Below are 63,554 nucleotides of genomic sequence, written 5' to 3'. Positions count from 1 at the left end.
ACAAATGTTCTTTAACAGGTATCTGCAGGTCATACAGGCCTCAACTGAATTTAGAGGTGGTATGGAGACCACATTTCTCTAAAGGTTGGTTTTTCCACTTAAAACTGGCTTGCAGGATTTTCTCTCCAACAAAAACACTTGATAATGTGCATTCTCAATTCTGTACTCACTGATTAGATTGAGCTAGAATTTAAACATGGAGTTTTTTTAAAAAAATCCACAAACACTTGTGGTCAGTCCAGAATGATTTAATGCCAAACCGTTTAAATTAATCTTGCATAAAGGCTACATTTGAAGAAATTAAATTGCAATTGAATTAATTGCATCTTGTTTTAGTCTAAATAGGATTGGGTCAATAGTTTAAGTAACTCAGGCAGTCACAACCCTTCCTTTACAGGAAATTTGCATATTCAGGTTCTGTTGGTTGTAAACAGTCAGTAGGAAGAGAGACCAGGCATGTTAAGTTTCATGGGAAGAGGGCTTACAGCTCCTTAAGAGTTCCATGGCCAGATGTGAGCTTGAGCGTAAGTGTTTGAAAAACCCATCAGGACACTGGTGTCTTGAGATACCACTGCCAGGAGAGCCTTTAAAGCAGAAACATTGGGAGTGATCTCTCTCATATAGCCCTTCTTTCAGGCCCCACCCAAATCCTTGACCTCTCTGAAAAGATCTTCCCTGTTATCCCTCCATGATACCTGCACAGCCCTGCTCTCATACCTCATGGCTTTCAGAGATAAATTTATGCCAGCTGGAAGATTCCACTTTCAGATGCTGGAAGTGGATTTGTAGTTTATATTTACTCACACATAATGGTTAGATTCACCACTGCACAGCAGCTACTTTGCATTGCTCAGGCAAGGATCAGAAGCAACATACAGTATCCTTTAGGTTTTTCTATGACAAAACTATTAAGTATGTAAACCAACATAAAAGGGGCAGGAAATTCAGATGTAATAAATCCAAACATGTTATGGAAATAATTAGGCACCCAGACATCAAGTCTGCTCTATAGAGATATTAAAGTGTCTTAAAAAAAAAAAAAAAAAAAAGGTCTGAACACTAAAATATCTTTATCTTAACTCAGTTTCCTGAGTTTGTAATGCTCATTTCTGTATTCAGATGGAGAGGAAACCATGACAAAGTATAGTACAAGAACAGCAAGGGGCCCACCTTACAGCTGTCCTAGATTATAAACTCAATATACAAAGTTTTCTAGGACTCCCTTCCCCATATTAAATGAATGGAGAAGTACACACTTAACTTTCCCCAAGCAAGATTAGAGAGGCATTGTGCACTAGTTAACCTTCACCTATTTGAAGAATGAAATTACATCCTAAGTATAATGGTAGCATGGTCCAGGCTGTTAAGCTTGCAACTGGAAGTGCCACTGGAGTACTTCAGCCAAGCTTCCTTTCAGGTCATTCTACAATTTTAAATCCACACTACGAATCTTAAGTCCTCAGACAGTAGGTATCCCACTTAGCAAGGCAAGTACTGGCAAATGTATTTATGTGCAGGTTGTGTAAGTGATGTAACTACTGAACATCCATTTTAGCACATACACACTGTTTTAGACTGAATCTGGCTTGAAGCATAAAATCGTTGACAATATATTTATCTGCTGAAAGCACTTCATGAAAGCCATGTTGCATTTGAACTCTGCTTAGAAGATTAATATACTGCTTTTGTGAAATTAAAGGCTTGTGGGTCAACCGTTCCATTTCCAGTTTACTAGCTAATGAATTGTCATTAACTCAAAGGCCCTTTCTGCAACCTTAACACTAAGTAGTTTAAAGAATCTTCACCCAGGTTACATCAGATATAATACTGTGTGTTTTGGAAATGGATTACAAGTACATACATAGCAGCAAAATTCTGGTTGTTTGGCCATACAATGATGTTTTTGAAGGCAGAGGGACACTAGTACTCTTACCAGAGCTTTAAGAGTTGTGGGAGATACCAGTAATAACTGGAGGAGTGCACACATGGATAAGACAGATCTTGTTCTAACTAAGCAATAAGGAAAGTAGAAGCAGCAAGTACTGCTTTAAAAAGCGAACATATTATATAGAAATCTTTCCACCAACACAATTGCTTTTATAGGAACTAGTTCTAGGTCATGCTCCTAAAACAGTTTACAGAGCAAGCCACCAACATGACTAAATCCACTAGGTGTTCAAGACCTGCTTTCAAACTTTATAGTGCAGCTAGATAGTATGTGTAGTTAACATAAATCCCACTCAATGAACTAGAGTTAAGACTTTTTTTTTTTTAAACTGCTGTACAATCAGCACTTAAGTGTTACTGACCAGATTCATTTCACCGTCAAGCACATTGTCACTTCAATGACTTATTACACAGGTGAGTGCTCTCTACTCCAAGTATTTGGATCTACTTAGAGGTTGGAAAATTGTCTGCCTTCATGTTTAACTTAAAGGGAACAAACCACTTGCTTGATGAAGGCTTCAAGAGGTTCTTGCACTTCCAAGCAGTTGAAAATTAGCTAGTGCCCAGCCATCACCTGTGGCATACTCCACCACTGCACAACAGCTAAAAGCAGAGGGCCCTTCTTCGCTAGCAGTTACAGGTACTAAGAAATTCAAGTTTGGGTAATTCTGAACAAATAAAATTCTCTGAGATGAGATCCATGTGTGAAGTCAGTTTCTGTCTGGCTACTGAGATAAGAAGAGTGAGAAGCAAGAAATGGAGTGAAGCATCACTTGCGTAAACCAAGCCTGGTCAGAAGCAGCAAGGCGGCTAGGCAGAGTATTTTAATTTCAGATTCTAAAAGTCCATGGGATGACTGAACCAACTCATGAAAGTTTCAAATAAGGCAACCCACTATAATTTATCTAGATACAGGTACTTTATTTACAAATATTTAGATTAATAGCATAGTTACACCAAATGAAGAGTACAGCAGTCCAAACAAGTCCTTTCTGTCACAGAAACAATGAGACCTACTGTAACTTACTTTGGGAATAAGGGCATTGCACCTCAACAAGCTGTAGTCATTAGAATGCTGTTTACTTCACCCAAATTTTGTTTCATCAGCAGGTCATGGTCCCTGGGCAACCCCTAAGCGGCGCAACTTTGTTTTAGCAAAATGCATCAGCCATAAATTTTTAACATTATACCAATCTACTTTAATAATCTTAGGTTTAAAAAAAGACTAATCAGACAAAAACAAGGGACAGTGCACAAGTCACCCAAATCCTATTGTCTGCACATTTCAGTTTTGGCTTTTATTTAACATTGACTGTACAATACTCTGGTACCACTGTTTGCTTACAAGTCTGAACATTGGATAGTTTCTCTTAGTGTCTGTAGAGAGGGATTTTAAGACTACTTTGTATTTTAAACACTGCAGTTTGACTAAATATTGAATGAATGGTAGGTACAACAAAAGCATGTTCTATCTTTCTTAGCCACTTATTCTTTCCCCCTGCCACCTCTAAATCAAATCTGAAGTTTCAGAAATGAAAATTAGATTTCATGTGAAGCATGGTACTGTGTGTAGAGATTGAAATACACTGGTCTAACCAAATAGAAAATATCACATGTACTTTAACAGAGTCTGCATATGCCTGAATACTATTTGGACTCTCCGATTTTATAAAGAGTACTTTCAACGTGTAATTTCATGAAGGCAGTATTCTAAATGCTTTTAGTAAGAGGGGACCCTAATTGTTTAAAAAAGTTTCACTGTAGTGTAAATAAAAATGCAAAAGTAGTTAAAAATCCCTAGAGAGTTCTGACTGTCCAGTTCAGAATCAGACCACTCCAAAAAAGGTATAAAAGCATAAAATGTGTAATAGAACCAGCCATTCTATACAATGCAAGGCAGGAAATTAAGCCCAATGCAAAATGCTTACAAAAAGAGAAAAGCAGGTTAGCACACTGTTGATTGCACAAAAACAGGGTTAATAAAGAGGCATAGATATACCACAGTGCAAAGATGGAACAAAGACAGATATTCCACTAGTGTTAATATTGTTGCATTGGGAGTCAAGTTCCCCAGCACAATGCCCACTGTTGACACCAAGGAGTTAAGCCTATGTTAGTGAACTGCAGTTACATCTATTTTTGTACTAAACGGGGCAATGTGGTCACATATAGATCATACTGTACAAACTGATATTTTCTTATATACTGTTCTAATGCCAGTAATCAATTTATTTTCTTCATTAAAATCATATACACAGAATGTATTTAACTGTTAGCTCAGTTCCTTCAAATTTTATACATATTTACGTTCTGTTAACAAATGTAAAGGATAAAATGGCAAAAAATGATGTAAAGCTACTGAGCACAAGAAGAAAGAGTGGACTGTTTTCCCTGTGCTAGGCTAAGACAGAAGAAGTAAGTTGTATACTCCTGCAACAAGCTATCCCACCAACATACACACCCGCCACAGGGAATTCCTCCAACAAAAGCACATTGTTATAGAACCCCTTTTCTACCATCAAGTCATTTCACAGCAAATAAACATCAGTTACTATGGACAGATTTAGAACAGTTACAGATGGGGAAGGAAGGCTGAAGAACCATAAAATTAAACCGTACAAGAAAAGGCCCTGCAAAAGTGTAAAATCATGAATCCAGCATCAGTGCTCAGTTTAAATCATGTATTGGTGACACTATCACAAGGACAACTGGAAGGGGGGGGAGAAAGAAAAAAAAAAAAAAAAAAAAAAAACTTCTAGATTTACCATGCAGGAGAGGTTTTATTACTCTACTTGCCTTTGATAACCTGATTACATCTAAAGTTGTTTAGCAGTTTAGTATTGTGTTAAACTGTTGTCTCAGAGTTTAATTAAACCCAGTAAGATGTACAGAAGACAATGAAGCAGTCAAAAGTACTGCTTTCAACAGAGGTGAAAGGTCAAAAACGGAGCCATGGAATAGAGGTCACTAGCAGCCACAGCCTTCTCTCTGGGGCTGGGGTTCACTGGTTAGTCGACCCCCCTGTGGAGCTGAAGGTTTGTGTTGTACACCTGACTCTGCAGCATTCAGATCCAGGCTTCCATCTTGGATATTCTGGTAGATTTTCTTGGCAGCCTCCAGGAATGCATCTTCAACATTCTCTCCTCTTCAAAAGAAGCAGCAAAATTAATTCAAGTTGTGCACTACATTACATTCTAGACTGAATGAGAAGTCATGAACGTGCTTGGCCTACCATCCACCTCTTTCAGTCACTAGCTGAGATTTTCTAATAGTAGCAATTGTGCATTGATTATATGTTCTGTAAGAACATATAAAAAAAAAAAAGACACAAAGCTGGGTACAGTCCAATGTTCCCCACCTGAAGCAGCTATCCCCTCAGAAGATTTTGAAAAAGTAAACTACCTAATGAAGTCTTTTACAGATTACCAGGCAACGGGGACAGTTTTTAGATGCTATCTCCGGCTTTAGGGGGAAGAATCGAATCTGTCAGTTCACCCTTGAAGTAGATTAGCCATTAGTACTGTTGGACTTCAAAATACATCAGTTTTAAAATAGGCTACACAACAACACAACAGAGATGGGCTTCCCCCCCCCCCCAAGCATTTTCATATAATCGTCAAAACGATTATAATAAAAGGCACAATAATGAAGATCTGTGGTGGTAACTTGCATCAACTGTTCTATTAGTTTCTGTAAATCTTTCAAAGTTAAGGTTTACTTGCTTTTTGGGTTTGCATTATCTACCATAGCACCTTTACAGCTATCCTGTTGCATAGCACTCATCTTTGTGAGAGGATATCACAGTTGGTCTCAGTACTAGCAGCTACAGATGGGCAAAGAACTGTAGTTCTGGTTTGGAGGATTTTGAGATTTCAGAATTCGGTTTCATTCTAATTCAAAAGAAAGAAGTTTCAAAATTCTCAGCAAAACATAATTATTTGTTCTCTGCCCAGTTCTACTAGCAGACCTGGCACTGGAGCAGCGTGCCTGATCACCTACACTGCAGTGGGGGACCCTGGTAGCCCAGGTTGCCATGCTGTAAGCCTGAAGCTGTTCTCCCCAGCAGGCAGGATTTCCAGATGAATTCTGGAAAAACAGACAATATCCACAAAACGTTACAATTCTGACAAAACAGCAAGTTGCAATGAATGAGTAAGTTTTCCAACCAGCTCCATTAGCAACTGCTAGAGAAGTTTTACCAGTGTGTACGCAGTCTAGCATAAAGCCCTTATAATCTGTACAGTGACATGCTATTAGTGAAGCGTCTGAATTAAAAAAAACAGACTATACTTGTAGTGCTGAAAGGTGCTATGGTAGGCTACGGTAGGTCTAGAGTGTTGCTAGACTTGCCGCACTGAGAGAACACAAATATATAGGTCAAGTGGATCTCATAATTCCTATAAAAATAAATCATAGAAATCATATAAATGTAGAACTGGACCTTGCTATGTTATCTAGTTCAGTCCCCTGCACTGAGACAAGATTAAGTATTATCTAGACCAGGCGTGGGCAAACTTTTTGGCCCGAGGGCCACATCGGAGTTGCACAACTGTACGGAGGGCTGGGTAGGAAAGGCTGTGCCTCCCCAAAGAGCTTGGCCCCCACCCCCTCTCACTTCCCACCCCCTGACTGCCCCTCAGAACCTGCACCCCCATCCAACCCTCCTGCTCCCCGTCTCCTGACTGCCCCGACCCTTATCCACACCCCTGTCCCCTGACATCCCCCCCCCCAACACTCCCACCCCCTATCCAACCGCCCTCTGCTCCTCGTCCCCTGTCCACCCCCTCTCGGGACTCCCTGCCCCTAACTGCCCCCTGGGATACCACCCCAACCCCCCCACTCCCTGTCCTGACTGCCCTCCTGACCCCTATCCACATCACTGCCCCCGATAGGCCCCCCCGGGACTCCCACTCCCAACCCTCCCTGTTCCCCATCCCCTGACCCCCCCCCCAACCTCTGCCCCATCCAACCGCCCCCTCCTCCCTGACTGCCGCCCAGGACCCTCCGCTCCCTTCCCCGCACCCCGCCCCATTACCAGGAGCTCGCAGCTGCGACATCCAGCCAGAGGCAGCTACGCTCTCCACGCTGCCCAGCGGGAGCGGCAGGCCAGAGCGCTGCCCACGCGGCAGCATAGCTACGGGGCAGGGAGGATAGCGGGGGACTAGGCTCCCCAGGCGGGAGTTCAGGGGCCGGGCAGGATGGTCCCACGGGCTGTAGTTTGCCCACATCTGATCTAGACCATCGCTGACAGGTGACTAACCTGTTCTTAAAAGCCTTCAATAAGGGAGATTCCACAACCTCCCTAGGTAATTTGTTCCAGAGCTTAACTACCCTGACAGTTAGGAAGTTTTTCTTAACGTGTAACCTAAATCGCCCTCGTTACAATTTAAGCCCACTGCTTCTTGTCCTGTCCTCGGTGGTTAAGGGGAACAATTTGTCACCCTCCTCCTGTGGGGAGGTCAAAAGGAAACTCCCTACAGCAGCTTCTGGAATTGCAACACCCCAATCCAGCAATAGCACCTGTCATGCAGCTGCATAGCCTTGTACAGGTGCAAGTGCTCTGAACACTCCATACAGGAGAAGTTTCACACTTCAAGTCTGAACTCCGACCACCACAGAACTAGCAGTGTCATTAAAATGAGGAAGCTGCACAGTCTATTAGACCAGCATAATTTAATTTTAGTCAGCTTGCAGCTTAAAGCACACATAAGAAAGTGCTCCATGTTATCAGTGCAACTCTGATGGAGGAAGTGTTGCATGAGGTCTTAAGTGAAATTAGTTTAGTAGTTTCAGTTTCCAATTGGAAGTTTTTTGTTGTTGTTTCTTCTTTTTTTTTTTTTTAAATAAATGTCAGCCCATCACAATTCAGCAACTATTTGCTTGGAAGATGGCCCAAAAGTGGAGTAACAAGATGGTTTCTGCAAGTTAAGGTTAAGATGAAGTAAAAATGCTAGGCATGCTCCATTCCCCCCCAATCTCCTAATGATATTTTTACTGCAATCTAACCTGAGAAATCAAGTTCACTTTCACCCACAGACTAAGTCCCTCTATGAAAACGTATACTAAACTTAAGACTGTCTCTATGGGAAGTGTGGTCTTTTTGTTTAAAGAGATAGGCCTATTATCACTTACGTTTTTGCACTTGCTTCAAGGAACAACAACCCTATTTAGAAATAAGATTGAAATGGTTAGGATACATGAAATACTTCAAGAGAACCACATCGTAGTCACTGAAGTTTGACTCCTGAGATAAACAGGTGAGGGCCCACTGAAATTCCATGCTAAATAATACTTTTGAAAGTATTTAAGGTTTGTTTGTTTTAAGTAGGACATCAATATGCAAATTGCATTCCTAGTTCTAAGGAAGGCTGAGTTAGACTATTTGAGGCAAAGTTTTTATATACAACTAAGTTACTTTGAAAAAAGTGTGCTTTAAACAGCTTCCAGATACAATTCAGAAGGTTCACTTTAAAACCTCTAACCTCACTGAAACATAACAGCACAAAAGAAAAGCAAACACACACCATTTTCTTCTGCAAATTGTTTGGCTTCTTCATATGTAACATCTCTCTGTGCTTCCAGATCTGCTTTATTTCCTATGAGGATTATCACCTGGTTCAGAACAGAAAAATGTTAGCCTGGAAAATAGTTCAACTGCCTTTTTACCCCCACCCCAAATCAAGTTACTATTAAACAAAGGCATGAAATTAGAATAATGACAGCTCTCTCACACAAACCCCGCCCATGATAAATATCTCTGGGCACATCTTCACTGGCAGCGCTTTAACATGGCTTGTGTAGTCGCTTTAAAAACACCCCCCACCTCCAGGAGGGGACTAGCTCCCAGTGCTGGTGCACTGTCTACACTGGCACTTTGCAGTGCTGAAACTTGCATTGCTTGGGGGGGGACGGGGGGGGGTGTTTTTTCACACCCCTGAGCAAGAAAGTTGAAGTGCTGTAAAGTGCCAGTGTAGACAAGCCCTAAGATAGCCAGCTAAGCAGCAGGAAGTGCACCTCCTCCTCCCTCCCCCCCCCCTCCCAGGGAAGAGGAAGTTAATACAAACTCTCCCAGATCAGAGGGTCTGCAGAGGTCCAGGACCTCTGCAAGCTTTCACACAGCATTGCTACCGCTGTCCGTCCCTAAACTAGGAGCATTCCCTCCCCCTAAAAACAGGCAGACCCATTCATTTGAGAGACAAGATTCAGTAAAACTGAAGACGCTGCCCAGAAGTTTAAATGATAGGTCACCCATGCACAGTCCCGTACTCTAGCAAGTAGGGCAGACTAGGGATAGTATCTTGTTTCTCTAGCAACATCTCCACCATGAAGACAGGAATGATAGGAACTCCAGATGCCACATTCAACCCTTCTCCACTATAGGATTCCAATGGCCTGAGGGCTTGTGAAAAATACAGTTTTATTCTAAAACGTGACTATATCAAAGCAGTCCTATCTCATATCTACCTCATGTGTATTCAGAGTCATCAGCTGATTTGACTTGAATGCTCATTTAAAAAAAAAAAAAAAAACACACAAACATTGCAGAGGCAACACAAGAGTAGGAAAGGGATTGTTCTGCAATCAGAAATGCACTAACTGAAAGAACACGGCTTTACTCTCAGAGTCAGACAAATATGAAGTCTTAGGTCTTGTCTACACTACTAACCGGATCGACCCAGTGGGGGTTGATTTATCGTGTCTAGTATAGATCGCTCTAGCATCAACTTTGGTACTCCATCTCAATGAGAAGCACAAGGGGAATTGACAGGAGAGCGTCTCCCGTCGACACACCGCAGTGAAGACACCGTATTAAGTAGATCTAAGTATGTCGACTTCCGCTAAGTTATTCACGTAGCTGAAGTTGTGCAACTTAGATAGATCACCCCCCGTAGTGTAGACCAGCCCTTACAAAGCGTTTTAATTAGCAAGAGACGTAAGATTAGAACCACACTACAGGAGCTGGGAAAGTCTTTTGGCCTCCAAGAGGGGCAAAGACGACCCTGGGAGAAAGACATTGGGTAGTTTCTTTGGATAAGATTTAAACCCATGTTCAAATTTTGAGAACAACAAAATAAGTTTTTACTAAGTAAAGGACAAGTTAAACTTTCAGTTTAAAAGCAACAAGTTGGAGTGAGAAAAGGGTCAGAAGACAGTCAAATGTATGTTCAATATTAAGGTCTAAAGCTAGGAGTAGAAAAACCTGGAATAAACTCATAGCATGCCATATATCAAGGACAGCACATTGTAAGCTTATTTAAAAGAATATTACCATGTATCAAGGAAATACATTTCAGTTTCAACCTTGGATTTCTTGCTTTGGGACAAGAAGTTTTTTAAAAACATAAAAAGCAGTACAACTTACAGTATTTGGATTGGTGAGGTTCCTTGCATCTGTCAACCAGCTGCTTAAATGGTTATATGTGCTTCTTCTGTGAAGAGCCAAGTGAGGAGAGTTTAACTATAGTATGGAGTTACTCCCAATAGTACTTTTCAGAATGTTCATGTTTAAAATAGATTTGTCCCAGAGTTGAAGTGATCAGTTCTAGTCTGAATTCAGAACAGAACTGAAGCAACTCAGCCACCCCAGGAGATTAGGCTAACACTACTTCACAGATGCAGTATTACTGCTTTCCATGAGGGGAACATGGTAAGACACAGTGTGGTATAAAACTCAGTAAAGGATTTCCGATCTAATACTCAAAGAATACTGCACTGTAGAATACTGCTTCGGTAACACTGCATAAGATGTGTTCTTTAAGACTTATTTCCAGCAAATTAGGGTGCATACAGAAGTGTGCATGAGATGGAAAGAGAAAGTATAAGGTGGCAGAAAAACTGAACACTAAACCACACACTTAAGGACAAGGATGTGCCTTCAACTGTGCCCCAAATGTATGAGGATTTATATTGTGCTTAGAGAACGTTCTTAGCTTAGAAAACAGGCAATACCTTCGGGTTGCTTTTTTTCCCTAAGCCATCAAGTCTCATTGATCATTCTGTATTAACCATTCCTTTAAAAACCGATAATTAAAATATTTACTGTTATCTGACTGCATAGTCTTCAGCAGATCAATAGCTGAGCTTGCTCAAATGAAGGGAATTTGAATTGACAAGGTGGGTGAGGGAATATCTTTTATTGGACCAACTTCCATGAGAGAGACAAGCTTTAAAGCCACACAGAGCTCTTCTTCAAGTCTGGGAAAGGTACTCCCAGCAGCACCACTAAACCCAAGGTGCAACAGATTGTTTAGCATAAGTATCAGGGGGTAGCCGTTAGTCTGTGCCTGCATCTGTAACTTTCACTCTATGCATCCGAAGAAGTGAGGTTTTTACCCACGAAAGCTTATGCCCAAATAAATCTGTTAATCTTTAAGGTGCCACCAGACTCCTTGTTGTTTTTTTAGCATAAGTAATTAGCACATATTCCAAGGGGCCATTCAAGGTGAAGTAGCTCGTTAACACCTCCACACTCATTGTGGCAGTAGAGCTATATCTGCAAGTTTTGCATCTTTTCTAGCAGGGTCTGGTGCCTCTTTTGAGTTGGTATGTCCTGGTCTGTGGGGCACCTGGATTGCAAGTGGAATCAAAGCCATGAAATGACAATGACCTCCTTTGAGGGAACCTAATTGGTGTATGCCTGCATCCCTGCAGGGAATAAGCAGATTTTTGTATGCTTTGCTATGCTTTTGTATTTTGGAAAGAACTCAAAAGTTCTTCTTACCCTGTGAATAGCCTATAAACCAGTGGTCCCCAACCTTTTTTAATCTGGCGGGTGCCAGACGACGAGTCACGGAGGACCGTGGCGGCAGACGAGTATCCGCCCAAAATCGGCAGCAATGCCTCTGGATGTCACTGCTTCTCGGCGGATGCTCATCCGCCGGCCAGTACGCAGGCGCACTTAGATGCCCCGGTGGGCGCCATGGTGCCCACGGGCACCGCATTGGGGACCCCTGCTATAAACTATTTCATAAAGAATGACGACAGTAAGAAAACATCTTGCATTCCCATAGCTCCTTTCAGAGGCTATCAGACACGTGCTGAGTATCCTCTAATCATTTCTACAGGGCAATGCAACTTAGTTTCAAATACAGCTTCTCCATGCATTGTATAATTTTATTCATGGTTATAAAACCCACCATCCATTTCTTCATGGATAACGAGAAAAAAAACTTAACGTTTTAGATCTCTAAATACATACAAATAAGGGACGTGTAGCAAGGTATTAAATAGGTGCCTCAAAAACACCACCACCTAGTGAAGTGTAGAGTACAGGACTTTCATCTGCAACCTGACTGAATATTCAGTTGTGTTTCCATACACTGAATCTAATATGCTGATAAGATGCATGTAGGTATACCAACAACATACAAGTCAATTACAGATTATACACCAAAAAGAAAGGTAGTTGTAGTTGGGAATGTAATTTATGACTATTAGTTAAGACCCTGAAGATATTTAGTTTTACTCTGACAAACAATTTCAGTGACAGGGAAGTTACTACATCTTCAAAATACCAAGTCTTTGCTATAAAAAATGACCACATTGAGTTTGAGTGTGTACAAGCAGCTAGCTACTCACTATTTATTGTATTCCTCCCATTCCGGTAAAGATAGGCCACCTCTGTTTGGCCTGGTCCACACTAACCCCCTGCTTCGGACTAAGGTACGCAAATTCAGCTACGTTAATAACGTAGCTGAATTCGAAGTACCTTAGTCCGAACTTACCGTGGGTCCAGACGCTGCAGGCAGGCTCCCCCGTCGATGCCGCGTACTCCTCTCGCTGAGCTGGAGTACCGGCGTCGACGGCAAGCACTTCCGGGATCGATCCCAGAAGATCGATCGCTTACATCCGGACCAGGAAGTAAGTATAGACGTACCCTTTGAAAGACTACAGATAAATGGGAGAGTTCGAGAACAGGCCAGAAGCTTTTTAATAGATCTATGTAACAGAATGCCATATCCCAGAATTCCACTGTATACTATCCCCAGGGAAGACAACTTGAGTCTGGGAATATTCCCATATCCCCATCATGAAGATATGGGGGGAGGGAGGGGGCCTAAGTTCCATACCCTGAAATCTTAGCTATACAGAACTACCTTTTAGATAAGATAATTTAAATAAATTGGCAGAATGCAGTAACACCACAACGTCTGAAGGGGGAGAGTCAAGAATGGAAGTTTCCAAGGAGAAGCTTGTTTATGCAAGACTTTAATAAATGTGAAACTTCAGAATCTCAACCAAAGTCAATTTGAAAGTAAACTACCAGTGCTTTACTTTTTAAACAGGGGTTTGTAGAATGGAGGGAAATAAAGGGGAGGCTGCATAAGAAAGGGTGAAAAAAATCCACTATGCAGACACCTGACTAGATTAGAAAGCCAAAAGGACTGAGACCCAGAGAAAAGAGTCATGTACAATGTAGTGACATTGTAAAGCAGTGTCGCAAATAGGCTTGGAAATAAATTGGTAGTCATACCACATGTTCTATTTTAGCTATAACTACAGTTGACAAAAAAATAAAAAAATAAAAAAAAAAGACGACGACAGACAATCTCTTACCTAGTAATATCATAGACCATGAGAGCTCCAGCTGCTCCTCTGTAGTAGCTTCGTGTTACAGCCCTAAATCGCTCTTGTCCTGCTGTGTCCCAGATCTGCAGTTTAATTTTTTGGCCACTAACTTCAATTATTCTTGTACCAAATTCGACCCCAATTGTGTGGGGACAGTCAGCCATAACTGTCACAGAAAGATAAATCAGAGGTTCACATCTTTCTACTAGAAGTCTTCTCCCTCTTCCAGAGGAAGATTTTAGTAATGCCATCTTTCAATGGTCAATTGATAAATCAGAAAATTCCTAATGGAAGTTGCAAAAGTATGCATCATTGATGTGTTTGGCACTACAAATTGAGTAACTGAGTCAGTTTAGATTGCTGCAGAACCAACCCTTGGGGAAACAACTTTAACTTGAAGGTTTAGAGACGCTAGCCATGACTTGAAAGAATTCAATGAAGTTTTTTTATAAATTTCCAACAGATGGTTAAAAATGCTGCACATGACCATAGGAGTGATCATGCTGGATCACACCAGAGATCCATCCAGTTTAGTAACACATTTTGAAGACTTGCCTGTAACTGATGTTAGAGGAAGGTTTAGAAGACAGTTCTAGGATAATCTGTCAAGGGGGAAAAAATTCTTCTTTCTAATCCCCATTAGAGATCAGTTTATGCCCTGTCTTTGTGCTCAAATTTAAGTTCTATTGCTTCAAGTTTATAGAACTTTTGAGGAATTACAAATACTTAAAGCATTCTCTCAGATAACATCTGATGGTCTTCTCTTCAAAAGTCAGGCCACATGCAAGAGATTGCTTGGTATTTCCAGTGTGAATAGGTTAATCAAAGGTAAGTCACTTTCGGAACCCTAGTTCTCACCACACAAGCACACTTTAAAGCTGTGTAACTACTTTGCAAGCCCAAGGACATGGAAACTAAGCTACATTATCCATTATAAGTAAACTGCATGGAAAGAATAAGACAGTATTAACACCACTGACTAAACTAACAAAGCTTCAGAACTGGGAAGCAACACTTGAGTCAATGCTTATGTACCACATATCTCTAACACAGAAGAGAAAAAGGACATTGCAGTTATAAAACAAGTGATATAGATATAGATATATAGAGAGAGAGAGAGATACACACACACTCACACTCACTCCTTAAGGAGCATGTATCATGCAGATGCAGCAGCTGTGACTCATGACAATCAAGCTATAAAATTAACTCCAGTGTTACTTAAACCTGTAAGAGGCTGCCTTTGATTTGTAGGCATTATATCCCACTTTGAATGTCAAAAGTACTAACTCCCCTCAAAGTGAGCTTTTGCATTCCAACAGAGGCTCTACTCTCACTAAATACCAATGCAAAAAAGTGTAGGAATATTTTTAAAGTGGGGTTTGTGATTGAAGTTCAGTTGCACACTTTCAGAAGTCATCATGTAGCAGGATCTTTCCCAGCACCATGCCGGTTTCAGATGTATGCTTTGGGAATGCTATAGCCTTTATTTCACAGAAGTCACTCTCCAGACATGTGGACAGACAAATGACCTGACAGCAGCAGACTATGCTAAATAACTATTTGCTTCTATCTTCATCATTCTGACTATGATTAGTCTACATATTTGCAATGGGTGAAGCACCAGAAGGAACTCATGCATGCTGGAAAATAGCTTTCAGAACTAGGGAAGCAGGAAAGAGGGAGGAAGCATACCATCAGTGAAAACAGAGGCTCCGAATGAAGATACTCACATTTCTTTTCTGTGAATTGGTGAAGTAAGCAGGACTTTCCTACACCCATGTCCCCTGTTACAGAAAACACAGTTACTGTACTGGTAACAATGGCTTCAATTTAAAAACATCTGACAAGGTTTACATTGAACACACAAATGCCTTGCTGGACCATGCTTTGCTATGCCTGTATGCACAAGATGATGTTTCACAGTGCACCTGGTAACAGTATTTTTCCCTATAGCTTTGTTCACAGGCATAGGGTAGTAGAGGCGTCCAAGGAATAAACAAAAGGAAAGGAGTTCAGGTTACAGCTATATCACTATTTGAGGTTTGCAAGGTCATACAGAAATCTGACCCGTTAGGCACTGAGTAGGAGAGATACCAAGGTTATTTGCAATTTTCACAAGGGCAACAGAAATTTTAAATTCCATACTGACAGACATTAGAGCACAGACCTTTAATTATAAACATTTTACACCAGAAGGTAGGCATCTTCCAGTAGCTGAGCAAGTGTGAAGCAGCTGCTACACTGTCACGTTAGTCCTGTATTAGGCTTCAGCACAATCATGGCAGTGTGCTTCAGGTAATACAGAACTAAATGGTAAATTGTTTTAAAGAGAACAATCAAGGATCTCATAGCAACCTTGATCTGCACACCTTTAAGGCAAAACTGCCCCCAGATTCATCTACATAAACCCCTTTAGAGTTGTATAAGCAACACAGTGAGCCCAATCCTACTGTGATAATCATAAAAAGACAAACAGGGCAGGAAGAAGCATGAGGAGATCATCTAGTCCAGTGGTTCTCAAACTTTTGTACTGGTGACCCCTTTCATACAGCAAGACTGAGACAACCCCCCCCCCCTTATGAATTAAAAAAACCAAACAAAATACACAACACTTTTTTTTATATTTAACAGTATTATAAATGCTGGAGTGAAGCATGGTTTGGGTGGAGGCTGACAGCGCGCAACCCCCCTGCCCCCATGTAATAACCTCGTGACCCCCAGTTTGAGAACCCCTGGTCTAGTCCATTCTCCTGCACGGAGGTAGGATTAAGTAAACCTAGGCCATCTCCGATAGGCATTTGTCTCTAACCGGTTTTTAAACACCTCTACTGACGGATTCCACAGCCTCCCTTGTTAACCTGTTCTAGCATTTACCTATCCTCACAGAAAGTTCTCTCTAATATCCAACCTAAATCTCCCTTGCTGCAAATTGAGAGGATTACCTCTTGTTCCCCATGTCTACCAAGGGTAGAACAGATAACTGTCCTCTAGCAACTTAAAGTTATTTGAATACTTCAGTCCCTCCTCAGCCGTCTCTCTTCTAGACTAAACATGCCCAATTCTTTCTTTTCTTTGAAGGTCATATTTTCCAAGCCTCTTATTTTCATTGCTCTCTTCTAGACTGTCTCCAATTTGTTCACTTTTCATAAAAGTGTGATGCCCCAAAACTGGACACAAGTATGCAACCTGAGGCCTCACAGTGCAGAGTAAAGCAGAACAATTACATTCCATGTCTCACGACACTCTTATTAATATACTCCAGCATGAGATTTGCCTTTTTCACAACTACATCATGTTGCTGATTCATATTTATGTTCCACTGTAACTCCCAGATCCTCTTATACGGTACCGCTGCCTATAATGGGGAAAACTGGTTGTTTTTGTGTATTTGACTTTTTTCTTCCTAAGTGTAGTGCTTTGCAATTGTCATTACTGAATTTCATCTCCAGTTCAGACCAAATTCTCCAATTTATCAAGATCATTCTGAATTCTAATTCTGTCCTCCAAGGTGCTTGCAACCCCTCACAGTGTGGTGGTATCTACAACTTTTATAAGCCTACTCTCCATCATCCAAGTTGTTAATGAAATTGAATAGTACTGGATCACAGACACCCTTGCAGGACCCCATGGATACGTCCATCCAGTCTGACAGCAAACCATTGGTAACTATTCTGAATATAGTCTTTCAACCAGTTGTGCACCTGCCTCATGGTCATTTCATTTAGATATTTCCCTAGTTTGCTTATAATTTTAAATGCAATATAGATAACCCACAATACTCCACACATCTCTTGTGGTCAAGATAAGTTTACTACAAGCACCTTAATTTTGACACTATGCAATCAAAAGACACCCCAGGAGTGTACAGGCCTAGTGCCTGCAATCATGTGTCCTCAAGCAGCTGGACCCAGTGACTATGCAGCTTAATCTCTCAGTTAAATTTTTTATAAATGAAAAGAAACAAAATTTGTTTTTGGTGCTGTAGGTTCCAAGTTCAACTGACAAACATGAAGATTTCCCTTCCTCCCCCCACACCCTAATCATGGCTCTTTCTGCTGCTGCAGCTGCATAAAAGTATCAGAAGAGCCACTTAGCCAAGGGAGGATTTCCCCGGCATAGTAATTGCCATACCAGCCTTACACAGAATGTTGTAGGCTTTGGCATAAGGGGTATAATTAGGGTGAGCCGACCCTCCAGAGCTGCCCAAATTGCACCAAGTCACCAGAATTTGAGAGAATGAAGGAGGCTTAAAGCCACTGTAGCCTCTCTTCCCCCTAAGTTGCACTGCACGCATTCGTACCCATGGTAATTTGTATGTTCACATAGCATTTTTTTTTTTATTAAATACAAGGTTGCAGTTTTAAGACAGGGACATTTAAGAGCAGCAGCATATTTTAGAGAGGGTTATAGAAATCATTACTCTGATTTAACCATACACTTGCATGTTTGCCTGTGCAATCCTGGAACTAGGCCACTCAGTGAAATCTAGCAGTATGAAGTACCTCACATGTATTTGTTACAATACTACCTATAAAACTTTTTTGTAAGTGTGAACAGGAAGTCTCCCACTGCAGGTACATAAATTCACTTCAGTTATTTTAGTCAGACTGTGACTGCAAACTAGTTTTTAGTTTAGTTTTGTTTTGTTTTGTTTAATTGGAACTCTAAATACAAAGTGCACAAAAGCTTTCTCCGGCTGAGATGAACACTAATTGCCTAATAAAGACAAGCACATGCTACATTAGAATTAAAGACAATGGCCCAAATTCTGAAGTTTTCATCTAAAAGCGGAGATACACCTTTGTGCCTCCCAAATTCTGGGCTGTCTGTAGATTCATGGTCGGCAATACAAGTTAGAGCAGTTGTGGAGCTGATTTCAAGCATCTTTCCACATCCACGCAGGATGGCTTTCAAAAATAAATAATTTTTTTTAAAAAGGGATTTAAGAAGGCCCATTTTAATTTTATTTAAATTAAATACTCCCCCCCCCCCTTTATTTTTAAAGGTATTTAAAAATTTAAAATTATGACAACCTATATTAAGTCCTAAGCTTACTATGATCTATTAAAATCATATAAATAAAAACCAATCTTAAAGCAGTACACAATTGCTGCCAAAGCTTTAAAGAAAGTCAGTCTACTGAACTGGTAGAAGTCACTGGCCAAGAATCTGGAACCAGAGTTTGTTGAAGTGCTAAACCAACTTTTGACAGCATTAGCCTCTTCTGCAGGTGCAGAGAGGATGTTTTCTTCATTTCTATCTATTCAACTAGTTCAGTTTTAAGTTGAGAAACCAATTGGAGTTGAAAAAGCAGGAAAGCTTGTTTTCTCTCTTCCCATCTATGAATAAAAAATGAGGTGTGAGGATGAGATATACTAGTTATAAAATCTTGAAGGACATAGTTACCAGAAACATTCAATTCACTATTTTTGTTTAATAAAAATCAGCTTTAAAATGTAAAAATGTGTTTTAACAAGAAAAAAGTTCCGGTATCCAGCATATAAGGTAATTTAATAAAAACAGTTTTACAATGTCTTATTTAATTTAATTCCAATTTTCACCAAATGCAGCAACACTAGTAAATTAATCTACCAAATAAAAATGTATCATTCAAGTTTCTAAAACATGAAAAACTAAGCATCTGAGAAGTGTTTTATACTACATCTGCATACTTATTAAGCAATGATAGTTTATCCTCCTGGTCAGCAAGAGTACCACCAAATTATGCCAACCATTGAGAATCAACCTCTCTTTAGGGAAACTGATGGTAGAGATGCAAAACAAGATTAAAATCAATTTAAATCAGCAAGGAAGAAACACTGATTTAATTCATGATTAAAATTGGTGATTTAAGTCCATTCTACCCTTCAGCCACCTACACATGGTGGGAGGGGGAAAAAAGCAAAGAATCTGGCTATCTTCAAGCCCTTTACACTGTGGAAGTGTATACTGGAGACCAAGAATAGCCAAAAATGGGGGCTACAGTCACCCTTCGGGATTGACAAACATTTCAGTATTGTAAGATTACATCAGAATATAGCCCCACCCTGCTAAGGGAATGAATACTGAACTTGCACTCACTCCCTGCTCATAAACGTGTCTTCCCTTGGAAGAGTGTGTCTTGAGTGTAGTGCTTTCTGCTGAGACACACCTGGTAGGCAGTGCTCAGAAAGCAAAGGTAGGTGGATTTCAGTAAATAGTGCATATTTACTACTCTAACACACAATATTCCATAGATGAAGTTTTGTGGGGTTGGAGAAAAAGAAGAAACGATAGGAGATGCAAGGTGAAGTGTACATAATGAAGAACATTGCTCTAGATGCACACTTAACAGAAAGTTATCCTTTCAGTAGGAACTCACCCAGAGTTCAGATGCTTACAGACATTCTAAAGTGTAAGCATCCATGTATATACATACGTATTTATCCCAACATCTGCTTTTAAAGTAAAAACATTTTTCAAGTTCATACTTACCAATAATGATGTACTTAAAGATGTAAGAGTAGTTGTAAGGTGCAGTTGCCATTGTGGCACTATAAAAAGAAAAGAAATAAAATAGATCAGCAATACAGATTAACCATTTAAAACCACCGATTTAGATATATCCCTACTCCCTGAAGAGTATAAAATGAGTGCATGTTTTTTCTTGAGCTACCCTTTTATTCCAATCTCAGATTTCTACTGCATTTCCATGCAGCCAACGGATTGAGATATGCAAGTACTCGGAACACAAGACATTCAGTAACAGGCCCTTCCATGTCATGTATTATGAAGCATTGTCTGCATTAGGGACCTTCTATGAACAAATTCTCACCAGTGCAAGTACTAGTCTAGCTGCTCCATAGAGAAGGCTCAAGCAGCTTCCGGCACTAGTGGGAGTGTATAATATAATACACTATAAGAGGGGTAGGCAACCTATGGAACGTGTGCCGAAGGCGGCACGCGAGCTGATTTTCAGTGGCACTCATGCTGCCCGGGTCCTGGCCACCGGTCCGGGGGGCTCTGCATTTTAATTTAATTTTAAATGAAGCTTCTTAAACATTTTAAAAACCTTATTTACTTTACATACAACAATAGTTTAGTTATATATTATAAACTTATAGAAAAAGAGACCTTCTAAAAACATTAACATGTATTACTGGTATGCGAAACCTTAATTTAGAGTGAATAAAGAAGACTCGGCACATCACTTCTGAAAGCTTGCCGACCCCTACGCTATAATATAATCAGATTCTTTAGTGCAGATGGTTTGACAGAAAATAGGACATTCCAACTTCCACATTTGTAGAGAAGTCTCAATTTGACAATACAATGCTAGTTACAATTTAGAACACCTCTTTTGGAATCAAAGGAAGTCCCAAAAGCTTTGCTAAAAAAAGTGCACTTTAAGATTTGAACCAAAGCCATAAACATCATCATTTTGCCATCACAAATAACAGTATACCACAGAATGTTTTCCAAAGATAACACTACATATTTGCATATTTTAAGTCAGCTAACTTAGTTTATAGAGAAGGCTACTTCAGGCCCCATGCTCTGTTGAGTAAGAAGTCTAGACTTCCTACACCCAGACATTGAGAGACTTAAGCCACAAGTCAGATGTTCAGGAAACTGGTCAATAACTGTTGCTTTGTCAGCCAGACAGCAGTGAACAAGCCTCAATAATTTGACTACTTTTACATGATTAAGTTTCTTATATGAACTGATTTTATATCATATCAACCTGTTAATTAAAAATTTTCACTTAGTACACCATTTATAGTAAAGTTTAAGTAAGATAAGGTGAATTATTCTGGGAAGTCTAAATACATAGGAGTAAGGAATACTTAGTTCTGTCTAGCCTGACAAACCAAGTCATTTTCATTATTTACCTTTAATATATGCAATTTTGGGATCCAAACTTAATTTATTTCAGATACCTGCTTAAAAACTTGAACTATAGTTCTTGTGAGTTTATCATTTATGTAGGACTCTTCTGCCTCACTGAAGACTCCTTTTACTACTTCAAAGTGCAGCTAGGTCTGAGTTCTAGTCCTGCTCCGATGTTTCCTTGGCAGCCTTGTCTCTTCACTAATTCCCTTGGTGGCACTTCTCATGCATCTTATTTGCTATCCACCCCAGCCACCAGTTTACAATGAGGACAGTGCTGCTCACCCACATGTTAAGTGCTATTTAGTGTCAAGTATTCTCATTAGTTCAACATCTTCTGTACTCACGCTCCCTTTTCCAGATAACCACCAGTTACACAGAGGTGCTCCCCTTTACAAGGAATTTGGATCTCTAGCCCACTTAAGTCATATCACAATTTAGTGCAACTTCACCTCACGAGACAGGACAAGTGTGTTTATTTATTAAAAGAATCAGTCAAGTAAAATCAATGGGGAACACTATAGAAGTGCTGACAGTTCAATGGCATTTTGATAGATATACACACACTAAACATTTCTTCTTACTCACCTAAAAAAGAAACTAATCCAAACCAATGACCACTCAAGGTAAGGAAAAAAGCCTGAGTTGACTATCTGTAACAGGAACTGCATACAGTGTAAATCCAAAAAAAATGGTGTGGACAATAGAGCACAGCAGGAAGGACAGGAGGAAGAGACTCCAGCAGGAACTTTTTTTGGGGGGGGGGGGGGGGGGGGAGGAGAAAGAATAATTTAAAGGTCTTAATGTGTGCCAGGCAAGATATGGCAGTACTAGTGACTTCCCCCTTCCCCAGTTGTTTTATTCAGAGGAAGCTCCCCTTTCCCTTCTGTCCAACCAGACAACACTTCTCTACCTCTCTCAGGTCTCTTGAATTAGGCTATTTCCACTCCATGTACCCCAAGCAGCTAAGCAAATCATCTAAAACAGGGGTTCGGGACCCCTCAGGGGGTCGCGAGCTGTCAACCTCCACCCCAAATCCCACTTTGTCTCCAGCATTTATAATGGTGTTAAATATATAAAAAAGTGTTTTTAATTTATAAGGGGGGGGTCGCACTCAGAGGCTTGCTATGTGAAAGGGGTTACCAGTAAAAAAGTTTGAGAGTCACTGATCTAAAACATCATATGTTAAATTCTATTAGGCCTAAACTAAGCCTAGATAGCCCAAAGGAGTTTTTCCACAAAAAGTTATTCTGGTAATGTAATAGCAAGGTAAGTTTCCATCATGAGATGCTCCTCAGTAGCTCAGCGTGCCTTTGATACTATTGGGGGGCGAGGGATGGGAACTGGAGAGGAAATGATGGTCAGGACAATAATTTTCGTCCCCTTCCATCCCAGACTGTTGTTCTCAGAACAAGCCATGGGATCTTTAGTTCCCCCTCTAGAGACTGTATGAAAGCAGTGCAAGACAGTAGTTTTGCAAGGACAGTACTTCTTGCTGCTGTACTGGGTAGAAGAGCAATTGTGGGAGTCAAACAACCCACTGATGTAGGGCTGTAACTTCAGCATCGAGCTTTTTCCTTCCACATAAAAGGCTCACGTTCTTTCAAGCTTACACCACCAGTTACTGGATGTGCAGTGATACTTCTTGCTATATTCCTTAAGATCATATTTAGAAATAAAGATGACTTCAATTTCAGATGAATGTTAATACTCCAAGTACATAAAGAGTTCAATGTCAGTGCAGCTTTTACAGTGTGGACACACCCTGATGCTGCAGATTTTCTGACTGCATCTTCCAGGTTTTATATGCTGGAAAGGAAGCAGAATGAGTCCCAAGAGCAAGACTATTCAGTATCAGAAAAATCTTAACAGGTTTGTTGAACTAACAAGATCAGAATAAACTTAAGTTTGGCTCCTGCTTTTTCTCCCATTATAATATATAGGGACAATATAAAGAATTCTCTATCGACCTAGATGCATCTATATTGGGGGTTAGGTCGACCTAACTACGGCACTCAGGACATGAAATTTCACAGCTCTGAACAACTTCGCTAGGTTGATCTAATTTAAGTATAGATCAGGCCTCAGGCTTTTGCCAACATAGTGATGTCAATTTGGGGTGCAACTCCCCCCCCAACACTTCTAACAGATATAACCATGCCACCAAAACGATTAAATTTAGACTAGACTAAAGAAAGATTTAAAAACTAGGAGTTACAACTTTAATTGTGTGGAGCATTCATCAAGAATAGATATTTCAGAAACAAAGCCTAAGTCAAATATTTCTTGATCAAAATATTCCTTAAGATTTTTAAAATTCAGTTTTAATAAGTTAACACACACAAAAGCATTTCCTCAATCTACATTTGTGCTATACCACCACTTCAAAAAAAGTCTATGAAGCCACAAAACTTTCAGATGCACACTGTGAATCACTGTTACACATCAGTAACACTACAAGTGTCTAATAGTACACGACAGAGTAGCTAAAGAATTGCATTCCAATTAATACTTCTGAATGTACAATTGAGATCTTAAGTTTAAGATCTTAATGACCACTCGAGCCTAGCAGATCAAATTTAAGATCAAGCCAAGTCCAGTTAACCATTTCCAGATGCCTGAAAGTGTTTTGGTCCAATACAGGTAACTCCAATTTGAAATTAGCATCTAATTTGTTGAGGGGTTATATAGTCAGTTTTATACAACTAAAAGTTAGATCGCTACTTAGAACATAAGAGTGCCCTCCTAGGCCACTATCTTATCTCCAACAGTGGACTATCAGATACTTCAAAAGCTGTAAAAATCCCTATGAATGTATGCTGATAAAACATGCTAGGGGAAATCTTAACCCCAAGCAATTAAGCTATTTTAAGTATATCAAAAGATTTGTCAGGCCATAAGTTTTATCCTAATAAGATTAACGACCAGTATCAATCATGATGTCTAATCCTTTATTCCTACTACACTCGTTGCCAACCAACATAAAGACAGCATTCCATAGATTAGTTTTCTTTTATCGTGTGTTATGCCTCATGTCCCCTGTTTAGTTAGTACTAGTCTTTTTAATGCCATTCAAAAGACTTTCCGCACCTCTAGTCATTTTCATTGCCATTCCCAGGACCTCTTCTATTTCTACTATATTCTTTGGGATGGCGTAAACTAGACTTCAGACTACCAAAGGACTAAGTGTACCAGCAATTTTATAAAACGGCAGCATGTTTTCAAGATTCTCTTCCATCTTAGAAAAGAGGCTAAAGGGGAGGAGGGCAGATATTTGTGATTTTATAAACCTCCATCATGGTATGGAGAAAGTGAATAGGGAATTGTTATTCACCCCTTCACCTAACACAAGAACTAGGGGGTCACCCAATGAAATTAATAGGTTTAAAACTAACATAAGTACTTCTTAACAACACACAGTTAACTTGTGGAACTCATTGCCATGGGATGATGCGAGAGCAAAAGTACAACTGTGTTCAAAAAGAATTAGATAAGCTCAGAGAGGATATATCCAATCAATGGCTATTAGACAAGATGCTCAGGAATGTGGCCCTAAAGCTCTGACTGCCAGAAGCTGGGAGGGAAATGGGGGAAATGAATCTTTCCAACTGCCCTGTTCTGTATGATCCCCCTGAAGTGCTAGTAATGACCACTGTACAAGACAGGATACTGGGATAGATAGACCAATGGTCTGACCCAGTATGGCAGTTCTTATGACACTTCCAAACAAAATTGCTTCAGTGTTAACAATGAAAAAAAGTTGTTCAACACAAAACTGATGTAACAGGATATCAGTGAGGCCCTAAACTTTCTTCAGCATAGATGAGAATTTTATGTGAAACTTGTTATAGTAGAGAACCTATGAAATCTGAAACTTTACTAACAATTAAGGAATTAAACGAGTACAAAACATCCATTTTACTTCCTTCCCATTTTATTGTCTTAAATCGCTAAAGAATGACCAACATGCAAGTCAGACTCTATATTTAATTGGATATCTCTTTAAAGTTTGTATTGTCTAAGGCAGTGGTTTTCAACCTGGGGGGTTCACAGACTATGTCTAAAGAGTCTGCGAAAGGTGACTATGAGAATAAAGTTTCAGATCCCAAATGAGGCACTCTTTTTCTGATCAAAAGATATGTGAATACCCCCACTTACAGGTCAAAACACAGAATTGTCGTCATCACCATAGTAGCCCACAGTTCAGCACCCTTTTCCACGCTACATCAAATGCCATGCCAAGCACATGCAACATTTATAGTTGAATTCTGTTCAGTCAGTTTTCTAAGACTCCTATGTTAGGGGTCCGTCCGCACACCACAGGTTGAATTTCCAAAGAGGTTTGCACCTCCATTTGAAATTTTAGGGGTCTGCAAACGAAAAAAGGTTGAAAACCACTAGTTTAAGGCAGACAATTTTTTTTTTTTTTTAAAGGAACAAATTTATATAATTAGGTTGCCTCACCAAAACTAGCTGATTGTCATACTTGACTACACTGTAAGTTGTATGAAGATATCACAATGTACACTGGAAAGAACAGTGTGAACTAATCATACACAGAGATAGACCTAGATGTCATTGTGCATAATAATGGCAAAAGAGCAAGATATTAAGGGGAACATAAAAACAGTTATATTGGGTTAGACCAATGGTCTATCCAGCCCAGCATCCTGTCTTTTGACTTTGGCCAGTGCCAGATGCTTCAGTTGTAATGAACAGAACCGGGCAATTTTGAGTGATCCATCTGCTGTCATCCAGTCCCACCCTCTTGCAGCTGGAGGTTTAGGGATACTCTGAGCATAGTGTTGTGTCCTTGACAATAGCCACTAATGGACCTATCCTCCATGAACTTATCTAATTCTTTTTTGAAACCAGTTATACTTCTTGCCATCACAACTTCCAACAGCAATATATTCCACATGTTAATTTTGCATTGTGTGACAGTAGTTCCCCTTGTTGTCTTCTTGTATTAAAGCTGATGCATATTAGGGTCATCAGGTGACCCCTGGTTTTTGTACTGTGGGAAAGGGATATAACTAGGGATTTAAATATCGTTTAAAAAGATATAATTTTAATAATTTAAACAGTTATCGGTTAACCGATTCAGGCCTCACATGCAGGCGCCTCTCTCTCCATATCAGGCAGAACCCTTGTTCCTAGGATGCACATCTCCTCTCCCCCATTGCTCCAGATAGATGGGGAAGGGCAGCCGAACTCATACCGGGGGTGACACAACAGGCCTAGCCAAGAGAGCCTGGGGCAGTTGAGGGGGCCTAGTACCCCGTTCACATCCTCAGTACCCAGGAAAAGGGAGAGGGGCCCCAGGTACCTAGTTTGTTCCGATGCGGCCCCTGCAGATGCTCCATGCCACCCCAGCAGCATCTTCCCTTCCCTGACCAGTGCGCTGTCCGCCTCCACAGCCGAACCCCTTTCAGTGGCACAGGGGAGGCTGGAGATTACTTTACCCCCTGATGGGCCCGCAGCCCTTGTCCACCCCCCAGGTTTAAATGCGTTCCCCGGCCTGGTTGGCTGCCCACCACAGCTGGGCTAGAGCATTATCATTGACCTGGCCCCTTTAAGAGGGGGCTGGGCTCCCAGTGACCTCTCGTGATGCCCACTCCTCCCTGGTTGCCATAGCCACCTCTTGCCAGCATCCCAAAATGGCCTCTCTGCTGCAGGAGAACCTGTTCGAGACCCACAACTAGGGGGTTAACGGTTAGGGTGGGTTAATGGTAAGAGTAATACTTCCTGGTTAACCGTTTAATATTTTACATTCTTAGATATAACTTCTCTATTCACTTTTTCCACATCATGATTTTATAGACCTCTATCACATACCCAGAGTTGTCTTTTCTAAGCTGAGCAACCCTAATCTTTTTGGTCTCTCCTCAGATCAAAGCCATTCCATATCCTTGATCATCTTTGTTGCCCTCCTCTGAACCTTTCCCAGTTCTACTATATCCTTTTGAGATGGGGTGATCAGAACTTGACAGTATTCAAGGTGTGAGTGCACCATGGATTTATATAGAGGCATTATAATATTGTGTCTTATTTTCTATCCCTTTCCAAATTGTTCCTAACATTGTTAGCCTTTCTGACCACTGCTGCACACTGAGCTGAAGTTTTCAGAGAACTATCCATGGTTATTCCGAGATCTTTCCTGAGGGGTTAATTTAGAACCCACCATTATACAAGTGTAGTTTGGATTTTTTTTCCAGTGTTCATTACTCTGCACTTACCAACAGCGAATTTCATCTGCCATTTTGTTGCCCACTCACCCAGTTTTGTGAGATCCCCCTGTAACTCTCTGCAGTCAGCTTTGGACTTTATCTTGAATAATTTTGTATCATCTACAAATTTTGCCACTTCATTAATGATCTGGAAAAGGGAGTGAACAGTGAATATGCTGAACAGCACTGCTCCCAGTACAGATCCTTGGGGACCCCCTGTTCACCTCTCTCCATTATGAAAGAGGACCATTTATTCCTACCTTTTAGCCCAGAGGTGGGCAAACCATGGCCCACGGGACCATCCTGCCCAGCCCCCGAGCTCCTGACCTGGGAGGCTCACCCCCGGCCCCTCCCCTGCTGTCCCAGCTCGCTCGCTCTGCCGCCGGCACAATGCTCTGGGTGGCGGGGCTGTGAGCTCCTGGGGCAGCACAGCTGCAGAGCCTGGCCTGACCCGGTCTCTGTGCTGCGTGGTGGCAGTGGCGGCACGGCTGTAGCGCCACCAGCACTCCAGGCAGCGCAGTAAGGGGGCAGGGAGCAGGGAGGGTTGGATAGAGGGCATGGGAAATCGGGGTGGTGGTCAGGGGGCGGGGGGCAGTCAGGGGCAGGAGTTCCAGAGGCAGTCAGGGGACAGGGAGAAGGGGTGGTTGGATGGGGCAGGGGTCCCGGGGGGCCATCAGGAATGAGAGGAGGGGTTGGATGGGGTGGCAGGGGCCCAGGGGAAGTCAGGGGACAGGGAGCGGGGTGTGTGTGGATGGGGCAAGGGTCCCAGAGGGGCTGTCAGGGAACGGGGGGGTTGGATGGGGTACAGGTCTGGGGGGGCAAATAGGAGGTGGGGGCCAGGTCATGATCCCCTCCCCTAACCAGCCCTCCATACAATTTACGAAACCTGATGCAGCCCTCAGGCTGAAAAGTTTGCCTGCCCCTGTTTTAGCCACTTACTGATCCAAGAGAGGACCTTTCCTGTTATCCCATGACTGCTTACTTTGCTTAAGAGCCTTTGATGAGGAACCTTATCAAAATGTTTTCTGAAAAACCAAATACACTGTACCAACTGGATCACCCTTATCCTCATGCTTGTTGACACCCTCAAAGAATTCTAATAGATGGCTTTTGTAAAGCGAAGTCATGCTTCATCCATCTTGATTCTTCCCACACAAAAAGTGTTTATTGACATCACTGATAATTCTGTTCTTTACTATAGTTTTTCAATTTGCCCTGTACTGAAGTTAGGCTCACTGGCTTGTAGTTGCCAGAATCAATTCTTCTGATACATCACTGTGGGACAGTACTTCAGATTTCAGAGTAGCAGCCGTGTTAGTCTGTATCCGCAAAAAGAACAGGAGTACTTGTGGCACCTTAGAGACTAACAAATTAGTCTCTAAGGTGCCACAAGTACTCCTGTTCTTACTTCAGATTGGTTACCCATATTAGAGCTATCTTTTTGGGGCAACTCCCCTACATCCCCTGCAGTGAACACCAATGCAAAGTACTCATTTAGCATCTCTGCTAAAACCTTGTCCTCTTTAAGTACTTCAATGCCTTGGTCACCTACCGGCCCCACTGCCTGTTTAGCAGGCTTCTTAGGATATAGGTCTACACTGCAATTAAACACCTACAGCTGGCCTGCATCAGCTGACTCAGTTTCACAGGGCTCAGGCTGTAAAATTCTGGTGTAGATGTTAGTTCGGGATACAGCCCAAGCCCAGACATCTATACTGGAATTTTACAGTTCCACAGCCTGAGCCCTGCAAGCCCAATTCAGCTGACATGGGCCAGCTGCAGGTGTTTATTAACAGCAGTGTAGACATACCCCATATGTGCTTATGCAAACAACAAAAAAACAGTAAGGATTTTTCTCCTTTTACTTTCCATGTAACAAACATCCTCATTTTTATGTAGTTCCCCCTTTTTAAAAAGCTAAAGGTTACGATGGTGGATTCTTTTGGTATTATTTTGGATGCTAAGATTAATTACATTATAGTCACTGTTACCAAGAGGTTCAGTTATAGTTATGCCCCAAAACAAAACAAAAAAAAAACCCGAACAATTTTAGCCTTGATCCTGCAATCACTTATGTATGTGCTGATCTATAAACACAAGATTAGTCCCACTGAAGTCAAGTTATGTACCTGCTTAAATGTTTACTGGATCAGAGCCTTAATTTTCAGTATTTTGGTTTTTGCCTATAGCAATATTGTACGATTCAAATAAGATACCCCACTAAGTAAGGGCATTTTAAAATGTTTATAATTAATAATTATCTATAATTGAAAAAGCATAAAAATTAGTTTAAGACTCAACCCAATTAAAAATCAATATTTTAAAAAACTGACTTGATTTAGATATTTGGTTTAAGTTGCTTCAGCTCTTATCTAAAAAACATTTACAGTAGTTTATTTAACCTACATTTTATTAGTAGCAGTGTTTCATCACCATTTACTTGGCATTAGCAACTACAGACCATAAGCAGGTCAGGACTCCACTGTACAGACATAGTGACAGTCAGTGCCTCAAACACATAAAAGGTTGGTTAATGTGTGTCTCAGCATGATGGAGAGAAAAGCTGGTAACACTATTTCTTGTTACAGGTGCGTACAGAGCCTAAAACAGCTTGCAAGCTTAACACATTACTACAGACATCAGGAGGGGGAAGATAAGGCACAGAGAACTATCATGCTTGACATAATAAAACAGCCAGAGCACACAAACTGACTAGCCACCTTCAGACCAATCATTTGTATTCAAATCTGATGAGATTATGTGGATTTATCCCATATTCATGGCTTTCAGTCCCAGCAACAGAATCACCTCTATCCAATCTCATTCCTTTGACAGAACTCTAGGCTCAAGGAAATCCCACATTAAAAGTTAACTCAACCTAATACTGGCCACTCTTAAAACAGAATTAGAGGGCTACTTAATGACTAACTTTTTATTTTCTATGGAGAGCATAGGAACGTGAAGTGGAGTGAAATATGGAGGATTAAGATCTTGTCTACATAGGAGAGTTGCACCAGTTTAACTGGAATTAGTTTGATCTAGGTTAGTTAACCAGCGCAACCTTTTTTTTGGGGGGGGGGGGCCATCTTAACACACTTAGGTTGAAGTGGAAAAACCAGTTCCCAACTGACTTCACCGAAAGAGCCTCTCAGGGGTTTGTGCGGGTTTCAAAGTCATGAATTTGATTAAACCCATTCAACTTTCCCATGTAAACAACATCTTAGATGACATGCTGATTATAGCATTCCATTTTTAAAGGGTCCAACCATTTAGTCCACAGTGAATATATACCCTACAGTATAGTAAACTCTTATATACGGCTTTTCATCAGATGATCCCAGAACTTTGCAAGGGAAGCCAGTATTATCCCAATTTTACAGAGGTGAAATGACCTGCCCAAAGTCACCTAGCAAGCCAGAAATAGAAATAGCAGGCCAGGTCTCCCAAGTCCCTACCCAGCACCCTGTCCACTGGGCCACGCTGCTTCTCAGTAGTACTCATTATCAAGTCTCTTCAACATTAAACGATAAGGTAGATACTGCTAATCCAGCAGATGACAGAGGGACTATGGAAAGTTTCAGAGAAACACTAACGTGGAAGAAGTCAGATGTATAAATACTACATTTTACTATCTTAACCCCCATGTGCATGGTCTCCTCTGCCACTCTTCTAGGACCATATGCTTTCTTCCTCATCTTTCCAAGCTTAAGGGGGGAAAAAATGCAGAGCATCCTCATCTTCTTGGTTCTAGCTCCTCATGTTAGTTGCTTTATTTCCCCATCATAGACAAGTGTTGCTACATAGAATGACTTCTAGTTTAGAAGAGAGGCATTTCCCTCCAAGAGTAGCTATTTTAAAACTACTGTAGTAGTTTCAAGACCCGAAAGACCAGGGATTTTTTGTCCTGCAGTTATCAATTCACATGGTAAAAAAAATTAAAAATCCAAGACTAAGTACCCAAAAAGGCTTTTTCTTACTATCCTGTTGAGAAGTTTAATTTGAGAGTTGTAAAGTGTTTGCTAAGTCCTAGGATAGAAGTGAACAGTAATGTATTTAATGACTTTTCTGAGTACTGTCTTCTGTACTAAATCCTGAAGGAAAAAAGTGGTCTACAGGTGATTTACACTCTCCACCACCTCAATTTATCAACCATAGTTTTACATGGACAGTTCAATGTAAAGTCTGTTTCTCCTGCTCCCACTCCCAAAAAAACTACTCTAAAGCAACCTTAAATATGCCTTCTTGTCTTTGTGCAACTTAGTGCTATTTAACCCCCCTTTACCTACATAAGTGTTGCAACATTTGTAGTTACTACTTACATCTCCTACACTTTGAAAGTGGCCTAGTCATAGAATATCAGGGTTGGAAGGGACCTCATGAGGTCATCTAGTTCAACCCGCCGGTCAAAGCGGGACCAATCCCCAGACAGATTTTAACCCAGATCCCTAAACGGCCCCCTCAAGGATTGAACTCACAACCCTGGGTTTAGCAGGCCAATGCTCAAACCACTGATCTATCCCTCCCCTCCATACATGGAGATATACCTGTCTCATAGAGCTGAAAGGGACCCCAAAAGGTCATCAAGTCCAGCCCCCTGCCTTCACTAGCAGGACCAAGTATGGATTTTTGCCCCAGATCCCTAAGTGGCCCCCTCAAGGATTGAACTCACAACCCTGGGTTTAGCAGGCCAATGCTCAAACCACTCTCTACTGCAACTTTCTCACTCAGGGGTGTGGAGGGGAAAAAAAAAAGCAGCAAGTTTCAGCGCTGTAAAGCACCAGTGTAGACACTGCACCAGCGCAGGGAGCGTGCTACGCCCCTTGTGGAGGTGGGTTTTTTAGGTGCGCTAGGAGAGCTCTCTGCCACGACTACACAAGCCACATTAAAGCGCTGCCGCCAGTGTAGACTAGCCCTTTGATACAATCAGGTTATGGCAAGCTATAAATTGAAGCAGTATATTTGAATACTAGTTATAATCAATGTGCTTTAGATATAATGTTGTCTCAGTAATTATGTTCCTACTAGTGGTACAGGTTCCCATCAGAGTCACACCTACTTCACACACCCATATAAGCTCCAGAAAGTAACTATACCCTACAACTATGACTATAGCATTACAATGCACTTCTACTCTGAAAAGTGACATAAAAATGGCATCATGGGTTTTCACGTGTGTTTCTTGATCTCCAAGCAGAGTTTGCTCTGTTTAAAACAAAACAAGAAATTAAACTGGCAGTCATGGAAACTCATCCTGAGCTCAAAGTGTCAAGATTATTTGTCCCATCTTGTGTACTACCATTAGTAATAGTTTTTGCAGGCCAAACTAGGCCCCTTATTTATATCTGCACAACTCCACTGCCCTGAATGGATCTGCATGGGAGTAACTGGTACATTGTGAACAATTCTGTTTATCTGTATGATTGAACAAAAGAACACTTGCTTTTAGTATTGAAAGCCATAACAGCCAACAAGAGTAAAATGCAAGCAGTAACTTTGTCACTGGAGTCAGCAGATGTGAGACTACAAGAGGAACAGATCTGATGAACAAAGTACCAATTTTTAACCTAGTGTCTGGGTAGAGTCAGTGAGAGTAGTTCACAAGGTTTTTTTAAACCACATTTTATTCTTGTCCCCCTCATCCTTACAGGAGGTGGTACTGGAACAGCCAGGTGCAAAAAGGTAACAGGCTGCAGCAGACACTCTAAACAGATTGCCTCTGCAATCTTACTAGTACTACTCAGAGCAAAGAGGAAGTATCAAGGTCACACCACATTATTACACAGTGGCTCTATGTACTATTCATATGCCATCAGAATCAACTCCAAGTTATTAGTCTTATCAAAACATCTCATTGCCTTCAATTTTCTGGCAACATTATTGTTGGTTTTTCTATTGATGGGAACTTCTCACTACTACTAAGGATTTTATATTTCTGCTGTCAGACATTCCTCCATAAGAGAAAGTGAGTCTTATACTTAAACAGTAGAAAGTATGTCAGATCACCTGATCTGCATTCATCAAATCCCCATTAAATAGTCGGCAGGATGCACCAAAGCAGGAGGGACTGTGTTTAAAGGGGGGGGGGGGGGGGGGAAAACAGAGTAACAGCTTAGTCTAGATTACTAATGATCATATGCCATTTCTGGCCACTGACTAAGTTTTGTTTCATGCTAGTTTTCTTTAAATTCCTAACTAGAAGAGGAAAAGAAATGTAGTTATAATGTTCTTTAAGGTGGGGTTTTTTTTTTTTTTCCCTCCAGCCAACTAGTTATATATGTGCCTCTACCCACCATCCCCCTCCTACTCCATCTAATGATAGTGGGACTCAAACTGCAAGCATTTATGAACTATTTGATATAGCAGTAGTTTAAGGTTTGTTCTCTCTCCCCACTGACAAACTGGTTTCATTTGGTAGAGTTGTACATGAGTGCTGGACTGATGGCACTTATGTGTTCCTTAATAAAGAAAGTTTGAGGCTTTTTGGGAAAGCAGCATATAAAGAAAAGTCTGGTAGGCACGTAACCATAACAAGCCGCTTTTTGGTAAGATTTAAGCAGTGTCGAAGTTTCACAGTTAACCTTGTTGATTTAGAGTGCAGTTCTTCTGTGACAATACGACAGCACTCTTGAAACAGCAGTTTCTCTTTTCTGATTTTAATCTGTTTATTTTATTGACAAATAATTCAATGATTTTTTTCCCTTTAGCACTGTAGAGCCATAGCAACTAATGTTCTTCCTTCCTGGTATCAGTTATACCTTTGCAACCAACCTAAAGGCTATGAATTGCATGCAAGACAACGTTGGCTTACAGGACCTTAATGTGCATGGATGACACATTATCCAGCAAGAACCCAGGATGAGACTGTAGAGTTAGGAAAAAATGTTTCTAACACTTAAATAGAACAATTTTGATACAGATTCACTGACAATTAATAAGCCCTACAATCCCTTTAACTAAAAATCGTGTTGGACACTACAACCAAGCCTTTACTGCCCATTGTGCCAAAATAATGGAACAGAATATTACTCTACAAATTTGGGAGGGGGTGGAGAGGTAAGGGGAAGAAGGTGCACTGGATGTCTTCTCTCTGTGTACAGAAGTCTCAATAGTAATGAGACTTCATCTTGTCCTTATGGGTATGACCACTCAATCAAAACCAGAGATAATTTAGAAACCAACACAGAGGTTATCTTCAGTTCCTTGAGCTAAAAACATAAAAAGTTTAATTGCATTATTTTCTTCAGAAAACACTCCCTACCATCTTCAGAAAGCTACATTTTAGCAACTACCTTGAACCAAAAGAAATTTTATATTCAATCAACTGGATATGAGGCATTTCCTTTCACTGCTTGTTTAGCAGCAGAGCCACATTCTCCCATAGATATCTACTGCAAGGTAAGCCTGAACAGGCAAATCACATACTACACCAAAAGTTTTGGTAACAACTAGACAGATGATGAAAAGTTAGCTATGATTCTCTAGCAATTAGTTACTGGGCTGCTTTCATACATTCCTGATCAATAGGGAAAGTGCATATTTCATTGGTTCAGGAAGAAGTGGGGAGAGTCTTGAGAGCCCACTGGATACACTGAAGTACAGAAATAAACTTATAGATAACTAGGTTTCTAAACATATTTAAAAACCTCTAGTTTTAATATATTAAACAATTACATATTTTTCCCCCTTTAATGATGGCTTCATTCAGGACAAATGTATCCCATACACTTGTAAATACCACGTTTCCCCAATTTCAAGACCCCCCCAACAAGTCATAAAAACATGAGATTGGAGTTTCTTACCACAGCTCTGATTTAAGTGGTTTCCCAATCCTTCACAGGAGTTAGTAACTTACCTTTTTAATCCATATGCAGTTAGTTACATTTTTAGATGTTAATTCCCCCAGGGCAGAAATTCTCTTTCTTATGTTTGTAAATTGCTCAGCATAACATAGACCCAATCCCAACCCAGAACTTTAAGTAATACTATAATTTAAATGTTTATTTTTTTTGTGGCTAGAAAGTCTCTAGCAGTTTTTATGCAAGATGTTTCAGTTAACATTTATAATAATAATAATAATAATAATACACAAAGACGACATCCACTACAGAATCAGTTTCTAGTTCAAAACCCAATACAAAGAATTTTTTGGATTACCTGTCAATTTTTAGTGTAGACAAATGCCATTTTCATATGGTCAGGATAGTCAATTAAAAATTCTTCTATAAGACCTTGTATCTATATTTGTGTGTCCCCCATCCCTCATGTAGCCACTCCATTTAAGACTATTAGAAAGAAACTGAGTAGCAAGAAAGGCCACAACAGTATGGACTTGAAAGCAATACAATTGTAGACAGAGCCTAACACCTTTCCTTGCTTCACAGAATTGATAAAGCCAGTGTTTTTGTTGTCACAAACTTGTTTCCAAAATAAGCCATTCACCCACTCCAGAATATCTTTAAAAGACAATTCAGAAATGTGATGGAGACAGACAAACAGACACTAAACAACGATCTGAGTCTTTTAATCCATTTTCCTGTGCAGCATCTAGAATAATTTTGTCTAAAAGAGTGAACTACAGAATGTTTTGGTGGACTCGCAGACAAAGATTTGGAGGATTCGTTATTATTCCTATATGAAAGATTCTTTATCATAGTTTCATGCAACATAAATTTTAAATATTGACGTTGGGGACAGCAGACACAGCCTACATCGCAAGCACGTACCCTATTGTATACAAACCCTGAGTGCACATACGATGCACACACGCATGTGTGCAGTCACACGTACTATGCAGGGGCACATACATGAGGGGAATGCGAGTGTGCAGCGGCGGAGAGGAAGCGGAGGCTAGGCAGAGAACCAGCGCAGCAAAGGCCCAGCTTCTGCCCAGGCAGCCTCACCCTACCTGGCAAGCCCAGCCCCCAGGGCTCTGGCTCTTTCCCCTTCCATTGTGCCTCATCGCTACAGATGGGAACGCGGGGGGGACAGGGGGCTGCGGGCCCACTGATGCGGGGTGCAGGCTGCATCCGCCTCGGGCCTCCCAGCAAAGGGAGCGGCACAAGGGAAGGCCGAGGAGCGGGAGCAGAGGTCCCAGCGAGGCCTGGGTACTGAGCGATCACCGGGCTAGGCCGCGGGGGGCCGTGGGGCGGGGAAGGAGAGCACCGTTGTGGGGTCTGAATGGCTCCCGGGACAAGGGGGCCAGGAGACGGGTTCCGAGTGCAGCCCTAGGATGACTCGCCAGGCAAGGAGGGGTTCCGGCCAGGTTCAGGGGGAGACCTCCCTAGCCGGGCCTCGGTAGGATCCGCGGCCGGGCGCCGGGTGGGGGGGGGTGGCTCTCTGGGCCAGGCGTTGTGGAGGAGGTGCCGCCGCTTCCTTATTACCTGGGCTCGGGGAGCTGGTGGTTGTGCAGCTTGGCTCTCTCGGTGGCGCCGACGGCGGCAGCCCGGTCCCCTCTGGGCGCTGTACGGCTCTGCTTCGGGCTGGGCAACGGCGGCCGGGCTGGGTCTCTGCCTCGCTCCGGGGCTCCCACAGGCTCAGTTCTGACGGCTCTACTGCGCCCCCATCCCCCCCCTTATCCAAGATGGCGGTGCCCCGTGCGCGGGGTTTCCCCTCCCACTCTGAACGGGCCCCGGCCGCACAAAGCGGTGCGCAGGATTCAGAGCTCGGGCCAATCACAGAGCAAGCGTGCCCCAGCGGGCACTCCTAACTGCACGCGGTGGGCGGTGCCCAAAGCAGGCGACCGCGCGCGCGTGCTGGGCAGGGGTGCGCGCGTCGGGTCACGCGCTCCCTCTGGCCCCCTGGCGCGTCCTGAGTCTCGCGCGCTGGCTGGGACGCGCTCCGAGTGGGCGGGCGGGAAAAATCTTAGCCTGGATCAGTGAGCCGCCAATCAACCCCGCCCGCGCCTCCTTCGTGCCACTCCCCCATCCCGCTGCCCCTCCTCAGCCAGTGCCCACCGCCCCCTGGGGGGACCCATCTAAACACCAGTGGAGAGTGTCCCCGACCCAACTGCTCGTCACCCTAGCAGACGTGGTGGTGCAGCCTCAAGCAGCGCAGTGCCGCACAGTGCGGCATCTGTCCCCTGTCTACTGCGGTGCTGAGGAGGCTGGGGACCCTTAGCTGCCCAAGCAAAGAAATGGCTGAGGGCACATACTTGGCACACACTGAGACACAATGTCCTGGCACCACAGTGAGGGGATCTGGCATAAACCACCTCAGCCTGCCCCGACCCAGCCTCACAATGTCATGGCAATTTGTTGACTGCCTCAGGGGTGAGTGTCACAAAGTGACCCCGATAAATTAACAAGGGGTCAGGAGGCAAACACTAACACAGACACAAGGGGCAACATAGCAATAAGGATAGGTGCTGTGTTTTATGACCATTTGTTGGTCGCTGGGGTAGCAGGGAGCAAATGTCCCACCTACACAATAATGAAAGGACACAAGGAAACCCACACAAACAGTACATGTAAAGACACCAGCCTCTCACAATAGGAGGTAGCAACAACACAGGCTGCCAGATGGCAGGGGGCCATAATGCTACACTGTAGAATGATAGTTTGCTGATGGCTACGAGGGTTTCAATGTGTGACCTCCTCACCCTTCCACCTGCCACACCCTTACACACACAAATTAATCAGAGGACGCAAGAAAAACACACAAAGAGACACTAGTCATAGAGACACTAGTACATCAAGAAGTTTCACAAAGGGACTATGATTTGCTGTTGTGGCCTACTGAGAGACTAAAAGTGACCCATGAGTAACAATAATGTAAAGCATAAACAAACAAAAGTGTAAAGAAAATTACCTATGGCATTCAAAATAGCCATGACCTAGAAGGCCATTAATGACATAGAAACACATCATGTTTCCCACCTTCCTTCAGAATTCGAGTAGTGCTATGAATACAACACATTATCGGTACTTCAGGAAAAAGTATAATTTGAACCAGAGTAAGGTTTACCCTCATCAGGCATTCATCCGTCCTAAGTAGAGTTAGTATCTGAGCTCTGAAAGATGAGGGAGATGTTTCCAGGTGCACTGGGTTGTCTTCTGATTGCTTTGTTACCCACCACACTCTTTGTCTGTTGTTGGGTGGGGGAAATGGAATTTTTTCTAATTTATTAATATTTTTGCTGCTATTCCCAAGCTTTTTTGTCTTTTAAAAGGAAATTGTACATATATTTAGCCCTTAGTGGGGTTTTTGGATATTTAAAGCTATTTTAAAATGGCTGAATAATACATTTTTAAAACTTATTACAAACACGTGCACACTGAAAAGTACTTAAGAATTTGAGAACGTAAGAATGGCCATACTGGGTCAGACCAATGGTCCATCTAGCCCAGTATCCTGTCTTTCAACAGTGGCCAGTGCCAGATGCTTCAGGGGGAATACACAGAACAGGGCAATTTATTGTGTGATTCATCCCCTATTGTCCAGTCCCAGCTTCTGGCAGTTAGAGGTTTAGGGACATCGGGAGTGTGGGGTTGTATCCCTAACCATCTTGGTTATTAGCCATTGATGGACCCATCCTCCATGAATTCTTTTTTGAATACTGTTATACTTTTGGCCTTCACAACATCTCCTGGCAATGAGTTCCACAGGTTGACTGTGCATTGTGTGAAGAAGTACTTTCTCTTGTTTGTTTTAAACCTGTTGCCTATTAATTTAATTGGGTGACCCCTGGTCCTTGTGTTATGGGAAGGGGTAAAATATGTGTATTCACACCTCAAGAGTTAATAATATGATTTCAGATTGCACTAAATGCTATGGATACACAAGTTAGACCAGTGTGTTGGGTCTATATGTTGGGTCAATAATACCCCCTATATTTTAAGGGTCTGAGTGCAGATTATACAATATAAAAGATTCTACATGCAGATTTACACAATGTAACATTTTCATCTACGTTAATATAATGAGCTTTCATTTTCCTAACCAATAGCACAGTTCAGAGCTCAAGAGTCTCATAGCACAACGTTATAAGGGGAAATGGATGTTATATGGATTTCAATTGGAAATTGGAACAAAAATATAATGTCCTTATACTAGAGACAATCTCTTATCAGTGAGACCAGTAAGAAGGATGCTCTCTATTGCAGCTATGGAATTTTGTCCATTGTGAGTTGTGACCCAACCAGGGTATAAGTATTCATCCAAGTGGATGCCTTCCAGGATCAGGGTCCTTAGAGTACAGTACATGCCCTCCTATCAACAAATCACCATACAATACTAATAAAAAAAGAGAAAGAATGAACAAAGTCATAGCAATTATAACCTATAATCAATTGATGGTCATACCAGGTCTTCTTGCAGAAGACTTACTTCTAGAAAGATCTATCCCATGAATGAAAAACACTCTTAACAAAGTACCTTTGCATATCTCCAAAGACAGATAAGAAAGGGATATGTTCCTATGGTTAAAACAGTTGAAAACTGATAATATAGCCAAATGAGAATACAATTTAAATGAACAATAGTAGCTGGAACAAGGAAAGTAGTCTTAATATATATAACATTTGTATTCATATATTTATGTATATACTTTAATAAATCCAAACTTTTTCCCAAAGCATTTTGACAGAATCCCTTTATGGGTATATATAGATTAAGAAAAAAGGCTTTTGTTTTGTTTTGTTTATTGTTAGCTATTATGTTTTAATAAATATGCTTTAAAACCCTAACATAAACAAGCAAAGTTGTATATCAACACATTAGCTGGCTAAGGTGAACCCTATGCTCACCCAAGGTCTAGACGAGGCTGTGTTGCCAACTCTTAAAATTTTATCACAAGCTTTTAATAATTGGCATTTTTCTTAAAGCCCCAGCTCCTGGAGCCATGTGATTACCTGAGGCTCTCAGCTTTCATTGAAAAAAAAGGAAAAGTTTCTAGCCATCATGATTGTGGAGAGAAGCTTGAAAACATGAACTCTAAAGGCTTGAAAACTAGAACACAAATAAAAAGGACCCAAAATTTATTATTTGTAAAGCCTCATGATTTTTAAATCAATGTAATGATTTTTTTGGTGTGTGTCTCAGGATTTTTTAACTTGGGGCTGGCAATATTGAAGGCCTAAAAGTATAGAAAGCTACAACATGTGGAATAAAGAGAACTGAAATTGAGTGACTCAGAAGATGGAGGAATGTGTCGAAAGTAACCTTATGGAAGGATTCTATGTATTTGTAGTTTAATAAAATTATTATCCGATATATGAATTTTCATTATATGAACACATAAATTATAGAAACATTTATTGCCTTCAGACATTAGAAATCAAGATTAATAGCATTCAAGGCTAACCTTCATAGTAGCACTTTAACTGTAGGTTGTATTTCAGCTGAAATGTCTTCAGGATTGCTTTGTTTAGAAAACTTTAGAGCCTAGAAAACCTGTTAAGAATATTTACATCTCTATTGAGAGAGAGATTCTTACAATAGCTACTAGAGGGCAGCCATGTGGCATGGTTTCAGTGCACGATTTATGATTCCAAGAATGAACAGACTGCTTTGTCAGCTTCATTGCGCCAAAAGCAAAAGCCTCAATTAAGGCAGGTAAAGAGATTCCATTTACTAGTTTTAGGATTAAAAGTTCACTAGGTTTTAAGTGAGTTTGGAAAGAGCTAATGGTTCTGCATGTTAGAACATATATTTGATACTAAATCTAGATTCTGTTATTTTTCTTCCTACCAAATTATTGAAGCATAAGGGTTTAATTCTGATCTCAGACATACAGAACTACACCAACATGGATTCTTACAAATTAACAGACTGTGATGATGATTCCTGTACAGTAGCATATTTTCCAAGGTATGATGGTTCACACCATAAATAAGATACAAATCCAGCTTTCCCATAAAACATTAATTTGAGATCCTGGCTGCCCATCAAGATTAATGGTAAAGATCCCATGGCAATATCCTATCCTTCCAGGAGATATATTGAGTATTTTCCATTTCTAACTACTACTTTGACCCAATGAATTCCTTTTCCTCAGTGTACAGCTGTGTAGAAAATCCTCCCCCAAATGAACTGACCTCTATCAGCTGTGAAACAGTGGGTCCCTGCTCACAATTCAGCCTCTCATTGTGCAGGGACTGGAATTCCACTGCCAAGAATATGTGGGCAGAGGTTATGGCATGAGTCTGAAAATAACTACATGAGAAATAATAAGTTTATTTGTTTTTTACATCTATAGCAAAAATAAATCTAAAATATGTACGAACAATAAAAAGCAGATACCACAGTGATAGGCACATTAGAAAATAATAGATAGATAGATAGATAGATAGATAGATAGATAGATAGATAGATAGATAGATAGTCTATTAAATTTGTATTACTGATGTCCATCAACTTGTTTTCTTCACAACTGTTATGGTCAAGGCCCTAACTATGGTACTTCAAATACTCTGGTGATGAGTACAGTATAAAACATACATAAAGAATAATTTTAAACAGATAACACAGGTGCAACAGAAATAAATTCCAGTATTGCAGTACCATATATGGAATCAGTTTTACTAGAAATATAACTGAAAACAAAACACTAGGAAGAATTTCCACAAGAGGGAGTTTCTCAGAGAAAATGACTCAAAGCTCTTAAAGAGATACGGTGGATGAAGTCATATATTTTATTACAACAACTTCTGTTGGGGAGAGAGACAAGCTTTCAAATTTAGGGCTTGTCTTCACCTACAGTGCTGCAGCTCTGCAGCTGCACCAGTGCAACTGTGCCATTGTAGGTCGTTCTAGAACTACATCGCTCAGGGGTGTGGATTTTTCACAGGTTGGCCTAAAAGTGGTAGCACTGGAAAGCCCAGGCTTATTTGGGGCACCCTGGGAACATCAAAATGAGGGACTGCACATTCTTCTCAACATCATTAAAATAATGATTTAAAAATCAGTATTAATGATCAAACAAATCATTAATGAAAAACTACAACTAGCCCACAGAACCAGCTGCAGCCCATTGCTACTCTGGGGTTGAAAAAGCAATTGTTATTGAAAACACTGTAAGTAATGTCTCGGTAAGAAATGCATTTTCAAGTAACTGGGTACACAGAAAAGCTACCGGACTTCAAAAATGATTTTATTTTCTTGTGTACATATTAACATCTCAGCCTATGAGTCAGGGTTGCCAAGAATATATTTTCTTTTAAAACTGAAAGAAATAGTTTCCATTTTATGAATTAGTTGAGATGAAAGGCAAGTTTCAGTTGTATGTCATCCTGATAAAAGAATAAGACCTGCTTTGTCTAAGAGACCAAAGTGTGGGTAATGAGTCTTGTTCCTGTTTGCATCAGGAATTTGCTCCTATCTAGCCTTTGTCCTTCTGTTTCATTTTTACAATGCACAAAAATACATATGTTTTTTCTTTTTAAAACGAGCAACCAGTGGTATAAGTAAAGACAGTGCTTGAGCAGACAAGGGTAATTTAAAAGCAACATTGGGTCACTAAGAATAAAAAAAATGACAAAGTCTTATGCTCCAACTGTTCATTCATGCACAGAACAATAATACTTTGCACTTATATAGGATATTTGGATGTGTGTGTGTATGAGAGAGAGACCATACTGCTTGCTAGTGATTGGACCTTCAGATATGTTAAAGGGCCTTCTACAAGTTTAATTGACCTCCTTTAGTTCAAGCGGTAGCAGACTGTGCTTTTAGATCTGAAGTTTCAAGGGTCTAATCCTAACTTCTGAAGCATATGTGTGTGATTTATTTAACAGTTTTGTGTGTTGTCTTCAGCACAAGGATTGATTACAGCTTCAACCATTACATCGCAACTGAGGGGGAAAAACAAAACAAAAACAAAAAAACAGGACTGCCTGAATATTTTTATTTTATACTGTTTGGTTATCCTTCCCAGAACAGCTGATTCCTCCTGATCTTTGTTAGTCTTGGTCAGGAATATCAGCTATTGAAGAATAAAGGAAAAAAACTTCCTAACTGACCCTACTCTGCCACATTGCTTGGTGGGGAAAGCAGGTATGCAGCATTATTAATGATTCATTCTTTATTAAATGTTCATTATTAAGTTTACACATAACATAAAAATGAAGGTTCAGGTGCATGACACTGGCTGAAAAGAATAAAGGAAAAAGCCCTCCCAGAAGAACCTGAGACTTCTTAGGGCAGAGGGAACTGCCTTTAACTGATTCCTCCTAAATAGAGGCCAAATTCTTGAAGATGAAGGGGATATTTTTTGAATAAAGAGTAGAAGATTTGGTCTTAAGAAATTCAGAGAAGAAAGAAGCTCTGATGAAGACTAAAATCTCTAAGTTGTGGGGTCTGGCTACTCAGTGGGCCTGATCCGGTAGTTCTTTAACAGGCAAACTCTCAGTGACTCAAGCAAATACTATCAGGTCAGGCTCCACTGTAAATATTTGAGCATAAAATTCTAGCTCTGAAGCAACATTCTTGTCTGCCTTCTGTGGAAAAGAGTTCATTATATAATTTAAAACTACATATGAGTTTTGCAGGGTGCATCAGTACTTTGTATTGTCGTGCTCAGCAAGTTAGAAATAATAACCAAAGGATACTAATACAATGTTGCCTATATTTACAGATAAAGTGAATGAAAAGTTCAGCCTCTGACACAGAACTAAAAGACAAAAATCACAGTTAATAGTTCACAGCTGCTTGCTTTGTAAATTGTATTATGTTTTGTTGACTCTGTACTGTAAATGATTAATCATCATTTAAGTAATACTACAGCACTTGAGATGCAAGATATAGGGCATCCAGATTTTGCCCTTCTGAAGGCTGCAATGGCAATACCATATACCTAAGGGTTGCAAGTGTTGTGTATAAAAGGGGCCTCACTGGTAGCTGTCCTCATTTTAGGCATAGTCCGTGAAGAGTACAGATTACATGGATGTACTGAATCTAAATAGACTAGATGATTTGCCTTATCTTGTGCCCTAGTGCAGGGGCCAAACACAACCCCAGTCCTTAATTCTGGCAGAACAAGGCCTGCTTGAGAATAGTGCACAGAGTGGCTGACACTGGCTTTCCAAAAGGAAGAAAACAAGGCCTTTGCACAGAGCAGAAGAGCTGGTGCACCACTGAGACAGCATATGTTTTCATCCATGCAGTGGCTGTAGCAGTGACCCTGTTTCCCCTGCTCAGGCACCTTGACTTCAGGAGCACTCGCTAGGCCAATGTGTCTCCAACACCCGCTAACCCATGGGTTTGTGTCTGAAAGGCATATTCTAATCCTGAGTATGGAAACTATTTCTAAGATAAAATTATTAGTTACTCTTTTTCAGCAAAGGGGAAAATCAGAACCATTTATTTCAGTGGGAGCAAGATCAGATATTTTATCTGTAACTCAAACCTTTGTGTGATTACTTCCCATCCAATCCCCACATGCACTGCATGGTCTGCACTGCAGTTACGTTAACTGTTGATGTACATCGCCTTGCATCAATCTATTTAGGCATGTGTCTACAACCAAATTTGTCTCCGGCTGATGTAAGCACCCCATTATAGAGACACAGTAAAACAACTTCCCTGAACAGCATAGAACTACAGTCAACTACTTGGGTACACAGTGTGAATATAAACACTGCATGGCTTGTGTCGACTCAGTCCTCCTGCCACTGTCCCAGTCCCTACAACAGTAACTGCTTTGCTCATAATTTTAAACTCCTGCCAAGGGGCTGCAGAGACAGGAAGCTCTCCCCACCTTTAAAAAACCCTGTGTGTTTTTTAAATGCCCTTTCCTGGTTGCCCACCTTGACGAGCACACCTAGCAGCTCACCTTTGTTGCTTGCTTCCAGCCAACCGTGGCTCCATGCACACAGAGAGGTACTAGACATGCTCCTGCCCAGCGCAGGCAAGAAGTATTGGATCTCCTGGGCCTGTGGGGAGAAGAGGCTGTACAAGCATAGCTATGGAACAGCCATAGGAATGTGGACATCTATGAGCAGATGGAGACATGGAGGACATGGGCAAAGGGCATGACAGAGATCAGCTGCAGTGTGGCATGAAAGTGAAGGAACTTCTCCAAGGATACTACCCGGTGAGGGAGGGCAACGAAACATCTGGTGTTGCCCTGCACACCAGCCTCTTTTACAATTAACTGCATGTTATACTTGCTGAGACTGAAAGTGCCGCACAGGTTTGTGGGATATTTAAAAAAACTAAAATTATGGATTGTGGAAGGTAGTATGGGATGGAAAAAATTGCATTCTGGGAACTTGACTCCTAGCTCCCAGAAATCTCTGGCTGAATCATTACTGTCCTATAAAACAAAGGACATTGTACTGGACCATGACATGCAGCACACTAGGATAGCTACCCATGGTGCACCACACTTTACATCGACTCAAGCACTCCTGGTGAGTACTGTCACAGTTTCAAAGCAACTGCACCTGTATTCCCTCTCTGTATTCCCAGTTAAACTTCCAGCTCCATGCCATCCTGTCTTTTGGGCAGAGACCTGCATCTTACTCCCTTCTGATTGAGGATTTTAAGGCTATATAGCTTTCTGCCTTACACTGTGATATCCCCAGCAAACCAGACTGCCTAATAAGCCAGTGCCTGCACTTTGCTTTCTCTCTGAGGGCTACAACCCCTGTATTGCTCACTATTATAAGTTACCAGCCAGCTCTTTGTAAGCAAGCACATTTATTTTTAAGGTAAAAGCATTACAGAGAAAACATTAGAACAATAAAAGAACCTACACACATACTAAAAAGGTCACCAGAGGCCACCCCCAGCTCCAACCTAGGACTCTGGTAGATTTGAGTCCTTCAGAACCTACAAGTGTGGGTTTTCCCCTTGGTTACAAATTCATCCGTCCTAGATCCCAAACCATTACCCAGACTCTGCATATCAGCTGTTTCTTTATACAGCTCAAGCCTTTGATCTTGGCTTTCTGTAGTGGGTAATAAGCGGACAATGACCCTTTCTCCTTTCCAGAGTTAGGAAATTTGCATTAACCTCTCCAAAGGGATTCCCCAGGAAATCCACTTAACACTTATTCTCCTAAAAGTCCATACTTTTCTGGCACATTTTTGATATAGTCTTTTGAACTCCCAGGTCTTACATCTGTCACAAGTACACACGGGGCCAATGCAAGCAACCAAGTCTGCATGCATCCGAGTGATATACAGTACAAGCTTCAGCAGCTGTATGCTGACGTAATTTGCGTCAACTGAAGTTTATAGTGTAGACATGACCTTATTTACAACATATTGTCAAATGAGATAAGAAACAGTACAGATTAGCTTTACATTTCACTTTCCTTGTGTTTGTGGATTTGAATTAGACATTGTTTTTGTGAACTTTTATCCAATATTTAAAGCACACAAAACACATTTAAAACACCGCAAAGATTGAAAAATGGCATGTATTATTTTTCTTTTGACCTGTTTATTCTAGTTTATTCTTGAAAGCCTGTAGAAGTCTTGTTAACTGAAGTTTTCAGAAAAGGCTGACTTCAGCCTACTCATTCTGGACATCTGGGATGAACATAACAACAATAATTAAAACCCACCATGGAGTATGTTGCTCTACCCTTCTCTGTGGGTTGCATATTGCAACAGGAAACTTGTAATTTGACTATCCAGAAGGAAATGCTATATACTACAACAGAACAGCTAATAGTGGAAATGTAACAAAGTCTTGTCTTAAGTGTTTCATCACTTTCACGTTACAAAGAGGGCAAGAGGCAGAATTTAGTGGCTTGTATGGTTCAAACTATTTTAATAGGCAGTGCAGGAATTCAACATATCAGAAACAGAGTTCACAGTAGCAAGCAGAGACTGTTAAATTATGTGTCCTGCTTTATGTAACTACTGCATTGTTTAAAAAATATATTGTCCAGTAAAGATAACAGAAATCTGAAAGTACAGACTATGCCAAATACTAGTTCTTTACCCATCATATGTATGTAGGACAAGGGAAATGATGTCATTCTTTTGGACACTTTGTTTAGTTTATGTAAGTTTCTAGTTCATACCTTCAGAATACTTTGATAATAACTATGGAAAAGTTACTTTTAAATAATAGGTTTAATTTTACTTACAGAACTGATTACATTTTTTTCTTGTGGTGGGAGGGAGGGAGAGACATATTTTGTAGTTCTACCACTGCATTTGCATGTTAATACAACAGCAGAGACTCTTATATGACTCATATTTAATGTTTCATGTTTTTCTTTTTAAGCATTATACACATTTTAATTTCCACAGCAATAATAATATAATAAACATAATTAACTCAAATAATAAAGTCAATTTAACCAATTATCCAAGTACGGTCATTAATATCATTACTTGTAATATATTAAGCAAAACATTTTCAGGAATTAGTAACATGTTTCTGAGAAAAATACTTTAAATGCAAATGTCTAGTAACTTATAACCTATTGTCAAAAAATGCTACCATCAGCACCATATTTATGATATATTGTTGCAGAAGATGATGCCAGAATATGTCTAAACTAGGATACAAGATGGAGTTTTGTTTGTTTGTTTGTTTTTAGAATATTTTAGCTACCACATTCTAACTAAAGGTTCTAAATCTTTAGTATAAACAAGACAAGTTGTACTTTGGCATGTGTTAACTGGCTGAGTATTAACTGCTTGGGGCTATAGAGCCAATAGAGTCAAATCTGTGGCTCCAGCAAAGGGCTTCTTTTGCCAGAACCATTCTTGGGTGGGGGAGGAGGGGAGATGGGGGAACCTGACTCACAGGGAATTCTCCTGTATGGGTGGGATTTTCAGTTAGGTCAACACTGTGCTTTTGAAAATCTTGTCCTGTGTGTCTATGTTTCTGATGTTGCTATAAAGAGAGAACCACACCTAAACTGTACATATACCAAAGCTCTATTTTAAACTCAGGGCTTCAGTTACATACACATTGCTCTCTTTATTTTCTCACCACAAACCCCAGGAAAAATACAGCCTTATATTTGTACAGTTAGTAGAGGGCTTTATTTCAAAAATATGTATATTATTTGTTTCCCTGTTGTAAAATTAATGTTGACACTATATTTTTTGAATGAATGACTCTCACAGATCTTGGGAGACAGGCCAGTCCTCACTTATAGACAGCCCCGCAACCTGAAGCAAATACTCATCAGCAACCACACACCACACAACAAAAACACTAACCCAGGAACCTATCCTTGCAACAAAGCCTGTTGCCAACTCTGTCCACATATCTATTCAAGGGACACCATCATAGGACCTAATCACATCAGCCACACCATCAGGGGCTCGTTCACCTGCACATCTACCAATGTGATATATGCCATCATGTGCCAGCAATACCCCTCTGCCATGTACATTGGCCAAACCGGACAGTCTCTATGCAAAAGAATAAATGGACACAAATTAGACGTCAAGAATTATAACATTCAAAAACCAGCCGGAGAACACTTCAACCTCCCTGGTCACTCAATTACAGACCTAAAAGTCGCAATTCTCCAACAAAAAAACTTCAAAAACAGACTCCAACGAGAAACTGCAGAACTGGAATTAATTTGCAAACCGGACACCATTAAATTAGGCTTGAATAAAGACTTGGAGTGGATGGGTCATTAAACAAAGTAAAAACTATTTCCCCATGCTAATTTTTCCCCTACTGTTACTCACACCTTCCTGTCAACTGTTGGAAATGGGCCATCCTGATTATCACTAAAAAATTTTTTTTTCTCCTGCTGATAATAGCCCACCTTAATTGATTAGTCTCGTTATAGTTGGTATGGCAACACCCTTTTTTCATGTTCGCTGTGTATATATATATCTTCCTACTGTATTTTCCACTGCATGCATCCGATGAAGTGGGTTTTAGCACACGAAAGCTTATGCCCAGATAAATTTGTTAGTCTCTAAGGTGCCACAAGTACTCCTCGTTCTTTTGACTATTTAAAGTATGTGCCAGTATTTGTGAAAGATGTGGCAGTGAAACGTGTGGAGACTGAAGATCCCTACTTATCCAAAGAACATTTACAACAAGGGAAGAGGCACGGGAAACCTTCCTCACACCATGTTAGTGTGCCTGAACCCCAAACAGAAGGACTACCCCACTGGAGAGAGAGTAGTTTACTTTCTGTAGTTTATTGAATCCTTGCCAAATTCTGCTGTCAGTGATACCAATGCAACACAGTGAAAGGCAAAAGGATTGGCTGGATCCTACTGAGAGCAAAGTTCAGTCCTTTGATTTCATGCAGTCGACCCTAGTAGGTGCAGAAGTTCACCTTCTGTAGCTAGAGGAGATGCAATGCAGTGCATATGTCACACACTTATTCCTGATGAGATGTGAAGAGAAGGGCCATGCCTTTTTTCAGGATTCCAGTGCTTCTCTTGAAGGCTGGCTCAGAGAATTCTTCCTGCTAAAGAGTAAGGGAGCGTGCAAATGGAAAATGCAGGAGGTGGCCAGCATTCCACATTGGATTTAAATATAAATAGAATTTAAAACAATTCAACTCCCAAATAAACTGCTTTATCAACCATATCCCTTAGTTCTTCAGGAAATAGATGCTGCAGGCTTCCAAGAGAGAAGAGAACCACAATGTCTGTTTTATACCAACCCCCAAGAGCAATATTTAATGACCCCTTGGAACAAAAGGCTTTCAAATAAGCCAAACAACTAAATCCTTTCTGCTGAGATCTGCTGACTGTCACATTGCTAATGATACAACCAACCAACAATATTTAATTTTAATCCTGCAAGGAGTTCAGTTCCTGGAGTTCCTCTTTCACTTGCTGAGGTATCATGCTTTGATCTCCCTGAAAATGTAACAGCAATTATTTTATTTACACCTTAGTTCAGAAAAAGGTGATAATATTTTTCTGCTTTACACCACAGTTAACATATTCCTCTGTAATTATAATATACATTATAGGTAGACACATTCAAAGATCTCAAAGTGCTTTTAAAACATGATGTCATCTTCACAACATCCCTATGAAGCAAGGAAGCATTAATTAATCCCCCTCTGTAGAGAGCACAGAGTTGGACCCAGGATTCCTGACTCCTAGCTCCCTGTTCTAGCCACCAGCAATACTCCCCCCCCCCCCCCCCATTGGTAAACAGGTCCTTCAAATGGATGTAGTCAAATCTCAGTCAGTGGCTGGTTTCCTTATTTAATTACGTTTGCATAGAGAAAACAGCAAAAACAATAAGAATAATACTGTGAACTTCTATAACATCTTTCACCTAAGAAGTTCAAGGTGCTTTACACACAGTAAGTAGTTAAGCCTCACAAAACCTGTGTGAGATAGGGAGGTAATATTATATCTGTTATGCAGATGAACAGAGTAAAAAACAGAGGAGTCAAATGATTTGCCCAAGGTCATACAGCAAATCAATGGAAGAGTCACAAATAAAACCCGGGAGTCCAAACTACATAGCCCCTTTACTACCCAGTATGCTATCAGTAGAATAAAAGCAACTGTTGTTGGTTTTTGCTTTATAATATTAGGAAAATATTCATAGGGGAGACACACACACAAAAGGAAATGTAACCCAAGCTCAGAATAGACCCAAAAATTACAATGATTTCACAAGGGATTGAGAAATATATTCAGGCTGGCTAAAATACATGAAAGGATGTTCTCAGCTTCTTGTAGTTTTTGCATATCCTCTTGAAGAATCCGTTTATTCATGTGAAAATGGGAATAACAACACTTAGTTATCTAACTCACAAGAGTTTTGTAAGGATTAATTAGTTAATTTGAGGATATTTTTATTGTTTTATTAATTATTGCTCTTGTACCCTGTCCTAGGAAATATGTAGGCAATAGGAACATTGATTTTCAGATGGTATTTCTTTTCCTTTAGCTCCACTGTTATTTACTATTTTAACAAAGTTACAGTGTCCATGGAGCTGTATTCAAGATGGCCACTCATCTATTTGATACATAACACTTCCTGAAAGAGACAAGCACCAAGCAACATAAAAAAAGATTGTTCAGTTCACTGAAAATATTTCTTGGACTGAACCCAACAGGGATTAGCATTAATTTCTGAATGGGTAGCAAAGACTGGCGCAACTGCCAAGCTTTCAGATGCTAACATGACAGGTTGCTTCATTCATTTTTCTAGTCATTCTGGTGCCATATTATAGAGTATGCTGGATTACAACAAAAATAATAACAATAATATTATGCATTTTGACAATATTTTCTATCCAAAATGATCTCCAAGTGCTTTACAAAATTTACTAACCATACGTACAGAAACGATGTCACCCACTACTGAAGTGCAGCCACCTCTATTGTGAGAAGCAGCTACTGATTAACAGTACACAACAAAATTACACATCAGTTTAGGGTCAAGAGGGAGGAAAGACTATCCTACAACACAAATAATGTGCACTTGGTTTTTAAATATGTTTGTCTTTTTGCCTTCCTGACAATAGTTCTGTAGCCTACAAGGAAATGACACTTTGAATAGAGGCATAAATCTGAAAATCTGCCTCATTTGTGCTGTTGGTTATGTGTAGTCAAGGCTGCATGTGTTTCAGTGGTAGCAGCAGAGCTCCATGAGGGTTGGTGTGCATAATGGTTTCCTTTGCAACTCGGTAGTTTTCATTAACTTGCTACCATTTAAAAACAAGAAAAACGGACAACCCAGGGGAAAAATTAGGGGGACATTCCTTTTGACTACAGGGAAACATGGAGTAGGAAGGCCCTGAGAAACAGGTAAATAGGAATAATTTAACTGCAGATTTTCACTCACCATTCTACTGAGACTTGTCCACATGCATGAGAGTCCTCCCACCAGGGGTGACCTTATAGTTTGCAGGCCCCAAGTAAGAGACAGGCCTCAAGATGGGCGAAGGATTGGTCAGCAGAGATGCCTTCTCTTCCAGTTTCACTGGCCCAGGGACTGTTAGTCTATGCTGTGGTACCCCAAAGCACAGGGCCCTAAGCTGTTGTTTGTGCTTAAGGTTGATCCTTTCTCCCTCACCCAATACAGGTTACACTCAATCTGCTAGGAAAACCTGCACACACAGACCTAGCGTCATGGCTGACTTTGTCTCTCACACCAGGAGTAGCTGAAGCTACCATTTAAACAACAGCACCATCTACTGATTATAAAACATTACAGAACATTATATAGCTCACAGATATTATTTAGATTAGCTATCTTCTTGGCATGTCCTGACACTTCATGAAGGAGCTGTAATATTTGCCGGCAGTAGTTCTTTGCCTCAGGAAGGAAATCTCTTGGCTGTAGAGGAGACACTGTTTTCCTTTGGAAAACTGTATCAAAGCTTGTGAAAACAAGACAAAATTAGACAATGACATTTTAGGCACTTTAACCTTCGGGAGATGCCTGTTCTGCTTCTGTACAGATCTTGATGCTGTTAACTACTGAGCAGTGCATCTGCAATTTTTCCGTTTCACAGCTTTTTTCAATCATGGGAATAAGCTTTAAACTGTCTTTTGAGCTAACATCGTTATTATTAATTTCTCATAATTTTCTTAGAGAAACCTCTTTCTATCCTAAATGAGAACACTACTCACCTCCCTCAGTTATAGCAGTCCCTTATAATGACCATATCCCATCAGTTGACTTCCAGCAAAGCATTGTCAGGGACACTTATGACTTGATCAATGGGGAAAAATCTGTGTGAATAGGTGAGTCTTTCACCACACTCTTGAGGTTGTAAAATTAGGGCTTAGCCTGATCTCTAGCAGCAGTCAATTCCTTAGCCACAGCTCTTTTACTGACAACACACTAAACCTGAGGTGCCAAACACAGTCTTCGTCAGCTGAAGCATCCTATTTGCCGATGGGGGACAGAAAGAGAAGTAGACCCTAAGATATCTGGGTCTCAAGGTTTCTGAAGGGCTCTGTGATCTTCTGCACAATAGAGACTAATAAGCATGATGGATCTTCTTGCAAAAAGCAGCTTTTTCCCACCTCCCTTTCCTTTGGTTTTATAGGATTTTTAATGGTCTTTGATGATATGTCTGCCTTTTCTTACTCAAAGGGATCTGATTTGTTTGGACCCAAATTTTATGTTGCCCAAAATCCACACACCAAAATAGCAGTAGGAAGATAGCCCCATTGAGGTATAAAAAAAAATCACAGTCACATCCAAATGCCCCTCCTACTGGAAAATTTTTACTGGTGTGCTGCAAAAGCAGGGCTTGAGCTTCCATTCCTCATGCACACATAATTCCTACCAAAGTCAATGGATGTTCCATATGAAAAATGGTTGTAGGCTGTGGCCCTGGAAATGTACAAAGGATTTCTCAACAATTAGTGCAACAGAGGATCTGTTATAGTGTTTACCTAAGACTAAGTAATGCTGATACTAAATTATACTTTGCTCACAGTAGGGAAGAAAGATGGATTTGTGGTTAAAGCACAAAACTAGGATCAGACGAGCTGTTCTACCCCAGCTTAGTGACATAATTGCTGTATGTCGGTCAGCAAGTTACTTAAACTCTCTGCAGAACAGTTTACTCAATTATAAAACTGGGATAAAATATTTCTTTGATGAGGTGTTGGGAAACTTATTTAATATTTATAAAGTGCTTTGAGATCCTAGAATGAAAAATGATATAAAAGTGCAAAGTATTATTATAGTTTGGAGAACTATGTTTCATTATTTAGTTAATTCCATTTGGAGTGAGGTTGTCTGAATATGTACTAACATCACCCAATGCCTCTGATGGCACCAGCTCTAATGCCAATAATAGCAGCTGTTTGGCCATAACACAGATATCCAATATTAATAACACAGTATTGCTTATTCCACATGAAGTATCCAGTTTCTAGGTGAAAGTGTTTGGGTGTAACCTGTTGTTAACATAGGATACTTATTCCTCCCTTTCCCTTTGTTGTAATACAAGTGATCCAAAAGGAGAGCTACAGAAAACTTGACCATTGTTGACATTTGTGGAGCAATATAGGATTCTCATTGCCATTAACACACTCATTATCAGTTAACGTAAAAGGAAAATTAACCTAAATTAATAAAAGTTTGGAGATAGTTGTAGTTATTAACTTGCTTCTGTTAAAAATCATTAATGAAAAAAGTAAAAATATTTTGAAATTTGATGTTTGTTGAAATTTGATGTTTGTTGAAATTCTCTCTCTCTTCTTCCATCCTTGTCTTTTTCTCCCTGTGATTTTGTGCATATATGTACTGTATATATATACATATATACACTGCTAAGCAACGAGGAAGAACTACATGATATTTCAGGAACTATTTAGAAATAGTAAATGTGGAAGTTACTTCTGCAAGAGTTAATCATTTATTTCTTTCACTCTTTTATACCTTTGAATCACTCTGAAATGACTAATTGTTTGGCATTTCCTTCTTTTCTATTTTAAGTGGCTGAGCTTTGGCACAACTGTTTTGCCATTTCAGTTTTGTGGTTTCTGTAGGAATTTTCTTCTGTAGCTAGTTTTTATTTTGTTCCTCTTTCTTGGTGTAATAGCTTATTCTCCTTTCTAGTTCTTTCATTGCTGTACAGTATGTGGGCCAAATTGTGTCCCCATTTATGCCTATGCAATCGATAGACTTCAAATGATAGTAAATAATGGTATGAACATATATGGACCAATTTCACTCCTGGGTAAGCAGATGCAAATCCACTGAATTCTCTCAGTGAATGTTGCAGCTCCACTGAAGTCAGTGAAATAACTAAGAGCAGATTTTGGCATTCTCTCTCTCAGCATTGGCTAGCTTTTTAACTCTACCTTTGGATACATACAGCAAATTGGTTTCAAATGGTCTCTCTTGAGGGCAGGAGAAGCAGTATGAGCTACCAGTATCTAGCTGTTTCCTCTATTCATTTACCTGCATGTCTATGAATACCTCAATATATTCCTGTCTCTATTATTATTGTGTCAAGTATCAGAGGGGTAGCCGTGTTAGTCTGAATCTGTAAAAAGCAACAGAGGGTCCTGTGGCACCTTTAAGACTAACAGAAGTATTGGGAGCATAAGCTTTCGTGGGTAAGAACCTCACTTCTTCAGATTATTATTGTGTCCATTACTTTTCTAGATCACTAGTTTAAATCAAATATGCTTGGCCTATGGAGATTCAGGGTTATTCTGGGGAGAAGTGGGGAAGGTAGTATATACTTTCTCCACCCCTGCATGGCCAGCCATCCCCTCTGGCCAGTGCATAAGGGGGATGGAACCATGGCTTCGCTTACTCTTTGCCCCTCTCCACCATCATGGTTTTGTTTTTGTAATGAAATTTGTTTCTCACGTGGCAGAACTTCTGGGTCAAATGAATCCTCATGAACCTCACAAAGCCTTACAGGGCTCATGTAATGACAGCTTTTAAGGCAACTCCAGTTTTATTTTGGGTCTCCCTTATCACACTGGATTTGGATAAACCTGAATCTCAAAGCCAAACTCCAGGCATACAAAACCACACAACCCAAAGTGACTCCAAATTCCCCATGAACCAGATCATTAAAAGTGTTTGTCTTTGAGACCAATGTATTCCTACCTTAGCTTAAAACCTCAACACTACAGTTATGCTCTCATGCATAATTAAGGAAGTAGCACAGGTCTGTATGACACCACAAAAAAAGACCACTGCAGCACTAGAATTATCTGCAAAATACCACAGTGTTTTCCTTTCAGACATAAGAGAATTTCATCATCTTCCTGGATGATATGACAACACCTCTGTAGACCAGACCGTCTCAACATCTGTGACAGAACATATGAGTCAGATTATCTTGCATGAAATAAGAGAAGATTAGTGTAGTATTTTCCAACCTATCAAAGGCCACAGTGGAGGTAAACAGTGGTGCTGACAGATGTCTGTAATTTAATTATTCCTTCTTATGATTTATTTTAAATATGCAAACTATCTCCATCAGCACCTGTACCTGATATTTCAGTCATCATATAAATACATAATATCAGTCTTCTCTATGAATATCACTGAAAGGAAATGTATGTGTGTGCACGGATTTGAAAGTGTTAGCTACTTCCTTGGCAAGGAGCAAAGATATAATAATAATTATATACAGTGTTGTTGTAGCTTATTAGAGAGACACGGTGAGTGAGAGGATATCTTTTATTGGACCAACTTCTGTTGGTGAGAGAGAGAAGCTTTTAAGCTTACACAGAGCTCTTACAGAGCTTCATATTTTCAAAGCACTTTACAGATGTTAAGTAATTAACATCACCAAGTTCCTTTCCTCTTTCATTTTGAATCCTTGCCCTCCTCCTGATACTAGCTCCTGGATTCAATGCTTAGTTATAATTCCATATCACACACCTTTTGTCAACATAACCCTTTGGGAAGGCTTCTTCCTGAAAAGTAAGTGACTCAGCTCCTTTAGTGTTCAAGGTGTAGTTGTTTGCCTCATCAGAAGTAAAGCTGGTTGAAAATTTTACATCATCAGTTTTTTCTGTAGGAAAAGGCTGTTGCATCAAAATTGAAACTTTCTGCCTGAACATGTCAATTTCAACAAAATTTCATTAAACAAAATGAAAATGAAGCATTTCAATAAGGACCTTATCAGAATGGAACATTTCAATTTTTCATTTTAAAACAACGTATCATTGAGAAATGTTTGGTTTGTTCCGATTTGGAACTAAAATTTTGAAATTGCGGAATTTCCCACAGAATTAAAATTCTGGTTCCCATAAAGCTCTAGTCAGGAGACTTTTTTACAGCCAGTCCTTTTACTCCTTACTCGGGTACAACTCCTAGAACTGTCTGTTTGATACGACTAAGGAATGCAGGATATAGCCTTGCTTTTCCAAGTGTTCCAATAAGTGAAAATCCAAAATTCACCACTTTTCATTTTTCAGTATGAGTCCAGCCAAAACACCATCGGTGATTCCTGGGTTTTCAGTAGAGTTTGAGACTTTCAGATGAAGAAATAGGTGGAGCAAACCAGGATCAAAGAGAGGGGGTTGCAGCTATTTATTGGAGCTGGGCTATGTGGGTCTGGCATCTAGATTAATAGCAAGGTAAATGAGATAGAGATGAAGTCTCCCCTCACAAAATAAATAAATGAAAGTCCCATACTATGAAAGCAGAAATCTGCTTGTGTAGCTCTGTAACAGCATTAGTACCTGACCTCATAGCATGTGTTACTGATATGGCAAGGAGCCCCCCTACGGCACTGGTTCATACACCATTACATACCAGGTTGTAAAATCAAAATGAAATGAAACTTTCTGCTCCCTGAAAATATTCTGGCTAAAACCTTTTTGCTTAGAATATGAATTGCACCCTTTTTCTTTAGCTTCAATGATCACCCAGGAGAAACACAATGGCAGTTGGTTTTTAATATTAGCCATGGCCTCACTACATTTTTCTACACCTCCAGCCGTTATAGAAGGCCTTGTTAATGGAATAGGAATTGTTTTGTAAATTGCCACACCATGGTGGCACTGTGTCAGTTTATCACAGTACAATGCTGCTGTCAGGGTGGGAAGGCACACTTCTCTGATGCAAGGTGTAGAGAAAGAAAGAAAAAACACAGCCAGCTGTGTGGGTGTCTATTTGCCATTGCACAGCTGTGGTAGGTAAGAAAAGCTTTGCAAAAAATGTAATTAATTAGAACTTAAACTGTTTTTGAGAAACGTTGAAAATGGATCAATAAATCTCATACATGTTGTAATGTTAAACATGTTACAAAACTCAGATTAGAACTAATGAATTTCACTAGGCCACATTCATCCCTAGGGCATTAATGGAGTTGCATGAAGGATGAATCTAGCCCTGTTTGATTTATAACACAGTACAGAAGAATAATAAAGCAATGATTCCCTTTGGATACAGTTGTAAACTATCTACTGCTGAAATACCTCAGAAGTTAAAAATCATGTTTAATTTCTCAGGGGCTCAAGTAAATTGCCCAATAAATAATACCTTACATAGAGCACCTTTCATCCTGAATGATCCCAATGTGTTTACCAAACTGATATACACACTATGTACAGGGATCACTTCACCCACCCCTAAAAAGAAACAACTTCTGGGGTGAATTATAACAACAGCGCACAACAGAACTAACCAACCATTTAGATCAGGAAGTGGAGAATAACTTTGCCATTTGAAACTCCATGGGGAATTAAGATAGGCAGAATGTAAGTACCCAAAGCCAGACGACTGAGGTTAAAACCTCTGTTCTTGCAGCAAGTTGCAATCTGATTCTTTTCCTGGTGCTACAATGGAAGCAAACCTTTTATTTTCAATCTATCTATCTAGTATTTAAAGCTTTCAACCTTGTACTGCAGCAGGAAAACACACAAAGTCATGATCATTGAGTATAGAAGAATGAAACTGTTCATTCAGAAATGGCTTGGTAGGGTTGACAAAACCAGCTGCTGTTTCTGTACCACTGGTTGGAATTAACGCGGACCTCAGCATTACCACAAGTAAGTCGAATGTCTGCCTTTGATTTTTAACATGACAGTGTTTGAGAGTTTGTTTTAGATTAAGCTCGAGTTCTAAAGTTTTGAGGTAAGGTGTAGTGCTTTTTCATGATCATAGTAACAATACTCATCATTTATAAAGGAATTTACATACAGTATCCACAATTATTATTCCCATTTTAACTATTATTATTAATCCCTTATTAAACTGACCCAGAAAGATTAAGTAACTTGCCCAAAATCACAGTCATTCAGTGACAGTCTCTTTTCTTCAATGCTTAGCCGAACAGTTGGCTGTAGCGATCATTTGCCATTTGTTCCGTTCCTGCGCGGCTCCAAGGACTTAGCGGCCCAAGAGTCCAACATTGGACCAGACTGGATGAACCCATGTAATAGGGTTTTGACTCAGTGGCAGTGCTCAGACGAAAACCACAGACACACTGACTCCAAAGCCAATGTTCAGAAACCGCCTCCAGTATAGGATACTTAAAAGGTCACTGCCAGGTTGGTAGGTTTTAAACTGAACCTATATTGATAGTCTGCCCCTTTTATAAAATCTTCCCATAAGGACTGAAGGATTTTTTTTTTTAAACTGTTTTGAATTGCTCTAACAGGGATATAACTGTACAGATTGACTACAGATTAGGAGGTGTATTTTAAACATATAATCTGTCCCGTGATCTCTGATTGTTTGGTGTTTTTTTTAAATCAAGCAATTTCTTGAATTGAACACCAAAGTCTCATTGCTTTTGCAGAAAGAAACATCTTCATGCTAACTCTTGTAGTAGGTATGCTTGGTGTGGGGAGTGGCAGGTCAGGAGTGACATGCATTGGTAGAGTCAGGTGGAGGACTAGAATAGTACACCTCTACCTCGCTATAACGCTGTCCTCGGGAGCCAAAAAAAATCTTACTGTGTTATAGGTGAAACCACGTTATATCGAACTTGCTTTGATCCGCCGGAGTGTGCAGCCCTGCCCCGCCACCCCCGGAGCACTGCTTTACTATGTTATATCCAAATTCGTGTTATATCAGGTCGCGGTGTATATGGAATTGCTATCTAAGGAGCCTTTTAGAGCTGTGTATATGTGAATATTGTAAAGCATCTATCTACTTTATGCCTGGGTTGAGTTATTTCTACTGTACCTTCATTTACATGAACAGAAAACATTATTTATGAAAATACATTTTCATCCAAAAATGTTTACCAAAAAAACAACAAAGATTAATAAATTTTATGCAGGATGAGTCTATTCTGTTAATTTAACATTTTGGAACATAGGGGAGGGGAGGAAAATTCTCTAATGGCTGAGATGTAGAAGTATAAAGAACATCCATCCATTGTATACAAAATAATCATATGTCATGCATGTGCAATACAACTTCTCATGCAGCTTACCCAGAATTGTTATGACATCATTACACAACATATTTACAGAATGATGTGATGATCTAACAATCTTAACTGTATAAATCTATGCTATCACTATATTATTTGACAGGGTTTCTGTATGTATAGACCCAATTATTAAAAGTTACTTAACATCAAAACACAACAAAAAACTAATAAAACAAATTCCACATTAAGAAAAAGTTAAACAGTATTTGAAATTAGTAATTTGCAGTAGTAGGAAGATGTGGCAGAAATAAATTCTTTTTAGAAGGGTCTAGGGGAATAGATTGAGAAATATTTATAAAATATCTGCCATCTAGTGCAATCTGTCTCACTTCACAGGAAAAATAAAATAAAATAAAATAAAAAATATTGTTCTTTATAAGTATTTTTACGAGCCAGAGATAAAAGTAATCATCGATGGAGCAGCGTTCTAATCTGGAGCAAGGAGAAACAAGGTTCAGGCTTTATTAAAGAGACAAACTGCTTAACACCTTCCTTACATGATAACTGCATCCATACTAGATAAATTCTGCCTGGTACAGAAGACATCAGGTATCCGCATAACCCAAACACCATAGAAAATACTTGAGTCAGATCAGGATGGAATTTCCAGGAACAAGACCAATTACATACCATCTCTATCAGTGCTTAATTTGTAATGAAAGAGGTGCCGCGGCTCAAGCAATTATGTGCTGGGACTCAAGCAATTTTTTTTACATTCATAACTAATGCAGCCAGCCCAGAGGTGCTGAGGCTATGAACTGCCAAGCCTAGAGGTGCCAGACCTTAGCCCTGGCAAGCCCTGACACAAATTAAGCACTGATCTCAATGTAAGCTTACTTTGCCTAGCTTGATTACTTGCCACTTCCTTTGTATTTGTTGGTTGGTCTCCCAACCCTAGCATTCTTTTAATGTAATTTTGTATTGAGAATTTAGAACGCAAGAAGAGCTAAATATAAGCCCTAGAACAGAGACACTGACTCCATTTTAGGACTGCAGCCCCCCACTAAGCAACTGAGCAGCACTGATAAAAATAAATGGATGTCTGATTTGTTTCTGATACTTTATGTGTACATTTTCCTTCATTCAGGAGCAGAGAGGAGATACAATTCAGCTGGACAGTGTGTGTGTGTGTGTGTGGGGGGGGGGGGGGTTAACATTTTCCAGGCTAGCAGCCAAAAATCAAAATTGTGTAACTTTTATATTGCAGCTGTTGCATCATATTTATGCATAACTGCCAATTAACTTCTTGGTGTTTTATATAATATATGAAAAAGGGAATGTAGAAGCCACATTTTTTTCTGCCAGTAATCTTCAGATTGAGAAAAGACAGTAGCCATATGAGGGATAGCACCCACTTAAGAACGGGAACCAAGCCCCCTGTGAATCAGGAGGGCTGTTAGGCTCAGTCACTTATTTGTAAAACCCGAGGTGTTGGAGGAAGCCATGCAAAAGTTAGTAAGCTGCAGATTGAGCTAAAGAAGAGTATGTAATAAGATATTAAGCAAATGATAATGCAAACTACAGACAAACAAGTGGCGAAAGAGAACCACGTTCCCTGGGTGAGAAGTTATTTAAATTATAATTATTAATCTAGCACCACCAATACCCACACAGCTTTACAGGAAATGCCATACTCACATTTGCCCCATGATCCATTCATTCCTTGGCCTCTCTAGTAATGTTGCCAACAAGGTTGCCAATCTAAGGTCCTGATCCTGCAACTGACTCTGCATGGGTGGACCCCATAACCAGTTCAAAACCCCACTGATTTCAAATACATGTTTTGGGCAATTATAACACACAGGACAACAGCTCGAATGTGATAAGATGGAGAGAGAACATTAGGAGATGCCATCAGGAAGGAGATCAACATAGAAAGGCTTCAGGAAAGAATTAGAGGGGTTTAAGGAGGAGAAGAAAGGAACTGGCATTCTGCATGTTGGAAATTATTCCAACCATGGAGTGGGAGGCATGAAAAAAGACATGGAAGACAGACAGTTGTTCAACATCAGAGTATTTCCATGTCTTCCCCACCTCCACATCCTCTACAAATAAATCCCTAGGCTGATACACTATATCAGTCAGAAAATGAAAAGGTGGTCACTATGCTCCTCAGTTCTTTTGCAAAATCTGTCAGACTATTTAGTTTCAATTGTTGACCTTGAAAAACAGCTGAGGCTGAATTTAACTGGCTCAGACTGCTACTTGAAATGATCAAGATTTTTTGGATTCTGTAGTCAGTTTGTTACTGTCTAACATAGGTGTGCTCAGAGTCACACTCTGATCTCATCTCAAGGGTTTCATGTCCTAATAGAGTAATGCATCTTAGTGTTCATGTTTATATTTAATTGTTTTTAATGTTTGCTCAAATTTGGCAAAAGAAAGATTAATTGCGGATATTGTTGGATCACCTGTATAAAAAGGTCAATAAAGGTCATGTTATAGAGGTGCTTTAGAAATGCCAAGTGATTGTGAGTATAAATTGTTAGTGTTAGACACAACCCTGTGGAATGAAATCCTCACTAAATACATAGAACAGATGCAGCATGAAGAGCAGTAATGTACATTCCTCCCACTGACATAAAAACAGCCATACTGGGTCAGATCAGTGGTCCATCTCACCCAATATCCTGTTTTCCAACAGTGGCTAGTGCCAGATGCTTCAGAGGGAATGAACAGAACAGGACAATTTACTGACTGATCCATCCCTGTCAGCCAGTCCCAGCTTCTGGCAGTCAGAGGTTTAGGGACACCCAGAGCATGGGGGTGTGTCCCTGATCATCTTGGCTATTAGCCATTGATGGACCTATCCTCTATGAATTTATCTAATTCTTTTTTGAACCCTGTTATACTTTTGGCCTTCACAACATCCCCTGGCAATGAGTTCCACAGGTTGACTGTGCATTATTGTGTGAAGTAGTACTCTCTCTTGTTTGTTTTAAACCTGTTGCCTATTAATTTAATTGGGTGACCTCTGGTTCTTGTGTTACATGAAAGGGTAAATAAGACTTCCTGATTCACTTTCTCCATGCCATTGCCATTCGTGATTTTATACATCTCTATCATATCTCCCCGAGTCATTTCTTTTCTAAGCCGAACAGTTCCAGTCTTTTTAATCTCTCCTTATATGGAAGCTGTTCTGTACCCCTAATAATTTTTGTTGCCCTTCTCTATATTTTCCAATTCTAAAATAT

General features: G+C 40.3%; 1 protein-coding gene across 1 annotated transcript; it reads right to left on the bottom strand.

The window, feature by feature from the left end:
• Nucleotides 1–2,847: 2,847 nt before the first annotated feature.
• Nucleotides 2,848–37,182, bottom strand: RAB14 (RAB14, member RAS oncogene family). The gene is made up of 8 exons (XM_065418651.1): nt 36,998–37,182; nt 19,993–20,051; nt 15,249–15,302; nt 13,504–13,681; nt 10,310–10,376; nt 8,472–8,559; nt 8,080–8,110; nt 2,848–5,092 (listed from the first exon to the last, which is right to left on the bottom strand). The coding sequence occupies exons 2-8, from the start codon at nt 20,042–20,044 to the stop codon at nt 4,915–4,917; spliced, it is 648 nt and encodes a 215-aa protein (XP_065274723.1). The 5' UTR covers nt 20,045–20,051; nt 36,998–37,182; the 3' UTR covers nt 2,848–4,914.
• Between the last annotated feature and the right edge of the window lie 26,372 nt (nt 37,183–63,554).

This window comes from Emys orbicularis, chromosome 18, assembly GCF_028017835.1.
Source record: "Emys orbicularis isolate rEmyOrb1 chromosome 18, rEmyOrb1.hap1, whole genome shotgun sequence".
NCBI lineage: Eukaryota > Metazoa > Chordata > Testudines > Emydidae > Emys > Emys orbicularis.
This window is presented reverse-complemented; position numbering and strand designations above follow the sequence as displayed.

Coding starts and splice junctions, on each gene's coding strand:
- RAB14 (XM_065418651.1), bottom strand. CDS start 20,044: ATGGCAACTGCACCTTACAACTACTCTTACATCTTTAAGTACATCATT. Junction 13,682..15,248: donor CCAATTCACAGAAAAGAAAT/GTGAGTATCTTC, acceptor TTTCTGTGACAG/TTATGGCTGACTGTCCCCAC. Junction 8,111..8,471: donor ACAATTTGCAGAAGAAAATG/GTGTGTGTTTGC, acceptor ATTTCTAAATAG/GGTTGTTGTTCCTTGAAGCA.